The sequence below is a fragment of the Mytilus edulis genome, chromosome 2 (assembly GCF_963676685.1).
Source record: "Mytilus edulis chromosome 2, xbMytEdul2.2, whole genome shotgun sequence".
NCBI classification, from domain to species: Eukaryota; Metazoa; Mollusca; class Bivalvia; order Mytilida; family Mytilidae; genus Mytilus; species Mytilus edulis.
The window spans coordinates 51117260-51189348 of record NC_092345.1 but is presented as its reverse complement, the minus strand read 5'-3'; the positions used below and the strand labels follow the sequence as shown (position 1 = coordinate 51189348).

Sequence of the window (72089 nt, the reverse complement as noted above, 5' to 3'; positions counted from 1 at the left end):
GCTATTTATTATACATTATTTAGCAATTAGACCTTCGTTGATTGTAAAAATTTCTGGGGTAAGTTTTCTTGTTAAAATCATTAAAACATTTGGGTCCTAACATAAGGTTCATAACTAACATCCTGTTTATATAAGACGTATCACGGTACTTGTCTATCCCAAATTCATGTATTTGGTTTTGATGTTATATTTGTTATTCTCGTGGGATTTTGTCTGATGCTTGGTCCGTTTCTGTGTGTGTTAGTTACATTGTAGTGTTGTGTCGTTGTTCTCCTCTTATATTTATGCGTTTCCCTCAGTTTTAGTTTGTTACCCCGATTTTGTTTTTTGTCCATGGATTTATGAGTTTGAACAGCGGTATACTACTGTTGCCTTTATTACTGCCTGATATTCAGTATGGTTATATAGCGACACATCTCTCTATGCTTTTTTTTAATTAATGCGACAAATAGGATTTGATTTAATAAAATGAAAAAACAAACTGCACGTCAAACAGGTAGATTTTTAAATTGGTATGAGTAAAAAAAATTACAAATAAAAGTGTATGTGAATGATTCGTTGGTTCGTGTCTATCATGTTTGTTAATCCTAAATGTATAAAATATGCCTTTAACGTTCCCGTTTGAATTGTTTCACCTTTTTCATGTGGGGCCTTTTAAAGCTATTTGGAATGGGTTTTGTTTATCATTGTCGCAGGTCGTGTGATGACCTTATGTTAGGATAAGAGAATTAACGTAAAGTTGCATTGTTTTGTAAAGATCTGTGCGTATAAGAATTAACCACTTAAAATATTTCCAAACGTCTGGAACATACTATTACCTTTACAATTCGCCTTTTTAGAATCTAGGGGACTATGGGTAATCTCATTGTTCATACATCAAAATACAAATAACGTTACGTCATTGGTTGAATCCTATTGTTTATCACGTGTTAAACCAATCACAACGTTTTGATGTACGCTTTTGAAAATATTACCCAGAATGCTTTAGATTCTGAAAAGGCGAATTAGTTTTCTTAATAAGCTTTGGCACCATATGTATTCGCAGGTTTGTTCACTTCCACCGGTGGGTAAACTTCAGAATATGTATTTTTTTCTAATTTCTGATTTATCATATAAAAAGAGGAAGATAGGTTTATCATTGTAACCTAGATAAATATTCACATACCTATATTCTATTTACTACTTTTATAGATAAAGGTCTGGCACTTGGTTTTTTTTTTTTTTTTTGGGAGTATGATTATTCATGAATAGCATCTCGCTAAGATGGTGTGTTAACCAAAACAAAATTAATTAAGTGTTGCTTAAATATTTTCCATTTGTTTACAGGTACAACAGATCAAATCAGAATAGAATTCTCAAAGATTAGATAGTTTATACGTGAAGACTAGTTTTATTCGAAATGGATTCATTTTTAATAACAACATTTTTCATTGGAGTCTTCACTGCCTCGAACATTGTCGCCTTTGTACTGCTGTATTGTTATGCACAACACACGTATTCCATCAAGTTCATGTGCATCCTTATCGTAGGGTACACACATGAATTGGTCCTTGTTTTTTATTTTGAAAAAACTATTGGGAGGATCACAAAAAGTACAGAATTTGCCATATTGCCTTTATCGGTTATGCCTGCTTTATCGATGCTCTGTGTCTTACTCTTTGGTGCTATAACTTCGGCATCGTTTTCAGTGAAGCGTACATTCTCAAAACTACTATGTTTCATATACACTTCATTGCATTGGTATTCATCATTATATGGATCAATAGTTTTATCTCATGTTTGACATTGGAAATTTCTTACGAATCAAACAAGAATTGTACAATGGACATGATGCAAACGAATAACACTGCCTACAACGCCTGCATCGACAATCTCAAAAGCAAGCCGGATCAGCTCAATATTGTTTCATACTGCTATGAGGTATTGAACTTGAAGATGATGAGCGACTACTTTCTTGTGTTATTGCTTATTTATATACCCATACCTGCAATATTGTACTATAAAACGGCAACATTTTCTGGTAAGTATACATGATTTATGTTAAACCGACATGTGGATTTGGAGAAACTGAAACAACCTTAACCTTAAATACCAAAAATATCACACAGTACAACCACAATGACGGTTAACGTTCGACTCTTCCGGAAAAGGCAATTGTACAAGTTAAACAACAATGAACAACACATGGTTCAGATTGTGCTTTTCAGTACAGGCACCAAATGTGATGGGGTGAGGCTGTTTTAAATCCTTTACAAATGTTCCCTTTTGTCTGGTTAGTCTACATATTGATAAAGTAAAGCTCACACACAGGAAAGACATTCCATATATGAATAAAGACAACAATATCATACCGCTGTTCAATAGTCATAAATCGAATAGGAAAAAACAAATCCGGGTCGGGCACAAACCGAGGGAAACACTTCCAACATACAAATAAAACAAACTATTTGATAACTACCATATTTCTGACTTGGTACACAGGACATTTTTAAGGAAAAATTGTGGGTTAAACCTGATTTTATGGCTGGCCAAATCTCCCACTTATATGACAATTGGAAAAATACCACTAACATGACATTATTATGTTACATGTGGAGCAGGATCTGCTTAACCTTCCGGAGCACCTGAGATTACCCCCAATTTTTTCCGAGGTTCGTGTTGCTTAATCTTTAGTTTTCTATGTTGTGTATTGTGTTCTATTATTTGTCTGTTTGTCTTTTTCTTTTTTAGCCATGGCGTTGTCAGTTTATTTTCGATGTATGAGTCCCTCTGGTATCTTTCACCCCTCTTTTACAGGAATACAGTATAAATAAACGACTGAACACTTATAAACAAGATGACTACTTTTTTTAACAAATTTTTGAAAAGGTTTCCGAAATAAAAGCTTTATCTATATACTATACTGTTAAATGTATTTCTATCACGTTGTATGAAACAAGAAAACAACAGCGCTTTGAGTGATAAATTATAATAATCCGATGTCCGGGGATATATAAAACATCCAGTTGTATAGCATAAATATAATATGTTAAATATTAAACAGTAATTAAAAAAAATATTTTATTTGTTCCATTTCAGAATGGTGGAGTTCGTCGTCAATGGAAACCTGTCCAATATGTCGTTTTAACATATATCTTTACAACCACATGATAGCACTGTTTTTCTTTATTAATTGGTGTATCTGTCCAATCACTTGTCTAGCCTGTGTCATTGATCACAAACCCATCTATTTTAACTCTATTTTAATGGCATTAACTACGACTCTATACATTCTGCCATTGATTTACATTCTGAAATTTTACCTATCTCGTACGTTGACAATAATAGTCAATATGACGATAGTGTTGTCACCAACTGTGAACTAAACTGAAAAAAAATCATTATTACAAATAGACTTTCACTGGTTTTTGTGTTTATTTGTTACATATTTGTTTGTTTTTATAGTAATTAAGATTAAAACATGCTTTATTGTTAAATATTTGTTTGTTTTGAGATTGCGACCCAGTGATGACTCTGTACCCATATTTTGACTATTTCACCTATTATGTCTGTTTTGTTCACGCATCGTTGTAAATGTAATGGAATTTGATGCGACTGTCATACAAGTGAGAGGTTTAGTGCTATAAAACCAGGTTCAATCCACCTTTTCCTACATTTGAAAATGCCTGTACCAAGTCAGGAATATGAAAGTTGTTGTCCATTCGTTTGATGTGTTTTATCATTTGATTTTACCATTTTATCTTTTCTTCGGAGTTCAGTATTTTTGTGATTTTACTTTTTACCCCGTTTTGACATGTTTACCTATTATGCCTGTCTGTTTAGTTTAAACATCGTTGTCAATATAATGGAATTTTCTGCGACTGTTATACAAGTGAGAGGTTTAGATAGCTATAAACCAAGTTTAATCCAAGTTCAACATTTAAAATATACCTGTACCAAGTCAGGACTATGGTCGTTGTTATTCCTTCGTTTGATGTGTTTAAGCTTTTGATTTTGCCGTTTGATTGAAGACTTTCCGTATTAAATTTCCCTCGGAGTTCTGTACTTTTGTGAGTTTACTGTGATGAACAGTTCCTTTTGTTTACCTGATTGCCCAACGTATTATTTACAAATATGGAGGATCTAAAACAATGAACTCCGTATGTTTTAGAAAATAACCGTCGTATTTACATTAACCAATAAAAAACTGTTCTTTAAACATGAAGTATGATAAATTAATGAGTTAGTAAATACAATGTAGTCCTAATGATCGTTTACTCTGTACTTTATATATTAAGCCTTTTTTACTGTCGTGGATTCGAAGTCACTGATGGTACCACATGTATAAATATCTCATTCAGTATCGTTAATACAATTCGTTCGTTGAAATGGTGTGTACTGATACATTTCATAATGTATACTAAACATTCATTCCAACTCTCATACACAAAAGGTGTTGTTAACACATTCGTCAATCCACTTTTATCTGTGACGTCACTTTTGTGGCGTTGATCCAGTCGTTTGAAAGACAGTTCGTGGTTCTTGTGGTTCGACTGTTTTGTGTGCAGTCCTATGTTGTTTTATGTGTTAGTTTTTTATTCTGTGGTTAGCAGGTCGAAGTGTACTATTGTATTGTTTATTTGTGTATTTCTCTGTCCTGAATGTTTATTTATTTGTACTGTATTTCGGTAATGTAATGTTTTCATTTTATTTTTATATTTAACATTGCCATAAAAGTGCGAGGTTTGGCTATTCATGCAACCAGGTTCAATCCACCATGTTTTTTTCTTAAAATCCTGTACCAAGTCAGGAAAATGGCAGTTGTTATCGTATAGTTCGTCTTTGTGTGTGTTGCAATGTCATTTGCTTTTAGTTCACTTAGTGTTTCTGTTGTTTCGTTGTTTTTCCTTCTGTTTCCCTCGGTTTAAGTTTGTAACCCGGCTTTTGTCTCAGTCGAATTATGACTTTCAAACAGCGGTATACTACTGTTGCTTTTATGTATGTATCTTCCTAGATATACCGCATATATACCATTTGTAGGTTTTATTTAAACTATTTGATAAATACAGTACTCCTGGTTATTGACTTCAATTTCCTTATATATTAATAATGAATCTGTTGTTTTATATCTTCTTCTTTCTTTATAGTACAGGCCTCCCAGGGGAGTATTATCGTACTGTTTTATGTACATGTTCGATGTGAGAACAACAAATGTGCGAGTAGGTGCAAAATATCTGCAGTGAAACGGTGATTCTTTAAAATAACGTTAAAAACTAGTTTGAACATCTATTGAAGCTGGACCACTTGCACACCCCTTTTGAATGATGCAAGGGTTGTGCAGCTTACTAGTTGTTGTGGCAGTCCATTCCAGATTCTGATGGTGTCGGGGGAAACCGGATATCGATAAACTTGAGTCCTGGCAAAAGGAACAAGGAATCGTTCTGTGTGCCCTCGTGCTGTTGTTGTTACTGGCTGTAAGTTTATAGATGGTATAGCCATGAGTTTGTGCACTAATCTATAAAACATGATGGCTTTACATTTAGCTCTTATTTCCTGTAATGTATCCCAATTTAAAGTATGTAGCATTGATGTTTTGTTTCACTAGGACAGTTTTTGGTGTTTCTTTGAAGAAAAGCTCGGGTCGAGTTAGCTTTTTTTGCGATGTTGTCTATATGTTTATTTCAACTCAATGTTTTGTGTATAGAGAGGCCAAGATATTTCGCCGAGTCAACCTCTTCTAGGATATGGCCATGTATGTTATAGTTCGCCTTAATCGTGTTCCGTTTTGTTGTAACTCTTAGGAGTTGGCATTTTTTGGAGTGGAATTCCATCTGCCAGTCTGCCTCCCATTGTTGTAGTCCATTTAGGTCGTTCTGAAGGGTGTTCGCATCTTTTTGGTTTCTTATTTGGCGGTAGAGGACACAGTCGTCTGCAAAAAGTCTAACGTTTGATGCTGACACATACTCTGGGAGGTCATTTATAAAAATGAGAAACACCAGAGGGCCAAGCACGCTACCTTGTGGAACTCCAGACTGCACTGGCGAGATTTCTGAAGATTCTCCTTTCAGGAGTACACATTGCTGTCTGTCGTCCAGAAAAAAATTTCAGCAAGTTTATTGGTGTCCCTCTTATGCTATAGTGGTCGATTTTGTACAGTAGTCGCTCATGTGGGACTTTGTCAAAGGCCCTTGAAAGTCTAAGAGGATGAGATCTATTTGCTCTTTATTGTCGATGTTCTTTGCTAGGTCTTTAATTGTGAGAATCAGTTGGGATTCACAGGGCCGTTCTTTTATAAAGCCGTGTTGAGCATCGGTCAAGATGGAGTGACATTCAAGGTGTTTGATGATATTGGTACAGATGATATGCTCCAATAATTTGCATAGAATTGCAGTTAGAGAGACGAGTCGGTAGTTGATGCTTGGCTACGTTCCCCTTTCTTGAATATTGGAACAACGTTTGCATTTTTCCAGTCAGATGGTAATGTGCCTTGATCAAGAAAGGCTTGGAAAAAGGTGGTGAGTATTGATGATATATCAGGCGCTATTGATTTCAATAATCTTGTAGAAATTTTATCTGGCCCAGATGCTTTATGTATGTTCAGATTTGACAGCAGTTTGTGTATTCCGTTTTCCGAGATAGTGATGTTTTTCATCTCTGGGTATGGGTTTGTTTTCATTTTCTTTATGGTAGATCTATAGAGACATCCTACTATGATAGATTTACTGTCAGGTGTTGCTACTCTAATATATAATGATTCCGTGTCACTTTGTACGGGTAGTTCTTCGCTGATGATGATATCTCTTTCATCTATCAATACACCTCCGTATCCATCAGAACGATCTTTTCTGTATACAGAGTATTGTGGTGGAAATATCTCAGAGCTTAATATGTCTGGTCTTAACCATGTTTGAGTCCCTAATATAATTTCGGAATTGGAAGTGTCTATCATGTTAAATAATTCTTCTTTTTCATTTTTAATGCTTTGAAAGTTCACAACTACTATCTTTTCACTTTTCCGTAGAAAGACTTTTTGATTTTGTTCTGATTATAAGGCTTTTCTTCCACTACTTTTGTTCCTGAAAAGTCGTTTTTGTTTGTCGACATGGTGATACCATGTTTGATAATTGATATCGAACAGTTATTGCGCGTTTGAAACTCCCTCTTGTTACTCAATCATTTTTTCATATTGGAGTTTAATTCCCCTTATATCGCTTTTCTTGTAATCGCTTCTCCTCAGAAACTTAGAAGATATCTCTGGTCGATTTTTCAGCAAAGAAAGTGATCTGGTTATATGTAATGGAATAGATACCTGTTTGTTTTCGATATAAATGGTATGTCATTGTAACTCATTAATCTTAAGAAATTGATGGCATTGGTACGTTTTTGATATGAAGTCATTGACACATAAGTAGAAAATCAAAGGCAGGTGCACGGGAAATCGAGAGCGCTCTTGGATCATAATAATGGACGAACCTACACATTTTGATCTGAAAGGTGTATAACTGATGAATTGTCCCTTGTGTAGCAGATGGTTGCAAAGTTTGCAATGCATCATAAGTATGTCATTGCAAATATTTGAAACATATATGTACTATTATTTTTAATATTTACAAATAAGAAGATTGTTGAGATTATTCTGTCTAGTTCCTGGTGATATCACAATCCCTTTTCCCGCGTGAATCTGAAAAGAAGTATACAAAATTGATGTGTATTAATATTAAAATCAGGTTTTCTTAGTAGATCCTGTTTTTCCTGAATACATTAATTCTGTAGGTATTACTATAACAGTTGTGTCCTTTTAATATGAGCAACACGACGGGTGCCACATGTGGAGCAGGATCTTCTTAGCCTTCCGATGCACCTGAGATCGCCCCTAGTTTTTGGTGGGGTTCATGTTACTTATTCTTTAGTTTTCTATGTTGTGTCATGTGTACTATTGTTTGTCTGATGGTCGTTTTCATTTTTAGACATTGCGTGGTCAGTTTATTTTCGATTTATGAGTTTGACTGTCCCTCTGGTATCTTTCGTCCCTCTTTAAATATCCCTTTGTTCCTGTATAAGCTTTACAGAGACAAAACATGTCCTACATAAAAGAGGACTCAAAGCCCTTTTTAAAATTTATAAAATATGTTAAGGTCATAAACCCAAAATTAAAACTGTACTACATATATTTGACCAGACAGTGAAACCAATTTCAACTTATGGAACTGAAATGTGGGGCGCTTTAGTTTTAAAAAAGTTAACTGAAAAGGGAGATTGTTATTTTGAAAAATTATGCAGAGAACTGCAAACTTGATGAGTTCATTTAAAAATCTGTAAAATTTCACTGGGAGTAAGAAAGAGAAGCACAAATATGGCAGTGATAGGTGAGCTAGGGATATATCCTTTATCTATTGAAGTTAAAGTTAATATGTTTTCATACTTAATACGTTTAACAATTACAGAGGACAGATTATTGTATGAAGCTCTCCTTGTATCAAAATCCTTATCAAACCATAGTAAGAAAAGTTGGTATAATTCTATGAGTTCATAAGCAAAAATGATTAGTATAAAATTGAGATTGGAAATGGGGAATGTGCCAAAGAGACAACAATGATATCCAACGTGAAAAGATAATAAGTTGTGGTATTCATCTTTAAACGATAATAGAAAAAAAAATATGACATTTGGAAATAAACTAAGAACATACAGGCTTTTAAAGAGAAATATAAGTTTAGAACCTTGTCTGTCTATAGGTTATATGAATCTGAGAATTCAGATGACAAAGTTCAGAACAAGTAACCATAACCTAGAAATAGAGAGGTAGATACAGGGGACTTCATGCAATGGATAGAATTTGTAATCTTTGTAAAAAAAAGACATAGTTCAAAGTTACAAAATTTTTCACAATTTATTTGGATAATTTCAATTTTTAATCAAGTGAGCAGTTTAATTAATAATTTAAATATTTTTCAAAAACAACGATTAGAAAATTAGTTAAGCAATAGATTTTACTGTTAAAATGACAGAGGCATAATTTAGATAGTTATAATTGTGCTTGTCACTGTGGAAACATAATATTTATAAATATACATTATTGTGTGTTTTTTCTTTTCTTTTCGTGGTAATCATAGATTTAATTGTATTCAAGTCATTGCAATCATTGTAACTATGTGTACCAAATTTAACTCGATTATTCTGCCTATTCTTGACAATAACATATGCTTTGATTTTGTATTATTATGAGTTTATGGTCAAACTAAGTAAAGATACATCTAACTTCCTTGCAATTGACAAAAAGGGGTTAAAGATACCAGTGGGACAGTCAAACCCATAGATCGAAAATAAACTGACAATGCTATGGCTAAAAATGAAAAAGACAAACAGACAAATAATTGAACACACGACACAACAAAGAAAACTAAAGTCTAATTAACACGAATCCCACCAAAAACTAGTGGCGATCTCAACATCACTTACCATTATCTTGATGCTATTTTTGTTGTTGTTAAATAATCAAGAATTCTCTAAATATATTGCTGACATTTATTCAAAGGAAATTACATTGAAATGAATTAAACTTCTACAGCAATAACTATCCTTCTTTCGGAAAATTTTAAAAGCCATTGAAAATACGACAATGACTTGTAAAAACCACAAACGTTGTAAACCATGAATTGAAGTATTTGTCAGATTTCACATTTGACAATTTATACTATTCTAAATTTAGAGATCTTACCGCCACTACGTGTTCTCTTATCTTTCTTTTCCAATATATCAGCAATATTATCATAGCCATTTTTCTCGGCATACATCAGAGCTGTCCATCCGTAAATATCATATTTGGTGATATCACAATCATTACTAATAAGAAATCTGACAAAGCGTTCTCGCTCAGATTCAACTGTATTCCCTCTCTTGTTGGATGCCCGGTTGCTTCGACATGTTTCTATCAGTGGTGTGTTTCCAAAGTAATTGATACAGTTGACACCTGCACCTTTTGAAATTAAATCTATGGCAAGCTGAAATTTCTCTCTCCTTATTGCCTGAAATAAGGCACCAATCTTTTCATTTTCGTGGTCTTTTGTAAATCCAGCACCCATGTTACTATGCCAGTCGGACAAACATATATTACATCATCAGAGAACAGCACGTGCTTCTAATAGAGCTTAAAGATCAGCTCTAACGTATCTATTGTTATACTTCAATCGTTCTATTTAAGTATTACAAATGTGTTGATTGTATACATGTTTGTCATATAGTCAATGACCGTGTAAAACTTAAGCCACGCCTTCAGCCTGAACTTCTGGTCTGTTAACTCAATGAATTGTTCACACTTCTGCGATAAAGAAGCGACGAAAGCTCGTTTCTTTAATAAAATGGAACAAACATTGTTGTTGTTGTTCTTATTGACTGTAAAAAAATGAAGAAAATGTTACGTTAATTGCTTATTGCTGATAATATTTTTGTGAAGCAACCGAACTTGTTCATCATCGGACTGATTTTAACAAATCGCATTTTGAAACGTAACAATATTACTCCGCGAAAGTAAGTGTATTGTATGGTGTAAAACTTGATCAGCATTTTTTTTTAATATTAAGAAAATCAAAATGAAAACTTTAAAAGGTATAAAATATTTTTCGATTGCCGTATACAGACGAAAATAATGCATTGACTTGACTAATATACCAATGAAATGATTCGGCACTAAACTTAATATACAGACACTTGCATCAACCCCGTTTCTAATCCTCAATCTAACAATTGCTTGTTGTTTGCTTAACGCCCTATGACAAGTACGTCATGCCACGGTGGGTATGGTTGTCCTGCGAGAGAACGTACTGTGCTGGTGATTTGGTCCTGACGGGTGCTGGTGGGTCCTGATTCTGTGCTGGTGGGTTTGTTTACATTGTATCAGAACGGCAATAAAACGACTATTTTGTTGCTTAATTTTTCTCTGATGTGTCATAAGTACCATGCAAAGTATATTACAACAATATTATATTGCAAAAGTCGTGCAAGTTCGTTAAACGGAATTGTCCTGACGCTGTGCTGGTGATAAGAAAAACGGTCCTGGTTCTGTGCTCCTATGTCCTGGTTCTGTGCTTTTATATTTTAGTTAAAAGTGGCATATATTCAAGATCATTGATGCTGTACTGTTATTGACTTATTAGCTGTTGTCTGCTTTCTTGAAATTGACATTGTTGTGAATGTGTTTACTGTTATTATGAGAGAAAAAATACCCCTATTTTTTAATTTTTTTTTAAAACTAACTGTAATCTTATTTATTGGCCTGTTAATGGAACCCTTCTTGCCCCCTTTTAAGATAAGAAAATATGTTTACGATTTTCGGGATTACGATCATTTTGCAAGATCACCAAAATACGTTGTAATTTATACAATACTTATATAAAGTAGATGATGTGGTATGTTTGTTGTCAATGGACAAATTTCCATAAGAAACCAAAGGAAGTATGTGTTAACAACCATACGTCATCGTACGACCTTCAACAATAACCCATAAAATAAAAATGTAAAAGGTTTTGCATAAAAATGGAGAGCAAAAATATAGAACAAAGGACTTTCTGAGCGTTTGAATCATGTCTTTAGCAGCTTAAAACACATTTGTTTGTGAACAATTGAGTGCTGACTATAAGAATGACAATAGTATTGCGGGTTTGTTTGTTTGGTGTGTTATTTTTTTTTTGGGGGGGGGGGGGGGGGGGGGCGGGAGGGATGGGGATAAGTTAGAGCGAGGTTACAGTGAAAGCATGGAATAGTTTCCCGTAAGATTTAAAAGTTGTATAATTGTAAACGAAAAATGTATCTTATAGCTATTAAGAATCACTTGCTGTAAGATTTTTCCAACAATTTTTTTATGTCTAAACGGGTATCAGGTATTTTTTTTTTTCGAAAGTTCGATAGAACACTAAAAAAATCACTATTTTATGAAAGGGCAGGCTAGAATATGTCAGATAATTAAGACGAGATAACCTAGAGAACACTAATAAAATTAAGATTTCTTAGCTTTTTTATTTGAAAATAAATATTTTTGATAAAGAATTACGGGGGAGGAAGTGAACAATGTGTCCTTCTTTTCTATATATAAATATTTTTCATGAATAAAAATAAAATGTGCCTTGATTATAATTGAAAATGAGTAAATGGAAAAAATACCCAACTCAAAATACACTTTTATTTTAATATTGGAAATATCACTAAGCTTTTAAGTTTTGTGTGTCAAACACACCATCTCTGTAGTAATGACTCCTTATTCAAGATATTTCACTTCATTCATTTTTTTTTCTACATTTTTTTATATTGTGAATTCATAGAATTATTATATTAAAATGTAGCCTTAATTTATATTTAAACACAACTGAATCTAAAGCCAGATATATCAAACATTTTTGTTTCCATCTATCCGTTTTCAGGACTTTAACAATCAACAATAACACGCCTGGAAAGTAAAATGCGTACTCGGCTGTCTGTAATCGACCATTTTTAGACACCCCAGGCTCCTAAAAAAAACAAGCCGGGGTGGGGGTTCAAAGATGCAATTAAGTACTTATATCAATATTTTATCTTTTCGTGTACGGTTTATGACCCCTCCTGTGGCCTGTCAATTCCGAAATGTGCAAACTGCAATAGTATCAAAACAGCACAGACAATGAATAATAGTACATATATCAAGGGGAAACTTCTTGCAAAGCATTATTATTTATAGTTCATTATTGTATTTAGTAGAAAAAGAGAATTTAGTGAAAATAAAATCACTATTTTTGTAGAAAATTCACAGACCTTTGTACAGAGATTTTTGTTATGTTTAGCATGGGATCAACACAATGGTTCATTACCGAGTAAAAAAAATCAAAATGTCTATCTACCTTGCACATTTCAGAAAATTCAGATCAGATAACGAAACTGGTTCCAGCAACATTTATAAGCAATTTGTGACCCTCACAGTTTCCATTCACCACAAATATTCTCGTTACAACGAATCATTTTAAATACAAAAATACGTGTTGAATGCAGTCTTTTGTTTATCTATTAATATATGTATACGGATAAAGTTATGAAAGGCAGCAGGGTCATCAGGGTGAGGAGTCTATGTCATCTGAAATAAATGCTAAGCATAGATCTAGAAAGCGACATATAATCATGACATTAAAAAAAGTCTCTTCTTTTCGACTTTTTTTCGAACAAATTGACGCATAAAATGAATTATATAGTATTGTGGAATTTTTAACTTATTTTAGTTACTATATATTGTTATCTGATATTGGACGAAAGATGTTGCCCTTTTATGTTATTATGTAATACAAGTTCAGATCATTTGAAAACACATATTAAACAGCCAAATGGATGCACAAGAGCTAACATAGGAGTCATAGATCCTGTTGGCAACAATTATCTGGCTAATTTTATTGATTTTGTAACATTTGTTTCAAATATGACCAACTTCTTATCCAAAATCACCAGCACCGTATCAGGACCCACCAGCACAATGACAGGACCCACCAGCACAATGACAGGACCCACCAGCACAATGACAGGACCCACCAGCACAGTATCAGGACATGAATAAATTGAGAAAATGCTAAATTTTAATGAATTGCAATGTTTTTTCACAAAATTGTTTTGTTGTGTGGATTGCGGTTTAGAAAGCGGACTCTATGAGCATTTTTGTTTTATTTTTTCAGTTCGAGATTTTCTGAAAATGAGCATTTTTGTGTTACGCTTACTGAAACAGTTTAGAGGGTCATTTTTTTAATGGTTTATATATGAACCCATAAGAAACGAAATTGAAAAATCTCAACTGTTTTCTTCCATTTTTTATGAGTGAAAACGTCAAAAATCATCATTTTCGTCTTTGTTTACATTTTTTCATTGATCACCAGCACCCGTCAGGACCGAATCACCAGCACAGTACGTTCTCTCGCTGGACAACCATACCCACCGTGCATGCATGTTCAGGCAAAGTCCAGCAATGACCGTCTATTAAGGTTATCTTTCCACATGCAATTCGTATGACATCATTTGAATTATTGACCAAAAATAAACATGCATTATAAGGACCCCAAAAAAATTGGAGCTCACCTCGGGAAGATTATTAAAAAAACATACGTTTGTACATGTTAATGCTATGATATGTTTTGACACATACATAATTTTGTATTTCATATGAAATCATGCACCTTCTATATATATAATATTGGTGTGAAACCCACTTCCTTAGTAAATTCGCATGTGTATGATTATATTTTAACCAAGGCAGTGTTTTCACAATATAATTCAATAAGTGTATAAAATTGTGACCAAATAGGAGGGTGTCTAAAGTTCAAATAACTAGCTATTCAGTAGCATACTCGTATAAAAATACACGTAGTTTCACACCTTGTGTTTAATTCTTATAACATTGATGTTAATTGTTGACTAAAACTGTAAACCTTCATTAGGTGTTTATTGTTCATTCAAAACATACATTGAACAAACTGCAAAAATGTCACAGTTAGCTAAATGATATCCACAGGGGTAAGAGTATTTACCAATGCAAATTTGTGATAGTATTTTTCTTTGAATCATATGTAACCTTTAAAAGTCTTAAAGTGTCAGAAAGTAAAATAACAAAAATACAGAACTCCAAGTAAGATTCAAAGCGGTAAATCCTTATCAAATGGCAAAAAAGGGTATATGCCTTGATATATGCCTTTTTGTGCTTCTTTGTTAAATATTTGTTTGTTTTTATAGTGATTAACTTTTTAAGACAATGTTGACTACTGTGCCCCTATTTTTGACATTTTTACCTATTATGACTGTGTGTTTTGTTCACGCATCGTTGTCAATATAATGGAATGTGATGCGATTGTCATACAAGTGAGAGGTTTAGCTACCTATAAACCAGGTTCAATCCACCAGTTTCTACATAAGAATATACATGTACCAAATCGGGAAAATGACAGTTGTTACTATCCATCCGTTTGATGTGTTTGAGCTTTTTATTTTGTCATTTGACTAGCGACTTTCTGTTTTGAATTTTCCTCGGAGTTCAGTATATTGTGATTTTACTTTTTGTAAGGAAGATCTGTAATTTCGGTAACTATAAGAGAGTGAAAGAAGAACCCGTTCTTAATTTTTTTGGTTGAAAGGAACGTTTAAATCGCTAGTGTTGTTCATAGCTTCGAACCGATAAATGTTATCGATATGAAAATGAAAGTTACAGAATATTCAGTGTTACTCATGAATGTGTCCTACCGAATTAGACTATTTACCGGGTTTGTAATAACATGAGCAACACGACGGGTGCCACATTTGGAGCAGGATCTGTTTACACTTCCGGAGCACCTGAGATCACACCCAGTTTTTGGTGGGGTTCGTGTTGCTCAGTCTTTAGTTTTCTATGTTGTTTCTTGTGTACTATTATTTTTCTGTTTGTCTTTTTCATTTTTATCCATTGTGTTGTCAGTTTATTTTCGATTTTTGAGTTTCACTGTTCCTGTGGTATCTTTCGCCCCTCTTTTCATACATGTTCTTGTGAAATATTGAGATTTAATTTCCTAAAATCCTTAAACATCACCGATGTAATTGGGTATGTTTCGCTGTTTCAGCACGTAAGATACAAGAAAGAAATACGCAAATTAAATTGTGTCTGACTTCTTATCCGTGACATTTTGAACGAGCCTCATTTCACTTGATATCGTTCTATTTGGATTCTTTTTTTACAAACTTAGACAAAACTGTTTAACTTATAATAAAGAGACGATTTTTAAGTCTAGTTTGCCAACTTTCCTTTTTGGACGGTGATATTATTTTAGGTCCCTTTGATTGAATTCATTATTTTCAGTAGTATAATATACAACACCATGAGGGACAGTTGACCTTATATAAGTTTGGCTATTCTTTGTATGTCCCTTTTGGTCATATATCTTCTTGTTTATTTATGCATCCATGATTTTCCTATTTTTGTTTTACAGCGTTACTGGTGAAGATATATTCAGAAAGGCGCTTTAGACGATAATAAAAAGTGTCATTTTCATTTACAATTCATTGCTTTCCAGTTATTAATACTTATGAGTCTTATTATGTCCATATTCCAACAGACTCCTTTCAATGGTATTACAGCAAATATGTCATAATACCTTGACAGTATATTCTGTTTCAGTATACTTTGGTTAAACATGCAAAAAGCCAATTTAAAGCAAGGTACCCCAAAAAGCCTGGCAATCTCATTGCTAGTTACAATTATATCATTTAAAGACTGGTAGTTGAGATTGGGCTTATGAAGTACTTTGTTTCTTTTATTGATTTATTGTTGTTGTGGGTTCTTTTTAATGTTATTACATGTAGTTGAAATCAATATGCTTGTTTTTCTCTGTTGTTAGACAAACGACAAACACTAAATACAGGTTCCTGGCTAGGAACGGACACAACCATACAGAATGTGGCGGATAAAATATGTAAGCGGGGTACCAATCCCCTATAACAACATAAAGACAGTAAGTATAGATATGAAAGTACTAGCAGTTACTGTTAGCTAGTTCAAACTTACTAAATACGGTACATATGGATTTAGCTCATTAAAGAAGGTTCTGTACTGGCCTGCAACTGTTCATATCCTTGTCCGTATGTTTTGGTGGATATTTATCTCATTGACAATCATGCACATCGACTAATTTTTATATTGAACATTCAAAATGGTTTTTCGAGTTTTGAGCATAGGTGAAATACTGTTGAATCTAATTTATTTACAGTTGGCCAATAATTTGTTCTTTGTTTGACGGTTGTTCTCTTTGTAAATATCGACAATTTTGCAATGACTCAAAACTGTGCTACAACTATTATGAATACAAGAAAATTGTCTAATTCTAATTATTGTTATTGGTAGCTTTGATACAAAATAACTCTCAATAGCGGACCAATTATCTTATACTTTTGTCCTGCGTTAACTTATTTCAGACATGCATACGAAGATTAATAAACTGAATGACAGTTCATTTTAAAAACTAGCTTTTAATGGAATTTATTAACGTTAATGCCTTTGTACTTTTGTTTATCTTTTATGCATAGTAAACATACAAACATGTGTACCTAGGGCAGAAAAAAAAGAAATAGAGGAAAATTCGGTAGGTTGTTTGTGTACAAAGCAGGTAATTTTTTATGCATGTGTGATTGAGTTATTATACTAATTCACTTTCCTATTATTTTTGTTTCTCTAAGTTAGACTCAAATAGACAACAGTATTAGATAATAAATAAACTCATCATAGATACCAGGATTGAAATTTTATATTTACGCCAGACGTGCTTTTCGTCTACAAAAGACTCATCAGTAACGCTCGGATAAAAAAATGTTAAAAAGGCCAAATAAAGTACGAAGTATAAGAGCATTGAGGACCAAAAATTAGTTTTCTTACTATCTGGAGGATATGAGTTAACCTAACATTGTTGGTGGAGTTCATGTTTTTAAACCCCACATCTGGTCCCACTTTTTTTTTATAAAGTGATTCCCCAATTTTAAAGTTGATATAAAAACTCGCATATTTCTTATTCTCAGAACGGTTGGTTTTAACTCATTGTTCCGTTACGAACTCAATATCATTGGCTTGTCGTTTAACATGGAATTATACCAACAATTAAAGGTATTTTATCAAAAAACTCCGACGGTTAAAAAAGTTATCGTAAGTTACAATGAAATGTTCATGTTCATGGGGATATGTTCACTTGTTTAATCTAAATAAAACGCTAGCCAATATCGCGTTTAAATCGTTAGCAAAAATTGTGCCGAAAAATGAAATATCAATGTCTTATACGTTACAAGAGAGGTGAACTAAAAAAAACTCAACCCAAGTTCTTACGCTTGAATCAAAAGCTCTAAACACTTATGTCTTCTTTGGTGCTATTATAAAAGTACTTTTAAGAGAAATGTTAGCGGCATTAACACAATTTCTCCCGTTTTGTTACATGTGTTCGCCTTTGGTTTGACGTAAAACCTGATTTTGGAAGTATTAACACATATTTCATCGTTTTATAGGTGTCAGTAATGTCATGTTTGGCCTTTTGTTCCTTCTTGACCTTTTTAGATATAACATATCCTAGCTGTATCACTGAACTGGTGATCTTTGCCTCATTATGACAACCCACTCATGAAGATGTTGCGTATATTGCAATACATGTAGTGATTTGTCAAAATTCATTCCTTTCAATTCTTTACAGTGTATTTTCTATTCATAATTCCTTCTACTCACTGTGAAACTGTATTGCATATATTTATACTTTTTTACTATCTTTCCTTTTGAAGATAAAAGATAATAGTATATAGTCAAGGATATGAGTTCCTGTATGGCAATGGTTTACACGAGAAAGATATTATTGCACTAAAACGTGTTTATATTATTTCAGGATTCAGTTCAATGGTTAGTAATTTTCATGTGAAATTTGTTGATTTAGAAGTGAGATGCCGAATATAGATACAATGTGTTATGATTGTTTGTGTACATGTTTTAAAAAATAAAGAAATGTGGTATGATTGCCAATACGACAACTATCCACAAACAATATGTAGCAAAAGAGGTAGGCACTTAAAGTTAACCATCGAGGGACGTTAACTACCGAGGGTAGTAATGAATATTCATCTTTACCGGATGATTGACAGCGATGTAAATAAAAACATGAGAGTGATTACCGTGTGTCAACGTCATATCAAATTAATTCAATTTAATGGTTAGAAATACTGTTTTCTGCTGAAAATTAAAAAATAAATAAAATTGAATGGAATGGAATGGAATTGAGCTATGTACAATACAGTAAATATTAGCAATTAGAATTAGACGGTAGACAAGCATATTTTGCCTATTGATTCTTTTTTGCATTCCTATTTGGTTATATATTATAATGCACTCATTGTTTTGATACTGTTTAATGTTTAAATAAGACCCATATGTGAACCATTTATGCACTTTTAATATAAAGATCAGATTCACACAGGATCATACAGTTCGAGCTAACTATTTTATGTACGACAGCTATTACTAATGTAACGGTGATGCTGAGATAATCTCCCTTTGCTAGAATATGGGATGACGCAAAATGAACTATATCACTGTGCAAGAACGGAATAGCAAAGTGAATATATAAATCAAACTGTATTGGGATGATTTGGTAAACGTTTATCCAACTTACTGGATATTTTATGAAAGATTTTGCCATTTGTATAGAGGAATTATACCTTTTCAAATAAACTTGGGAGAATAATACACTAATTATAGAATTTTTAGCAACTTATACGAACTAATTTTGTCAAATATACATCAAATTCATAGTCTTTTGAATGTAAATTTGTTGCGTGCAATTGTTAAATATTTAATGCGATGAGTGTCATTATAGCCTGAAATGAGATTTTGATTACAACGATTAAGAAAAAATTCAAACGCAATACTTCAAAATGCGAGTCTTAATTATTGTCGCAATAATAAAAACCTCGCATTAATTTCTGAATTTACAGACATCTGTACCGTCAGCGTACCGTGATCTGTTAAAGTTTTTTTTTAATAGTTAATTCCGGTGTCACTTTGTCTCTTTTAGAGAGTTGTCTCATTGGCAATCATGCTATATCTTCTTTTTTTTATATAATAAAACAAAAACCTGAACGACTTTACATTATAAATTAAAATGCATCCTAGTCGTGATGGAGACAGAGTCAAATGAACAAATGGACTAGATGAAACTGAACGAAAAAAAGAAAGAAAACACCAATTTGATCTGATAGGGGTGAATTCTATTCTTTATTAATTCAAACTCGAGTTTGGTTTGGAACCGTATCTATTGCGATTATTACCCAAGGACAGATATTACATATCTGAACTTCGATGCTCGAATTTGAAGTTACCTATTGAGACGGGTAGATGGGCGGGGATCGCGAGGGAAAATAGAATATGTACATTATGTAATGAGGGAATAGGGGATGAGTTTCATATATTGTTTACCTGTAAAAATGCTGATGTTTCTGCTCTTAGATCAAAGTTTGTACCAAATTACTATGTAATGAATCCAAGCAAGAAGAAATTCACTGGCTTGTTGTCTATATGTAACGTACAAGTTCAAAGGAAATTATCAATGTTCGTGAAGAAAATCATAAAATACTTAATCTAATTATACCAATTGTCTTTTAAAATATACTATGTATTTGTTTTTCGTTTGTCCTGTCTCGCTATGTATTATCTTAATATGGTTGTATATATTATTGTCCTCTTGTACACAAGTATGTGTCTGAGGTTATGAATAAAATCATGAAATCTTGATACGAGAAAAGATTATATTTGCTTCGGCTTTTTCCATTTGCGCCAATCTGCACTTAATTAGCGCCTATTTTTTTTTTATTTCTTTGCGCCAAATTTATTTTCTTCATTTGCACAAATTAACAGGTAAACACAAGTCATGAGGCATATAAGATGTATAGAATTTATTTATATAATAACAAAAATATTCCTTCTGGCCTTTTGCCACCTGCCACTTGCTCACACGTGACGAGGAGGAGGAGGGGGATTGAAAGCAGGATAAGTTTATTGCAAGTGTACATCACACTTGAAGTAGCACTTTATAAAATAAGATTGTAACAGTTTGACATAAAAAGCACATTTGCATATGCACAAATCTTTTTTAACTGAGTATTGTCATGCAACACTTCTGTTGAACTGCAACCTTGTGATATCTTCCCTACAATAAAGCATCCCCTTTTTTATCAAAATTTTTATAAGTTAAAGCCTGTTTTTTTCTTTATGGCATCGGTTCCATATATGAAAGTAAATGTTCGGGTACCAGAAGTGTGATTAAATGATGATACCCATGAGCTCAACATGTGTCTATACACACATTTATCTATATTGTAGCTTGTGTTCATTGAATTGCTGCGTTTGGTTAAACAAGTTAAATTTTATCATCTAAATTTATCAGACCTAACCTTTCGAATCAATTTGGCGCAAATTAAAAAATGTCAATGTGCGCAAATGAAAAAAAATATGCTTTTTCAAAATTGGCGTAATTGTCATACGTACATTCACCGATCACATATTACTGGTTAGATTAAAAAATAATATATTATTTAGATTAAGAAGTACTTTAAGAAATTGATTGATTGTTGTTTGCCATCAGTACAGCCGCAAATATTTCAGACAAGTTCAGGGAGAAAACTAAATAATGAATACAATAGGGAATGTTACTGGTCAAATAAATGTCATCAGTCATTCAGAGTGAAGTATAGATACGAAACTTTGGACTGTCGATTGAAAATAGTTTGTTTTGATAACAACCGCCGGTAGGTATAGACAAATACGGTTGATAGACGGTATATAGGAGCACTAAATTGTATGTTAACCACCGACAGTAGGTATAAAGAAATACTATTGAAAGACGGTATATAAAGGAGCACTATATTTTACGTTAACCACCGACGGTAGGTATAAAGAAATACTGTTAATAGACGGTATATAGGAGCACTATATTGTATGTTAACCACCGACGGTAGGTAAATTCAGATACTTTTGACAGACGGTATATATGAGCACTATATACGGACCATATAATACGTTATATTGACCATCGACGGTAGGTATAAATGAAAACTGTTGATAGACGGTTTATAGGAGCACTTTATTGTATGTTAACCACCGACAGTATGTATAGACACATAATTTTAATAGACAAATACTTTTGATATACGGTATATAGGAGTAATGTATTGCTTGTTAACCACCGATGGTAGGTATAAACAGGTACTGTTGATATACGGTATATAGGAGTACTATATGTCATGTTAACCACCGACGGTAGGTATAGACTAAATACTGTTGATAGACAGTATATAGGAGGACTATATTGCATGTTAACCACCGACGATAGGTATAGACAAATACTGTTGATATACGGTATATAGGTGCACTGTATTGCATGTTAACCACCGACGGTGGGTATAGAAACAGGTTAGAAACATAGTGTTGATAGACGGTATATAGGAGCACTATATTGCATATTAACCACCTATGGTAGGTTTAGAAAAATACTGATAATAGACGATATATAGGTGCACTGTATTATATGTTAACCACCGACGGTAGGTAGAGAAAAATAGTATTGATAGACGGTATATAGGAGTACTGTAATGCTTGTTAACCACCGATGGTAGGTATAGACAGGTACTGTTGATATACGGTATATAGGAGTACTGTATGGTATGTTAACCACCGACGGTAGATACAGACAAATACTGTTGATAGACGATATATAGGAGTACTGTATGGCATGTTAACCACCAACGGTAGGTATAGACAAATACTGTTGATAGACAGTATATAGGATGACTATATTGCATGTTAACCACGGACGGTAGGTATAGACAAATACTGTTTATAGACGGTATATAGGAGCACTATATTGTATGTTAACTACCAACAGTAGGTATAGACTAAAACTCTTGATAGACGGTATATAGGAGCACTATATTGTATGTTAACCACCGACGGTAGGTATAGACAAATACTGTTGATAGACGGTATATACACATGTAGGAGCACTATATTGTATGTTAACTACCGACAGTAGGTATAGACAAATACTGTATATAGGAGCACTATATTGTATGTTAACCACCGACGGTAGGTATAGACAAATACTGTTGATAGACTGTATATAGGAGCACTATATTGTATGTTAACTACCGACAGTAGGTATAGACAAATACTGTTGATAGACGGTTTATAGGAGCACTAAATTGTATGTTAACCACCGACAGTAGGTATAGACAAATACTGTTGATAGACGGTATATAGGAGCTCTATATTGTATGTTAGCTACCGACAGTAGGTATAGACTAATACTGTTGATAGACGGTATATAGGAGCACTACATTGTTCGTTAACTACCAACAGTAGGTATAGACTAAAACTCTTGATAGACGGTATATAGGAGCACTATATTGTATGTTAACCACCGACGGTAGGTATAAACAAATACTGTTGATAGACGGTATATAGGAGCACTATATTGTATTTTAACTACCGACATTAGGTATAGACACATACTGTTGATAGACGGTATATAGGAGCACTATATTGTATGTTAACTACCAACAGTAGGTATAGACTAAAACTCTTGATAGACGGTATATATAATAGCACTATATCGTATGTTAATCATCGACGGTAGGTATAGACAAATACTGTTGATAGACGGTATATAGGAGCACTATATTGTATGTTAACTACCGACAGTAGGTATAGACAAATACTGTTGATAGACTGTATATAGGAGCACTATATTGTATGTTAACTACCGACGGTAGGTATAGACAAATACTGGTGATAGACGGTATATAGGAGCACTATATTGTACGTTAACTACCGACAGTAGGTATAGACAAATACTGTTGATAGACGGTATATAGGAGCACTATATTGTATGTTAACTACCTACAGTAAGTATAGACAAATACTATTGATAGACGGTATATAGGAGCACTATATTGTATGTTAACTACAGACAGTAGGTATAGACACATACTGTTGATAGACGGTATATAGGAGCACTATATTGTATGTTAACTACCGACAGTAGGTATAGACAAATACTGTTGATAGACGTTATATAGGAGCACTATATTGTATGTTAACCACCGACGGTAGGTATAGACAAATACTGTTGATATACGGTGAATAGGAGTACTGTATTGCATGTTAACCACCGACAGTAGATATAGATAAATACTGTTGGTAGACGGTATATAGGAGCACTATATCGCATGTTAACTACCGACGGTAGGTTAAGAAAAAAAAATAATAATAGACGGTATATAGGAGCATTTTATTGCATGTTAATCACCGACGGTAGGTATAGATAAATTCTGTTGATAGACGGTATATAGGAGCACTATCTTGCATGTTAATCACCGACGGTAGGTATAGACAACTGTCAATAGACTGTGTAATGGAGCACTGTATTGTACGTTAACCACCGACGGTAGGTACAGACAAATACTGTTGATATACGGTGTATAGGAGCACTATATTGTATGTTAACTACCGACAGTAGGTATAGACAAATACTGTTGATAGACGGTATATAGGAGCTCTATATTGTATGTTAACTACCGACGGTAGGTATAGATACATACTGTTGATAGACGGTATATAGGAGCACTATATTGTATGTTAACTACCGACAGTAGGTATTAGACAAATACTGTTGATAGACGGTATATAGGAACACTATATTGACTGTTAACTACCGACAGTAGGTATAGACAAATACTGTTGATAGACGGTATATACACATGTAGGAGCACTATATTGTATGTTAACTACCGACAGTAGGTATAGGCAAATACTGTTGATAGACGGTATATAGGAGCACTATATTGTATGTTAAGTACCAACAGTAGGTAAAGACTAAAACTTTTGATAGACGGTATGTGTAATAGCACTATATCGTATGTTAATCAACGACGGTAGGTATAGACAAATACTGTTAATAGACGGTATATAGGAGCACTATATTGTATGTTAACTACCTACAGTAGGTATAGACAAATACTGTTGATAGACGGTATATAGGAGCACTATATTGTAGGTTAACTACCAACAGTAGGTATAGACACATACTGTTGATAGACGGTATATAGGAGCACTATATTGTATGTTAACTACCGACAGTAGGTATAGACAAATACTGTTGATAGACGTTATATAGGAGCACTATATTGTATGTTAACCACCGACGGTAGGTATAGACAAATACTGTTGATATACGGTGAATAGGAGTACTGTATTGCATGTTAACCACCGACGGTAGGTATGGATAAATACTGTTGGTAGACGGAATATAGGAGCACTATATCGCATGTAAACTTCCGACGGTAGGTTTAGAAAAAAAATATAATAGACAGTATATACATGTAGGAGCATTTTATTGCATGTTAATCACCGACGGTAGGTATAGATAAATTATGTTGATAGACGGTATATAGAAGCACTATATTGCATGTTAATCACCGACGGTAGGTATAGACAACTGTCAATAGACTGTGTAATGGAGCACTGTATTGTATGTTAACCACCGACGGTAGGTACAGACAAATACTGTTGATATACGGTGTATAGGAGCACTATACTGTATGTTAAGTATCGACAGAAGGTATAGACAAATACTGTTGATAGACGGTATATAGGAACACTATATTGTATGTTAACCACTGACGGTAGGTATAGACAAATACTGTTGATAAACGGTAAATAGGAGTACTGTATTGCATGTTAACCACCGACGGTAGGTATAGATAAATACTGTTGGTAGACGATATATAGGAGCACTATATTGTTATTGGTTGCTGTCTTTGATATTAATTTTACGTTTATCGTTTCAGCATTAATCGGGCTGTTAGTTTTCGTTTTTCGTCACATCTAGTCAGGAATGGGTTTTAATTGCATTTTACATGAATACATATGTGTAACTCATGGCTGATTCACATTCGTTTGTCTTTGGTGGATAAGTTTTCCATTGGCAATATTACCACATATCTTCTGAATTTTCATTGCATCATCTAAACATGTAAAATTCGTATATAGAAAATATATACGTATAGATAATACATATATAATATAAAAAAGTAGATGTTGTATGATTGTCAATGAGACAACAGTAGTGTTTGTGGGACAGAATGACCCCCATTAAGGTGGACGTCGGACGCTGACGCCATATTCAAAAGTTGGCGCAGACGCCGACGCCATATTTGGGCCTTAAAGCGGACGCCATAGTCGACCCTGAAATCAAGACGAAAACTTCGGGTTGGACCATGTTACTCGGACATCGAGACGCCGACGCCATATTTGGGCTTAAATCCTGGACGCTATATCTTAATGTTTGACCAGGCTACCCTCCAGGGTGAATACTTTTAGTGACCCTAGAAAGAGTTTTTCAAGACTTGAGACCTGCTATACATCCATGTAGGTGTTTTAAGATTTTTTTTTCTTTTCTTCTGTTTTTTTTCTTTCTTTTTTCATTATTTTTTTTTGTATCATTATTTTTCATTTAACCAAATAGTGCTACGAGTTTACTGTCATTCTGAATCGTGTCAGTGGATGAAAAGTTGTTGATAATGTCCTTCATCTCGAGTCCCGACATCTCAATTTGACGTAATAAATGCAATACAGGCCACATGTATCTGAATCATCGGGTTGGATTTGATTGCAAACCACACAGTATTTCGGTCCATTGACGATGAGTACATTTCTGAAATAGCGTTGGTACTTTTCCGGTAATCGTCCTAAGGAGTCGAAAAATTCTGATGGACCCGATGCGGGGAAATGAAATGCAACCCAATGACTCCCCTTTTGATCACAGTTGTCCGTATTGACCACAAACCTTCTACGCCTGTCGCTCACATATCTAGGCAAGTCTTCTGCACAGCAAACGGTCACGGGCAATCCACTCAAAGCATCCTCTACATCTTTCCCGGTCATCGTTAAGGGCAATGCCGTTTTTATTCCCACAACCTTGCTGACGTTGGGCTTCTCATCCACGTAGGTGAGCAAACACTAAGTACTCCGCAATCCTGACAGGCGATGAGATCTTTCCGTGTTTCAGCATCCTCTGACGAAATATGTGTTGTCTCGTCGGCAATATCTTCGTCTGATGAGACCGAACTATCGTCTTCAAAAGTATTCGAGAGACGGTCGTCATCCCTCTGTCCGTCTGGTGTCTCTCCTTGACCGACCTGCAAGACCTCTGTGTTCAATCTGGAGGCTTCTGGGGTTCTAGCTTTTAGGTCAACAAGAAAGTACCCGAAAGGTGTCCTCTTTGCCTCTTCAAATTTCCGGAGAAAGAAGTCCCCTCGAGAAGGATACATCTGTCGGCCAAGAGTCACGATGGGCTGTCGATCAATGGGGTTATTAAAGAGAATGAGATAATGACAGTTTCGTCTCTGGGTGGGGTCTTTGCCAAAGTATAAATTCTGATTAAAAACGACGACCGATAAATTCCTATGGTGACACCCTTCCGTAAACAAACCATTTATTCTGGAGTCTTTGTCCGATGTCGACATGAGGTCATCTAATAGGATCATGTTTCGAATGTTGGGATCGAAAAAATCGTCCCTTTCGAGATCAAAAGGAATTCCACGAATTAATTCAACGCGTGGAAGCACTGCATGTTCGTTGTATTTCCTCGTAAAGAGGTTGCCACCTTTTATACAACCAAACGATCCTGTCTGGACTAGGACTTCACAGTTTTTTTATGTGTTGAAACAAATAAAATAAAATAAGTTTTATCGCAGGAGGTTGGACCGGACACAATCATGGTGAAAGGGTGTCTAAACACGAAAGCCTTCTGCTGCTGCTTTTGCTGCTGCTGCTTCTTTTTCTGCTGCTGCTGTTACTGCTTTTGCTGCTGCTGGGTAACACCTGGGTGGTATAGTGGCTCATCGAAAGAATGCTTACTCCTTATATGTCTTTGAAGATCGTGCGGCCACACATACATGTACTTTACAGCAAATATTGCATTTAAACATACTCGTAATTTCCTAAATGACAGTGAGTAGTTTCCTCTTATAGATTTACTTCACTTCCTTCGAAAATATAGCAAGAGAAATACATGGTCATCTTTTAGACGACATATTTGAAGATGATCGTATCTCAAAACAAATTCGATGTGATACAATTCATTCCTGGTTACCGCGAAATAGACTGGTTTCCCAAACGTCACGTCCGTGATATCTTCATTTAATCGTATCGACTGGAGAATATGGAGATATTTTCCCTAACGTACGACTGGTGCACGAAATCGGAACAGAAGTACATACGTCTCGTTTAGGCTTCTAATTCCGGTATGAACGACACCTTCAATGCACATTCCCACGATCCATCCAACGTATAGCGTTTTGCAAGGCGCACTTTGAAATTGCCACGTACGTTATTTTCAAACGATGGATGAAAGCGAGTTTTCGCTATTAATAAATAAACAAAACTCGTCCATAGTGTTAATTCCAGTGAAACCTATAGTATCTGTCTTACAGCTTTGTTATACTCAAAGCCGTATTTAAGGAAATAAACGGAAATAGTAATTGATTGCTTAACGTCCAGTGGCAAATAATTCATGAATGTTTAGAACACGTTAACCATAAATACAATAGGCATAGGTCTTGTAAAAGAGGCCACCCCGCGGGATAAAGGGTATATTGGATAGGAACATAAATTTTGCCTTGCAATAGGCTAAAATGTGTTGTGTATAAGTACAGTAGACTAATTTATCTTCTATACGGTTGAAATAATTTTTATAGTCAATACAATTTTTTGTGTTTCTGTATAATTAATGAATCCTCCTGATCATCTTTCTTCCTTAAGCATTTAGTAATCTTCACCATAATTTTATGTTAAGGACTATATAGACATAAAACTTGTTTGATTGGACCGTATGCTAAGAGCCGGCCACCTACAGAGCCAGAATCATCTCATTTATACCGGTTCAAACCGGTTCTTGTTTCTCTGCACGGACATAATTCTTGCACGTGCACAAACAAACAAAAAATGCTACTGTAATTATATACTGTAACAGTCGTATTTGTTTGTATTCCTTTATAATTTTTTTATAGTTTAACATCCCATAATTTTTAATTCCTTATATTTAAGCAGCCGTATATTTCTCTATTCGATATATTTTACCAGTCCCTATTTCACTATTCTTTATATTTATTTTGGTCATATTTCTTTATTCTTTATTTTTCTCGCCCATATCATTCTTTATTTATTTTTTCGTCCATTATTCTCTATTCTGTAAACCCAATCCAAACTCCTTGAATATAAATATTGATTGATTAAATATATTATCCGTGTATTTTTGAAGATAAAAACCAACTACGACCGTGGAATTTTCAAATATATAGTTAAGATTATGTTAAATGAGAAACAATTTTAAATGACCAGACGTGGTTTTAGTTAATCATTTGGGTTGAAATCCTAATCATATGATAGTAATTATAAGTGGTTGAAATGAGTTGGAATGCTACTCAATGTTTACGGTTGTCATTCTTATCTAAAAGATAAAGATAATTATTTAATGTCACAGACTATATTTTTATAATTGGTGTCCGTTAATTAGAACCAAATAAAAAAGTGTACACCTGTAAACATGTTATTGAAAGAAAGTGTATAAAGATACTTATTTTTAATCACCACATGTGCTTTATCTCTTAATCTAATTATTTGAGATGTCATGTTAAACAGGACCATAGGATATTAATTAAGTGGTTCAAATAAGTCGGAAAGCTACGGACGCCCATAGGACCTCCCACAAATATAATTTGAATTCGAAATCACGAATTTAAATCGTTATTACGAATTTTATAATTCGTTATAACAGCTTAAATTTGTGAGAACGAATTGTTGGAAATCGTTATATCAGATTTTGTAATTCGTTACGAATTATTACGAATTAAATTCGTTATCACAATTTTTTGTAATGTGTGATACCGAATTAAAATCGTTATAACGAATTGTATAAATGGTTATTACGGATTAAATTCGTGATAACGAATTTGTGGAATTTGTTATCACATTTTTTTTAATGTAATTTGTGATTCCAGATTAAAAACATTTTCACCTAAATTTGAACTACCTCACCTGGCACACAGGGTTAAGTTAGCTTTTTTCTCTTTACTGAAACCTTTTGGTCAAAGTTAAACAAACTTGACCACGAGCAATTTAGTTTTAACGATTTCTATTTTAAAAATTAGCAAAATTGATTGGACACTTAATTTGGTTGTTTGTTGGTTTTGTTTTGTTTTTGTAAATTAGCGTTGAATGGGCACAAGTTCAGAACAATAAAAGTGACGTCAACCAATTTCAAACTTGATCATCAGACTCAGTGTTTTGTGTTAATAAACATTGTGTATTAATTCAATAACATTTGGTTGAGGCAAACTAAATGTAGAGAGCGGAAATTACAGAATAAACACTACGTCTTTGACCATTTGTAAAGGGGCATAACTCACGAACTATAAAAGAGACGCCCTTCAATTTCAAATTTTATCTGTGTGTTTTAGTAATTGGCATAGTGTATAAGTTGAATTTATAACATTTGGTTGAGGCAAACGGAAACCATTTCTGGGAACGTACCCGACAAACGGACTGGACTGACGGACAAGGGCTAGACTAAACTTCTCCCACGCCTAGCGGCGGGGGCATAAAAAATGTGTTTGATACCCATAATTCGTGACAGTAACATTTGTATTCCTTTTTCTTAATTTAAAGTCTTCTCAGACAGGCGATTTCCTTCGTGTGTATCGCCAATTAATATATTTTACACAGAAGCAAAAGAATTAGTTTCGGCAACATGGTTAATCGAAGTGTAATACCTAAGATTTTCATCCCTAGGTTTACATTTCGATAAACCATGTTGGCGAAACTATTTCCGTCGCATCTGTGTAAAATGTATCCAGGTACACACACTAATGATATTCACCGTTTAAAAAAACTTTGGTAGAAAATAAAAAATAAACATATTTCGGTCAAGAAATATGAGAATTAGACATATTTTCCCCCGGAGAGTTTCGGTGTGTAAACTGGGTCACAGGCTAATAAACCCACCCGTTTACACGACAAAAAATTCTAGGTATAGTGTAAAATGCGTTAAAACTAAATTGATTGCGGTCAAGTTTGTTTCACTTTGTCAAAAAGGTTTTAATGAAGAAGATTTTTGTAAAAGTAATAAACAGCGATGGGTGCAGAGTGAGGAAGAAAGCTCTCTTTATTCTGTGTGCCATGTGAGCTAAAAATCTGTGATAATGAATTTTAATCTGAAATTACCAATTACAATAAAAACTGTGATAACGAATTCCACAAATTCGTTATCACAAATTTAATCAGTTTAAACAAATTCTACAATTCGTTATAACGATAAAATCGTTATAACGAATTTATCGTTATCACAAATTACAAAAAATTGTGATAAGGAATTTAATTCTTAATAACGAATTACAAGATCTGTTATAACGATTTTCACCAATTCATTATCACAAATTTAATCTGTTAAAACGAATTATAAAAAATTCGAGATAACAATTTAAATTCGTGATTTCGAATTCAAATAATTTTATATTTTTGGGAGGTCCTAAATGGGCTTCCGTAGAAAGCAATACTACTGAATGTTTCACGATTGTCATGTTAATAAGATAAGAAATCCAAAAATTAAAAAGATAAAGACAAATATTTTATGTATTGATATCAAACATTTTAATCCAATTCTCTTTACACGGGAATAGTTCCGCCTACTGCATTGAGTGACAGTTTTTCTGATTAATATAAATAGTATATCTTAGAGAATTCTTACAGTTGTTATAAACATGTATAAGCAGTTAATTATTTAAGAGGTAGAAGATTCTTTTCAGAATTATCACAGACTTATTACCTAGGGGTTGGGTAAGCGTTTATCAAAGACAAATTCTCGTCCATTTTCGAGAATATACCGTCCACTTTTAAGGGTATGACGTCACTTTAAAGGATAGTCTGATGCAACATTAAGGTATAGCGTCCAAGTTTAAAGCCCAAATATGACGTCGGTGTCTCGATGTCCGAATCATACAGTCCAACCTCAAATTCGCGTCCCGATTTCATGGTCGACCATGGCGTCCGCGTTAAGGCCCAAATATGGCGTCGGCGTTCACACCCAGGTCCAAATATAGCGTCAGCGTCCGACTTCCACCTTTATGGGTTCATTCTGTCCCACAAATACTACTGACAACTCTCCACAAGAGACCAAAATGGCACAGAAATTAACAACTATAGGTCACCGTACGGCCTTCAACAATGAGCACAGCCTATACCGCATAGTCACCTATAACAAGTCCCGAAATGACAATGTGAAACAATTTAAACGAAAAAACTAACGACCTAATTTATATACAAAAAATGAACGAAAAACAAATATGTAACATATAAACAAACGACAACCACTGAATTACAGTCTCCTAACTTGGGACAGGCACATACATACAGAATGTGGCGGGGTTAAACATGTTAGCGGGATCCCAAACCTCCAAAAACCTGGGACTTTGGTGTAACAGTACAACATAAGAACGAACTATAAAAATCAGTTGAAAAAGGCTTACTCATCAGATGGAAAAAAATACAAATATATAAGATCCATACAATACATACAGATCATATATCGAAACCAATATATACTAAGCATTCAGCCAATCAAACAAAATGCATCTTAGAACCAAAGATCATTTTCACACTGTATATGGGTTAGAGATCTTAAAACAGAGTTTTTTGGACACTGTATATGGGTCAGAGATACAGTTTGTATACAGACTGAATCTAAAAATTAGACCCATAGATAAAGCATACAGAAAATGCATACAGACTGTATATAAGAGCCACAGGCAGTGCACACACTTTATCTTGCAGTAACAGGCAAAACATACAGACTTTTATTTCAACTTGAAACAACTTACAATGCATACATACTGTGTCTCTGATCCATAGACAGTGTTAACCGACCAAATCTAAGATATACCGACAATAGAAGTATCTTAGACTCATAGTCAAAGCATATAAACAATGTATAAAGACTAAGAACGACGTACAATACATAAACTTAATTTAATTTACAACAAAGAAAATGCATACAGACTGTATCTGGGAAGCACAGACAATGCATTGACTGTGTGTAATCAAAGAACCTTTGTGAGCACGCTCACATACTTCACAGCCCGACATTGTCACTAAGCAAACAAAATTTCAACAGATTATTTAGTTCAAACACGCATGAAATTCTGTTGTGTAATTTCAGAAGATATGCAGAAGTATATTTAGACCGAAATTCTAAGTTCAGAAGGCATAGTTCCTAATTCCTAACAAGAGTACACACGTTGAAATTTCTCGCCTTATTTATGTTGATAGACCTAAATATAAAGTTTTACTACAATTATCACATAAACTTATTAATAACAGTCATGACCAAAGAAAATGAGATCAAGGTCATATGACCAAAATGAGGAATACATTTACACCTTACAATCATTCAATACAAATCAGGTCAAGGTCAGATGACACTTGGCACAAAAACTAAACACTGAACAATGAACCTCGAAAATGAGGTCAAGGTCAAATGAGACTTGCGAGGCTGACATCATAAGATATTTCCAGACACCAAATAAAGTTGACCTATTGCATATAGTATTAGAAAAAACGAACAAAACTCAAAAGCTTAACTTTGACCATTGAACCAAGGAAATGAGGTCAAGATCAGATGACACCTGTCAGTTGGACATGTACACTTTACAATCCTTCCATACACCAAATATACAAGACATATTTCATATAATATCTGAGATATAGACTTGACCACCAAAAACTTAACCCTTTTCATTGATCCATGAAATGATGGCGAGGTCAAGTGAAAACTGTCTGATGGGCATGCTGACCAAGGTACGCAAATACTAAACATAGTTACCCATAATATGAGAGAAATTACAAAAAACTTTAACTTTTTTTCAAGTAGTCACTGAACCATGAAAATGAGTTCAAGGACAATGGACATGTGACAGACGGAAACTTCTAAACTTAAGGCATCTGCATTTAAAGTATGGAGCATCCAGGTCGTTCGCCGTCTAAAATATAAAGCTTTTAAGAAGTGAACTAACGCTGTCGCCGCCGCCGCCGGATCACCATTCCTATGTCGAGCTTTCTGCGACAAAAGTCGCAGGCTCGACAAAAACAAGAATGTGTCCATCGTACACCGTTCCCCACTTGCCCTATCATTTTCTTTGTTCAGTGGACCGTGAAATAGGGGGAAAAAACCTTCTTTGGCATTAAGCTTAGAAAAAAACATATTATTGGAAACATATGTACTAAGTTTCAAGTGTATTGGACCTGACCTTCAACAAAAACTACCTTGACCAAAACATTTAACCTGAAGCGAGAAAACGGACGAAGGAGCAGACGCATAGACCGGAAAACTAATGCCCATTTACTATCGTAGGTGGGGCATAAAAAAATTAATCATGATTTTCTGCCAATATGCACATTTACATAGCATGTCCTAACTATCTAAAAAATTCATGAAACTCTGTTGTGGTCTTTAGACAGATTTTATGACAAACTGTTGTAGGAGTATATAGGAAATCAATGAATTGATAATTTCATAATTTCCTCATTATCTACAAAGATTTATAAAACTCTGTTATGTGGTTTCAGAGGAGTTGCAATAACGAGAACAGGACTGACAGACCGATGGATCAAAAACATTGTACCATAAAGAACTTTGTTTGGTTTGGTATAATAAAGGGTCTGCTAAATAATGTAAGGCTGAGATAAATTAGTTATTTGGTCACACCAGTTTTTTGGCGAGGTTCGTTTTGTTCAGTCTGTGATGTTCTTTGTTGTGTTTTGCATTCTGTTGTTTGTTTTTTAATCTTTCTCTTTTTTTGCCGTGGTTTTGTCAGTTTATTATTGACTTATGTGTTTGAATAAGCCTTTAGTATCTGTTGCCTCTCTCTTCGGTCAATTTGATTATGTGGGACATACAGATTTAGACCCAAACTTGTCTCTGATTGTTTCGTGATTATTGCAGATGTAAATCATACTATAAAATTGAGTATGGAAATGGGGAATGTGTCAAGGAGACAACAACCCGACCATAGAGCAGACAACAGCCGAAGGCCACCGATAGATCTTCAATGTAGCGAGAAACTCCCGCACACGGAGGTGTCCGTCAGCTGGCCCCTAAACAAATATGTATACTAGTTCAGTGATAATGGACGTCATACTAAGCTCCGAATTATACACAAGAAACTAAAATTATATATCATACAAGACTAACAAAGGTCAGAGGCTCCTAACTTGGGACAGGCGCAAAATTGCGCCGGGATTAAACATGTTTTTTGAGATCTCAACCCTCCCCTATACCTGTAGCCAATGTAGAAAACTCAGTTTAAGAGAAGTCCGAGTCCGATGTCAGAATATGAAACAAAAGAAAATAAACAAAATGACAATAATACATAAATAACAACAGACTACTAGCAGTTATTGACATGCCAGAACCAGACCTTAATTAAACTGATTGAAAGATTATGTCTTCATCATATGAATATCAGGCACAATCCCTCCTGTTAGGGGTTTAGTATTATACCGTCATGAAATATACAACCCTCTTATTTACAATATCATTTGATCAACACCTATTTACAAGGGTCTATTTGATATGATTTTTCTCATTGTTGAAGGCTGTATGGTTGCATATAACTGCTTACATCCACTTTATTTGAACTTGAGTGGATACATGTAGGCGTCTCATTGGCAATCATACCACATCTCCGTATTTGTACAGTATTGTATCAGTACTGTTACCTAATAACAGGACAAAACAAGACAGTAATTTGACAAAACTAAAGACATACATACTTGATTTTACTTCTCTAAAGATATAAACAAAATTTTCATAGTTCGTATCTGAACATGTACACAGCCATGGGAATTTTAAGGGACTATATTTCAGTGTGCATATATTTAGTAGCTTATCTGGCTACTTCCTGTTTATCAGACCGGTACCTTAGAAAAGAATTGTGACAATATATCCAATCTTTTCAAAAACCAAAGACTAACGTCACTAGGAGCAGCAGTTAGTTGTCATAGATACTCTAGATAGAAAGATAATCTGCCACTTTTATAAAAGGGACTACACATAGTTTTTGAAAGGGTATAATCGGTTTGTGCCGAAATTCTTTCTTTAGTCCAGAAACTCATTTGTGCTAAATGGTAATCTCCACCCACATTTAGGACTGGCAGTTATTTGTAGTTTTTATCAACAGCTTGCACTTTTTCTAAATTATATTTGCTTCTTTTAAGACTGACCAAAACTGTTTTTTTACCATTGTGGTTTGATTAAGGTAGTGTATATCAAACAGCTGTTGGAAATATTTTGGACAACCCTCTTATTTACAATATCATTTGATCAACACCTAGTGGTCTTTGGTGGTATCTCGCATAACATTAATAAGGTCTTTTTTAAAAGGCAACTTGAAATTATTGGTCCCATATTTATGTGCTATAGCAAATGTATGGGCTGCTGATCTGCATATATGATAGCAATATATTCTTATGTTTTCAAAGACCCCTTATTTCTTCACTCCACTTTATAAGATAGAACTAAATGTTATTCCATATTTTATTGGTTTTTTTCAAAGGTATCATAATTTAGACATAAAGACAAAACTAAGCACAGTCAAAAAAGTCTACTCTGTCCTGTAAAGTTTGAGATGTCTTTGTTGTTCAATCTTTGTCACTTGTATGGAAACACTAAATCTTGATAACCTACAATAGAAATATTATCACTTTTATTTCAATTCAATTGTTGCAGTTATCATGCATGTAATAGAGAAAATGATAAATTAGACCAGATCTCCACATTAATAATATTAAAACTAGAGGCTTCAATGAGCCTGTGTCACTCACATGATACTTTTATTTACAATTGATGCATGATACAGAAATTGTCCATACCAACCGTCAGTGTTTACCATACAATACAGTATTTGTCGGATTTTGTCCATACCTATCGTCGATGTTTGACATAAAATACAATACTCCTATATACCGTATATCAACAGTATTTGTCTATACCTACCGTCGGTGGTTAACATACAATACAGTCCTCCTATATACCGTCTATCAACAGTATTTGTCTATACCTACCGTCGGTGGTTAACATACGATATAGTACTCCTTTGCACCGTCCATCAACAGTATTTGTCTATACCTACCGTCGGTGGTTAACATGCAATAAAGTGCTCCTACATACCGTCTATCACCAGTATTTGTCTATACCTACCGTCGGTGGTTAACACACAATATAGTGCTCCTATATACCGTCTATCAACAGTATTTGTCTATACCTACCGTCGGTAGTTAACATACAATATAGTGCTCCTATATACCGTTTATTAACAGTATTTGTCTATACCTACTGTCGGTAGTTAACATACAATATAGTGCTCCTATATACCATCTATCAACAGTATATGTCTATACCTACCGTCGGTGGTTAACATACAATATAGTGCTCCCATATACAATCTATCAACAGTATTTGTCTATACCTACCGTCGGTAGTTAACATACAATATAGTGATCATATATACCGTGTATCAACAGTATGTGTCTATACCTACTGTCGGTAGTTAACATACAATATAGTGCTCCTATATACTGTCCATCAACAGTATTTGACTATACCTACCGTCGGTGGTTAACATACAATATAGTGCTCCTATATACCGTCTATCAACAGTATTTGACTATACCTACTGTCGGGGAGTTTACATACAATATAGTGCTCCTTTATACCGTGTATCAACAGTATTTGTCTATACCTACTGTCGGTAGTTAACATACAATATAGTGCTCCTATATACTGTCTATCAACAGTATTTGTCTATACCTACCGTCGGTAGTTAACATATAATTTAGTGCTCCTATATACCATCTATCAACAGTATTTGTCTATACCTATCGTCGGTTGTTAACATACAATATAGTGCTCCTATATACCGTCTATCAACAGTATTTGTCTATACCTACTGTCGGTGGTTAACATACAATATAGTGCTCCTATATACCGTCTATCAACAGTATTTGTCTATACCTACCGTCGGTAGTTAACATACAATATAGTGCTCCTATATACCGTCTATCAACAGTATTTGTCTATACCTACCGTCGGTGGTTAACATACAATATAGTGCTTCTATATACCGTATATCAACAGAATTTGTCAATACCTACCGTCGGTGGTTAACATACAATATAGTGCTCCCATAAACCGTCTATCAACAGTATTTGTCTATACCTACTGTCGGTAGTTAACATACAATATAGTGCTCCTATATACCATCTATCAACAGTATATGTCTATACCTACCGTCGGTAGTTAACATACAATATATTGCTCCTATATACCGTTTATCAACAGTATTGGTCTATACCTACCGTCGCTGGTTTACATACAATATAGTGCTCTTTGATACCGTCTATCAACAGTATATGTCTATACCTACCGTCGGTGGTTAACATACAATATAGTGCTCCCATAAACCGTCTATCAACAGTATTTGTCTATACCTAGTGTCGGTAGTTAACATACAATATAGTGCTTCTATATACCGTCTATCAACAGTATATGTCTATACCTACCGTCGGTGGTTAACATACAATATAGTGCTCCCATAAACCGTCTATCAACAGTACCTAGTGTCGGTAGTTAACATACAATATAGTGCCTCTATATACCGTCTATCAACAGTATATGTCTATACCTACCGTCGGTGGTTAACATACAATATAGTGCTCCCATAAACCGTCTATCAACAGTATTTGTCTATACCTACCGTCGGTGGTTAACATACAATATAGTGCACCTATATATATACCGTCTATCAACAGTATTTGTCTATACCTACCGTCGGTGGTTAACATACAATATAGTGCTCTTTGATACCGTCTATCAACAGTATATGTCTATACCTACCGTCGGTGGTTAACATACAATATAGTGCTCCTATATACCGTCTATCAACAGTATTTGTCTATACCTACTGTCGGTAGTTAACATACAATATAGTGCTTCTATATACCGTCTATCAACAGTATTTGTCTATACCTACCGTCGGTAGTTAAAATACAATATATTGCTCCTATATACCGTTTATCAACAGTATTTGTCTATACCTACCGTCGGTGGTTAACATACAACATAGTGCTCCTATATACCGTCTATCAACAGTATTTGGCTATACCTACCGTCAGTGGTTAACATACAATATAGTGCTCCTATATACCGTCTATCACAAGTATTTGTCTATACCTACCGTCGGTGGTTAACATACAATATAGTGCTCCCATATACCGTCTATCAACAGTATTTGTCTATACTTACTGTCGGTAGTTAACATACAATATAGTGCTCCTATATACCATCTATCAACAGTATATGTCTATACCTACCGTCGTTGGTTAACATACAATATAATGCTCCCATATACCGTCTATAAACAGTATTTGTCTATACCTACTGTCGGTAGTTAACATACAATATAGTGATTCTATATACCGTCTATCAACAGTATTTGTCTATACCTACCGTCGGTGGTTAACATACAATATAGTGCTCCTATATACCGTCTATCAACAGAATTTGTCTATACCTACCGTCGGTGGTTAACATACAATATAGTGCTCCCATAAACCGTCTATCAACAGTATTTGTCTATACCTACTGTCGGTAGTTAACATACAATATAGACTAAGTGCTCCTATATACCATCTATCAACAGTATATGTCTATACCTACCGTCGGTGGTTAACATACAATATAATGCTCCTATATACCGTCTATCAACAATATTTGTCTATACCTACTGTCGGTGGTTAACATACAATATAGTGCTTCTATATACCGTCTATCAACAGTATTTGTCTATACCTACCGTCGGTGTTTAACATACAATATAGTGCTCCTACAATGTATATACCGTCTATCAACAGTATTTGTCTATACCTACCGTCGGTGGTTAACATACAACATAGTGCTCCCATATACCGTCTATCAACAGTATTTGTCTATACCTACTGTCGGTAGTTAACATACAATATAGTGCTCCTATATACCGTCTATCAAGAGTATTTGTCTATACCTACCGTCGGTAGTTAACATACAATATAGTGCTCCTATATACCGTCTATCAACAGTATTTGTCTATACCTACCGTCGGTGGTTAACATACAATATAGTGCTCCCATAAACCGTCTATCAACAGTATTTGTCTATACCTACCGTCGGTGGTTAACATACAATATAGTGCTCCTATATATATACCGTCTATCAACAGTATTTGTCTATACCTACCGTCGGTGGTTAACATACAATATAGTGCTCCCATATACCGTCTATCAACAGTATTTGTCTATACCTAGTGTCGGTAGTTAACATACAATATAGTGCTCCTATATACCGTCTATCAACAGTATTTGTCTATACCTACCGTCGGTAGTTAACATACAATATAGTGCTCCTATATACCGTCTATCAACAGTATTTGTCTATACCTACCGTCGGTGGTTAACATACAATATAGTGCTCCTATATACCGTCTATCAACAGAATTTGTCTATACGTACCGTCGGTGGTTAACATACAATATAGTGCTCCCATAAACCGTCTATCAACAGTATTTGTCTATACCTACTGTCGGTAGTTAACATACAATATAGTGCTCCTATATACAATCTATCAACAGTATATGTCTATACCTACCGTCGGTGGTTAACATACAAAAATAGTGCTCCAATATACCGTCTATCAACAGTATTTGTCTATACCTACCGTTGGTAGTTAACATACAATATAGTGCTCCTATATACCTTGTATCAACAGTATGTGTCTATACCTACTGTCGGTAGTTAACATATAATATAGTGCTCCTATATACTGTCTATCAACAGTATTTGTCTATACCTACCGTCGGTAGTTAACATACAATATAGTGCTCCTATATACCATGTATCAACAGTATTTGTCTATACCTACTGTCGATGGTTAACATACAATATAGTGCTCCTATATACCGTCTATCAACAGTATTTGTCTATACCTACTGTCGGTAGTTAACATACAATATAGTGCTCCTATATACCGTTTATCAACAGTATTTGTCTATACCTACCGTCGCTGGTTAACATACAATATAGTGCTCTTTGATAACGTCTATCAACAGTATTTGTCTATACCTACTGTCGGTAGTGGCTCCTATATACCGTCTATAACCAGTATTTGTCTATACCTACCGTCGGTGGTTAACATAAGATATAGTGCTCCTATATACCGTCTATCAACAGTATTTGGCTATACCTACCGTCAGTGGTTAACATACAATATAGTGCTCCTATATACCGTCTATCACCAGTATTTGTCTATACCTACCGTCGGTGGTTAACATACAATATAGTGCTCCCATATACCGTCTATCAACAGTATTTGTCTATACTTACTGTCGGTAGTTAACATACAATATAGTGCTCCTATATACCATCTATCAACAGTATATGTCTATACCTACCGTCGTTGGTTAACATACAATATAATGCTCCCATATACCGTCTATAAACAGTATTTGTCTATACCTACTGTCGGTAGTTAACATACAATATAGTGCTTCTATATACCGTCTATCAACAGTATTTGTCTATACCTACCGTCGGTGGTTAACATACGATATAGTGCTCCTATGTACTGTCTATCAACAGTATTTGTCTATACCTACCGTCGGTGGTTAACATACAATATAGTGCTTCCATATACCGTCTATCAACAGTATTTGTCTATACCTAGTGTCGGTAGTTAACATACAATATAGTGCTCCTATATACCGTCTATCAACAGTATTTGTCTATACTTACTGTCGGTAGTTAACATACAATATAGTGCTCCTATATACCATCTATCAACAGTATATGTCTATACCTACCGTCGTTGGTTAACATACAATATAATGCTCCCATATACCGTCTATAAACAGTATTTGTCTATACCTACTGTCGGTAGTTAACATACAATATAGTGCTTCTATATACCGTCTATCAACAGTATTTGTCTATACCTACCGTCGGTGGTTAACATACGATATAGTGCTCCTATGTACTGTCTATCAACAGTATTTGTCTATACCTACCGTCGGTGGTTAACATACAATATAGTGCTTCCATATACCGTCTATCAACAGTATTTGTCTATACCTAGTGTCGGTAGTTAACATACAATATAGTGCTCCTATATACCGTCTATCAACAGTATTTGTCTATACCTACCGTCGGTAGTTAACATACAATACAGTGCTCCTATATACCGTCTATCAACAGTATTTGTCTATACCTACCTTCGGTGGTTAACATACAATTTAGTGCTCCTATATACCGTCTATCACTAGTATTTGTCTATACCTACCGTCGGTGGTTAACATGGAATATAGTGCTCCTATATACCGTCTATCAACAGTATTTGTTTATACCTACTGGTGGAGGTTAACATAGAATATAGTGCTCCTATATACCAAGAGGGATAACGGATCTGCATCTAGAATTTATCATGCTGCCCTTTTTTTGGATTTTTAAAATTCTTGTTATCCCTCAATTTTTACATTCATCCCAAATAATACAACAGTAGTCAATTAGGGGCAGAACACCCATTGTATTATGTTTTCTTGCAGTTATATAAAAAAAAATGTATTTAAGAAAGATGGTATATTCTGGATGATATATTAGCACAACCTTGGTCAATTTGATTTCTCCAGTTACTTAGTGGGCTGTCAATTTTGAAACTAATATTTTTTCACATGAAGAATTTTGTAATACTTTAATTTATTATCAAGTTTGGTTGAAAAGTCTGAATAGTTTCTGCTTTGTTCCAGTAATCAAACATTTTGTTTCATTTGCATCTATGAACATGTTATTCATTTTACACCACTCTTCAACCCTGTATAAATCTTCTTGAACATCATCATTTATATTTTCTAGATGTTTCCCCCTGATTTATGAATAGTGGTGTCATCAGCATATACAACGATATAGGTCTGTTTCACAATTTTTAATGCATAAGGGAAGGTCATTTATAAATAGCACAAACAATAGAGGACAAGGTATAGAACATTGGGGAACACCAAATTTTACATGTTGTTGTTCAGAGTTAACATTACAAATGTATACCTTTTGTTATTCAGGTACGACTTAAAAAAACTAACAGTAGTCTCACTAAATCCATACATGTCGAGCTTTAAACAAAGAAAGTCATATTCTACCAAATCAAAAGCTTTTTTTTAAATCTTAATAAAATTGCTAGGTTTAAATTACCATCTTTCATTTCTTGCAACCATGTGTCAATGATATTAAATAAATGTCAAGCTCAATCCAGTATATATTCCAAGTTATGGACAAATGATAATGCTATTAAAAATACCAAATCATAACCAGTGCTTTTCTCTTTTTCTATTTACAGTATATGACTAGGTAAAAATGATTACTTTTTTCAACTATTTTCATACTTTTTTGTTTCCTCTGCTTTTGTATCAAGGGCATAATTGTTTATGGCAAACTAAGCATCTGCATAATCAAACTATTCCTAACTATACTCTACCTCAAATTCTGGAAACTGCAAAATTTTTGTCATAGCAGTCTTATGGTAGCTGAACTATTTCTATTTTTTGTAAATCTGGATTAATAAGTCTTTTGTCACATTCTGGGGCTATAGAAAAAAAACATTACAGAATTATCAAAATTATGTGTGTATAATGTTTGTGTACAGTCATTCAACTAAAAAAGGACAAAAATTATTTTTTTGTGTATAAATAAATAATTGTGATTTTAATGTCTTAATATTATAAAAAAAACTTCAAAAGATTAAATTTAAATTATAATCTAAACATGAAAGAGCACATATAAATCAACCTTTTACTCAGATTTATATCTAAAACCAGTTATAACTAGCTATAATATCTTTGACTTCACAAATATCATCATCTAATTTTACAAATCAGTATTTATTTGGTGGCACTTCCTGCACACTAAGTATGTTATGCCTTAGGTTTAATTTTGATGCAATCACATTTCAGAAGGTACATGTCTTGAACTGTTTTAATGAATAAATTACAGTTTTAAACTCAGTTTAGGCTGACCTGAGGTCAATAGTCTTAAACAATGTCATCAAACTATCAGTTTTACTGTAATATATTGATATTGTGACATTTATGGGAAAGAGCATATGAGTTAGTCATATTGGTCAATACAATGGAAAGTTTATATCTGAGACTATTATAACACTATGTGTTATACTAGTAGTCTCAGTTTATAACTATGTTAATGTGGTGTCTTCAACCTATGCCAACATTTGATAAAAATATATTCAACCTACGCCTACAAACGAAACACAATAGGTGTTGTTATAGCAATTATTAATTAATAAAAGGTAAAATACAGTCAGTATATTTAAGCATAATTATTTTACTCTTTGAAAATTCAGAAACTAAAATAAAGTATTTGCAAAATTGTGTTGTAGTACAAAATGAATAATTAAAAAATAGCTAAAAAGACAAAAACGGTTAAATAGAAACCTTGATACTAGCAAAATATTGTTGAAAAAATATATAATCATAATAAAAAAATAGATTAATTTTTTTTAAATTAAACACTTTTAAAATTTAACAATACTTAAGAAAACAAGAGTTAAACAGCTATTTCATTGGTGCAAAGGAGTAGGTCCAGCTAAGGCCCCTTTTTGGCCCCAAAATGTAGCAGTTTTACAAAATTGTTAAAATTTAAACATAGTTATTTATTGGAAAGTAGAATGCGTCTGCTCCATGAATATGGGCTGTTTTTACCAATACAATACACATATATCGGGTACTAGCTATCATCATTAAGTCATGCTAAATTACTGAAATCTTCACAATTTTAGCATTTTAATTAAATTTTGGACAGTTTCCGTCTTAAATGAAAGTGGCCACATTCGTGTTCATTCTTAATATTGAAACGTAAGTTGTATTTGATGATAATACATTACATATATAAAGATTGAGGATGAACACTTTCATTTTTGACAAAAACTATATGAAAAGTGACATTTTTAGCCATATTTGCTAGATTTTTCATATTTAAGCTTGAATCAGAGCTAATTTAATGACTAAATCAGTTAAAAACTTTCACACAAACTAATTGAATCAACTGAAATAGACACTTAACTGTTTAAAAAGTGTTCAAAATCATTCAATAGATGAACCTGAAATTTGAGGCCAAAACGGCCCTTTCCGGACCTACTTCTTTTTATGATAATTTTTGTTAATTATTTTGTTGTATTTAATATGTAAAATACTTCAACAAGCAATAAAATATACAAATATACCATGATACTTCAACAGATTTTTTTAAAATCAATTTTGCAATATAAAATTTAAAATAAATATTAAATACTATTAGAATGATTTTTTGGTTCATTTAAAGGCAGCGACTTTCCAGTTGGACAGTACACCCTTAATTTACTTATTTTTTAGTTTAAACATAAAAGTACTCTGTGTTTGTTTTTGTCTATTATATTGTGTTGTGTGATTTACAGTTACATTTTGTGTCTCTTATTTGGAACTTCATTATCCGAATTGATAATTTAGATATTAATAAGATAATTTGAATATACCATGAGTTCCTATTAAAATAAACAGCTGCGCCATGAGCGCATGATACGCCCGACGTCTTGTGTGGAAGTTTTATGCAATAATCATAAAAAGTTTCTGAGAAAGTTTTTAAAAGCAACTACCATTTAATAAAATTTTGGGTCATCACCAAAAAGTATACAGTTCTTTAGATTAATATAACAAAGAAGTGTGTAAAGTTTTAAGCAATAATCATAAATCGTTTTTGAGATACGGCACGACATGTAAAAAACCCCTCCCCCTTTTTTACAAAATACTCAATAACTCAAAAATGAAATTTTTAATCATCACCAAAAAGTATACAGATCTTAAGATTAATATAACAAAAAAGTATGTAAAGTTTTAAGCAATAATCGTTTTTGAGATAGGGTGCGACATGTGAAAAAAAAACACACCCCTGTTTTAGTTACAAAGTGCCGTAACTCAAAAAGTTTAAATCTTATTTTCACCAAAAAGTATACAGATCATTTGACCATCATAAAAAACAACTATATTAAGTTTCATGAAATTTAGATAAGTCGTTCTCAAGTTACGGTGCGACATGTTTACGCCGGACAGACGGACAGACAGACGGACGGACACCGGACATGTGTATACCATAATACGTCCCGTCAAAATTTTGACGGGCGTATAAAAATTACTAGAAAAAGTCCTTACTTTGTGACCAACTTTAGATAAAAATCCATAAAATTCTTTTTTTCTCTCATTATTTCATTATATTAATTTTAAACTAATTCCTATATGACATGTATGAAATAGAGATCCTCAACATACACAATTATACCTACATTTTCACTTGTACTTTTTTTTGTATATTTTGTATATTGAGAACACTTTAACGGTAGGTTTAAACTGGTTGTAAATTGATTAGCTCCTAATTAATTTATGTTTTTATAACACTTAATCTATTACAAATTATTCAACCTATGCCAACATATTTTCATACAATTTTATACCTAAATTTCAAAATGTTGGCATAGGTTGAATGAACCGTTAATGTCAATTATATACATGACATAATAATTAAATCATTTAAAAAACTATTCCAAAGATTTCTCTCAAATCATGTTTACATTTTTTTAGAGAAGAGTTTGTCTGAAATATATTCAAGGGTAGTCCAAATAGTTATGACTTCTTAAAAAGCTATATTATGGCAGAGACATATATACACATGTGTATATATGTCTCTGATTATGGGGAAAAAGGGGGGGGGGGTCTATTATGTTTTTTTTTCATACAGGAGGAAGACGTCAAAGCAAAAAAAACCCAACAAAACAAAATAAAATAATAGCCTTATATCATAAAAATTTGGTCTAATTTTGGGATAATACATTTAAGAGGGCCCTCATGGGGTTTTTGATTATGTGATTACTAAGCCGTTTTTTTTAATGATTATTTGATTATTAAGCCAAATATTTCATGATTATTTGATTACCTAGGACTGTATTTTTAGTTTATGATTATTTGATTACTAAAGATAAGCAAATATTTAATGATTATGTGATTATATTGGCAAAAAAATGGTGATTATGTGATTACTAGGACCCCCCCATGAGGGGCCTCATTTAACTTCCTTTGATGTCGGGGAGGGTATAAGTTTTGACGATTAATTATTCTTGAAACTAACAATAATTATTTCTTATTGTTACTTTGTTAAGGGCATACGATACAGTTACAGGGAATGTAATGACGTTGCTAACGTAAAATGTTATTTTCGCGACGTCAAACTCTGACATATCGGGAAAAGATGCATTTTTCGACTGATTTTTATCATTCAAACTGATTTAATTTGAAAACGAGTGCATGGACCCCTATTTTTTAAAACAGCAATTTGTTTCATTTTGCAAGGAGATTATGTGACCCAAATTTTATAAAACTGTAAATAGCGCAATTTTTTAAATTTTGATAAACATGCAGCAAAAAATGACGTTTTTTCCTCTATTCATGAACATTTGATAAATATAGAGTTATTTCGGAATAAAAATTGCATAATTTTTAATGATACTTATAAAATACAGAAATTACCGATTATTTAACAAAAAGTATTTTGTGTTTATCTTTTAAAACAAAAAAGTTATGTCTTTCTTTCGAAAAAGAAAATACGGACACAAATCTGAATTTTGAGCAAATACACAAAATTTCGAACTCATTTTACTCAAAAAGTAGCACATGAAGGTATATTTTTTATTACATATTTGATTTAATGAGGTAAAAAAAAGCCTATATGCCAATTTTCATCAACTTGTAAATACAGGTTCAATACTGTATCGTATGCCCTTAAGCGAGCGAGATGTGTGGTTCTCGAGTTATTTCAAAAAAAAAGGGGGGCGGGGGGGTGTTACTATATCAAATTTACCCAGTTTGGAGACAATAAATATTTAAAATCTAACCATAAACTCCAATGTTCCTGCTTTTTTTAGCAGAACAAACACGATGGCATTCTCGTCTCTGTTGTAATCAATAGTTAACTCATTTCTTCTTCCAGGTTATTTCTTAATTAATTATGATTATCAGCTGTCTGTCTATCTATTTACCATGTTTATGTTAAACTGGTCCGTAATTCCATCGTAGTGTATCGATAACTGAACACAACAAGGATCCAGTTTATTAAACGTATATAATATACAAGTTTCGGACAAGGTTCCTGAGTCAGTAACCGTAACTATCACCGTGCTTTGTGCGCATGCGCAAGAAACACCAACAACAAGGATAAAACAGGGTATACAGTTCCGTAATTTCGTATATTTTTCTTATCTTCATACTAAAGAGCTCCAAAAGTAGGCGTGCTTAGGTGCACTGGGCGGGTCTAAAAACCGACTCTCGGTGGTTAACGTCTCTCGATGGTTAACTTTAAGTGCCTACCAGCAAAAGAACATCCATAACACTTCTTTAAAATTATTAGTGACTGAAGTTACTCTACACTATTTGGGGCATTATTTCATCTAGATCCGTACATTTCTTGGACCATTTAACATCTGTCTAGTTCTGTGAGGTAACATGCGTCTGTAGGTATTTTACAAGTAATCATAGATGACGGGACGTCCCAGATATTATCCATATAAAGCATTCAGTGCGATGACTGATCATCACTACGTTCTGATGGCACCATTTTGGAAACTGTAAGTTTGTTACAGGAGAGCTATATACTGATTTAAATAAACTCATCATAGATACCCAGCAATTGACAATGTGTACGCTAGATGCGCCTTTCTTCTATGAAATACTCACCAGTGACGCTCGATTCAAAATAGGATTTATATTGACCTTTGTTGCTCGGACTCGTAGCGATATAAATAGTGTACATTCTCTCAGTTCTGTTTATTTCAATGAAGTTACTTTTCATAAATAAAAAATAAGTACATGTTAATTGGTTTACAGCAAGGTAGAGTAGAATCTGATAAAAGAGGGACGAAAGATACCAAAGGGACAGTCAAACTCATAAATCTAAAACAAACTGACAATGCCATGGCTAAAAATGAAAAAGACAAACAGAAAAACAATAGTACACATGACACAACATAGAAAACTAAAGAATAAACAACACGAACCCCACCAAAAACTAGGGGTGATCTCAGGTGGACCGGAAGGGTAAGCAGATCCTGCTTCACATGTGGCACCCGTCGTGTTGCTTATGTGATTACAAATCCGGTAAATAGTCTAATTCGGTAGGTCACATTCATGAAAGGGAAGGGGATTGTAGTTACGACGTAAGGAACATATTCGATATCATTTTTGAAACGGTTATTCCGTATGGCGTCCGTAAAATTTACGAAGGGATGATTTCAACTTCACCATTTGGAACTCTTGGTTTAAAAGCTTCCTTGTGAGCAGTAACCCTCTATCAAAAAAATCATGATAGGAAATGCAAGCACGGGAATATCGTATCAATTGGGAGATATATACCCCGTATGCAGGTGCTGCTGGAATGTTGCTACTTAGAAATGGAAAGTTCACAATTGGAAAGCTGAAATCATCTCTTTTGTCGTAAAGTTTTGTTTTCAACCGACCCTCATTGTCAATTTCTAGATGTAAGTCAAGATATGAAGCCGACTTAACTGTATCTGTAGTATCCTTTGAAGTTGATAACCCTTCCGGAACAACTATTATAAGTTACCTCAAATTTACAGTAGGGTTCGTGTTGCTCAGTCTTCCGTTTTTTCTGTAGTGCTTTTCTTTTCTATATATTTCGTTTTTGTCATGGTGTTGTCAATTTTTCTAGAATTATGACTTTTGGTATAGTTGATATATTTCGCCTATTTTTTCACTAGTTGTGTAAAGTCGTATGTCTTATCAAATCGAGAAATGTTAACTCTTTCGACGTTCATGTTCCCCATTCTATGGATTAAAAGCCATGAGTTTGGTCATGTTTTTCTTTTATGATTGAAAGAAATCGGTTTAAGATAATCATCTTCCGCATACTTCATATTCGTTGACGTCGTATCAATGCTATTGTTTTGGATACGATCCCTTACCCTCATTCGTAGCCAGTCTAAATAATTTTTAAAAAATATATGGGCAAGGCAAAATTAAGACAAAGAACTTAAAACACTTAAAATTGATTTTCTATAAAAAAAAAATGTTGTCCCTGAATACATAGTTATTGTATTTGTATGATAATCATATAATTTCAATAATAAGTACAATTACATTTTACTTTCTTTCCTCGGTTTCGTTCATTTTTATTTATATTTACAAATTATATTTAGATCCATAAAAACGATTCAAATTACACATAACCTACTTACAATGTTTTTCCATCATTTAATTACACATTAGTTCAACATTTGAATCAAAATATGAATAATAAATTGAAATATTTGTCTATTAGGCTACTGTCACTCAGACGACAAAAAGGATAAAAATCAGTAGGTTAACAATTTCACTATTTCAACAGCTAATCCACAGCAAAATGATCTTCGTATCTGAAGGAAATATTTTAAAACACAACACATTATTGTTATTATTTACAATTGCGCTCTGTTCGGGTATGGAGAACACTGTAAAAAGTTATTCTTAGAGTCAGATACCACTTCATCTTCGTCTACCGTCGTAATTCCCTTGGAATATCACTGTTGTTTTAACATTCAATTTCCTTTCCATGTCTTAGTTCCCTTATAATACATGTAACATATAGACCAATACACATAATATATACAATACGTATTTTCTAATATCCGTATTCAACCGGAATTGTAACGTCTCTGTTTTTTCGTTGAGAACCAAAAATCGGTGCCTCGAGTGTTAGTTTCCCTGTTCGACTTAATTTCGAGGTTATAAAGTCTGTACTGACCTCGTCTGGAAGGAGAATCTCGCGAGAATATTCTCTTTTCGATGAATTACTTGGATCCCTGTCCTGATGTCTTGCACGTATTGTAAGATAGCTCCCACTTGTTTTTATCTGAATTTCCTCTGGTTTGAATTGCGACAGATCAAATTCAGCATAAAATTTTCGTTTTCCAGTTGCGTCATGTACAATGAAGTCATGCACTTTGTTATCTCCTCCAGTAATCCAGTCATCAGATTCAGTAACAGGGACCATTCGTTTTGAGATAGTATCGGCAAGAGACCATTGGTCAGCTCTTGGTGCTATTTTCTTGAAAGTATCCTCCCATTCCTTTCTTATTTCGTCACTTTCGTGAGTCATTTCTTTGTCATATGTGATCCAGTTATCGTCTGAAGTAGAAGGTTTTTTCGTACTGTTGTATGTGACTGGTCTGCTCGTATAACTGGAGACCGGGGTATACTGGAATGGTCGACTTTTATAACTGGAGACTGGCGTATAGTGGAATGGTCGACTCGTATAACTGGAGACAGTGGTATCGTTGAATGGTCTACTCGTATAACTGGAGACAGGCGTATAGCTGAGCGGTCGACTCGTATAACTGGAGACAGGCTTATAGCTGAGAGGTCGACTCGTGTAACTAGAGACAGGCGTATAGCTCAAAGGTCGACTAGTATAACTGGAGACCGGAGAATAACTAGAATACGGAATATCCTTTTTATATGTAGAATGTGTATTGGTATGCGTCAATGGTTTGCTAGAGTACTTTGTTGGTATGTCCCTTTCGTATTTATTCAACCGATGGTCAATTGGTGTGTAATCACTATAAGTTGGTGTACGCCTTTCAGATGTCGTTTTACTTCTGTATGTTTCTCGTTCATATTTAACAGGTACAGTGTCTGAAAGGTATGACATTTTTTTTTATAAAATCCCTCCTTTTTCCTATGAAGGTCTAGTAAGATAAATGTCTTATGTCAAGGAGCGTTAGATTCTACAATGGCCGCCAGCCACGAGTTGTTGTGTTTCTATGCCCTTGTTTATTTGTGTTTTTGCCAACTACGCCCTGGAAAACTTGCACCACAAAAGAAAAAATGTTGTAGCCTTTTCGCTAATCTTCTTTAATAACATATATGTGTAATATTAAAGTTGACCAGAGGAAAAATGTCAATTACTCTATTAAAAAGATATTTTCTCTTTTATATTTACACGCCTCAGCAACTAATACTTATTTGCATCGTTTATTAAAGTATACAGTGAAACAATTATAAAGGTGATGGGAGATTTTAACATAAAATATGATAGATAAATGTTACACATATTTCATTCCGCTTCGATCAAGTCCTTTTTAAAGTTATATATGTTCGTAAATTCTTATATATATGTGTATAATTTTTATGTCTTTTCACAAATGTTTGGTTTTGCTTTGGACTAATTAGAAAATCTGTTTAGTTTCAGTTACTAAATAAACTCATCATAGATACCAGGATTAAAGTTTGTATTTACGCGAGACGCGTGTTTCGTCTACAAAAGACTCATCAGTGACGATCGAATAAAAAAAAGTGAAAAAAAGGCCAAATATAGTACTAAGTTGAAGAGCATTGAGGACCAAAATACCTTAAAGTTTTGACAAATACAGCTAACGTAATCTATTCCTGAGGTGGAAAAACCTTATTATTTAAAAAAAAATACTAAGTTTATTTAGATAAACCGCAAGTTTCCGCATTTGAAATGTTTAACCTCTTGTCATGTCGAGGCCTTTTATAGTAAAACTATACGATATGGAATTTTCATTGTTGAAGGCCGTAAGGTGAACTATATTGCTTACATCTACGTCATTTTGTATTTGATAGATAGCTATCTCATTGGCAATCATATCACATATACTGATATGCATAAGGCTACCTTTAGTAGGTGTTATTCTCTTCCGTGCAAATTTGCGTTTCACTATAGCTCAGTTGTGTCACATATATACTAAATCCAATTTCATCTCATACAGATTTTCAAAGATCACATGTAAAAAGCTATGTTTTTTAATGTCAAGCCTACAAGACAGAAGCGTCGAATTTGTTATGCTCCATCTCTTGGAGAAAACGCTTAACGCTTTAATTGAATTCCATCGCGGAATAGGAGACTATATTATTTCACAAATACCTCAATTCGGAAGTATACTAAAAGCTAATCTAATTAGTTGTTTGATGATTATAATCTAAAACTTTACACTGTAGAAAATAACATATGGCAAAAACTATGTTTTTTTCTCGAAAAGTTCAATTGGTCAATATGCTATGGTACTCATTACTGAAATTTACGAGTTCTGATAATCGGAGCTTCCGACATGGGACAGACAAGTAATCCTGTAATGCCTTCCATTTACGGTAGCAAGGATAATTGAAAGAATCTTGCAAATGTGGTTAGTTTTATGAGAGACATACAATACATATTAAATGTCTCTGAACATGTGTAACATTTTATTAGTTGCCAAAATAATATTAGTTCACGCTCTTTTTAATTAGTAAATTACATATTTTTCTCAGTGATGTACTTTTTTTTAACGTTGTTTTTGCAACATAGGTGATCTAAATGTACTCAAGAAAACTTTCCCCGAATCCGTATTTGGCTATAATCTTGAATTGCCAGAAGATAGTTTCAAGGTGATTACATAATCATGATAATTGGCATGCACACGATTTTTATTTGATCTGCACATTAGCATAAATAAGATGCACTTCATTCATATTTAACATTTTATTTATACCTACACAATTTTCAAAATGAATACGTTGCATGGCAAAAAATCATGTTAATTCAGGTATAGTTCTCATTGGTTTAGACATATTTATTTATAGTGGATTTGGTAACAGGTTATTGCAACTTATATCAATCCCTTTCCCCTTTGCGGGTGCAAATGCTGCCCTGTAGTGGCATTAGCCTGCTCTTTTGCGAAACATACAGGAGTGTCTTTTTTCGTGCAAGAGATAGTCAGCAATTAAAGTCCCCTTCAGACGGACTATCATCGTTTCTCAAGACCATACTCACAAATGGTATCAAGTCTCACGATAGCTCTCATTAATTGGATAGTTAAAAAAACAAATTTTCTAAACTGGGGACTGATCTGCATGCAGGACTACTAATTCGGGCGTGTTTAACGCTTCATTATTCCAAAAACATTCCTACTTATTTAAAGATCAGTCCTCAGTATTTCATGATAATAACGAAGTTAGTAGAGCAAACAATTTGAATAGTTGTCCTTTACATTTTGCTATCCAGTTAGATAAACACGATAAGTAATGAAAGAGATGATATATTTTATGTTACACTGCATCGGTCGGGTGACTCTATATATTTCATTAACATTAGTTTGCTATATGGTTTTGTCCATTAAATTTATATTGGATATTAGCACTTGAATACCTCACTACACATATGATACTGCATTATTTTTACAGTCATATACTATCTCCCCATTCTGTCTAGCTCAAACTGTTAAATTGTATTTGTTGATCCTGGAATAACAGACATATCTATTCTTGACATCTAGACCTGATCCATTCTTTAGCTTAACGAAAACAACCCTCGTTGAAGGAGTAAAAAGAAACCCTGCCTTTAACAGACAAAATTGAAGCAAATTCGTTAACGATGACGATTATATACGGACGTTGCATCTGTGTTTTAGTTGAATACTACAATATTTCATAGTATCCCCAGAGGACTGAGAGTAACTCTCGTCAAAGACGTTGTATGTTGGTCTTGTTTCTTTTTATTTAAAAGTTTGGTCTACAAAAGACTTATTCGTGACGCTCGATTCAAAAAGGTTTAAAGGGCCAAAAAATTAAGACGTTGAAGAGCATTAAGGACCCAAAATTCTGAGATATGTTTCAAAATACAGCTAATAATATGCACCAACGTCTATTCTTGAAAGAGAGGATTAAAACCGAAGAAACGTAATAATAGAAACAAAATAGTATCCCCCCAACAATGAGCATTTCGGATTCCTGTAATGGGTGTAAGAGTAGTTGCTTGAATTTTGGTAGTAGTGCTAAACTTATCACAATTGTCATTTTGGTGATTTCGTACCAGGAAGATAAAATTGAAAAGAAAAAATGTATTTTGCAAGATCATACCGATATAACATAAAAAACGAAATCATCCAAGCTTCAGAAAATGAACAGGGCACACACGAGACGTTTGAAAAAAATCCGTTTTTGTGCACTTTCTATGAAGAAAAACAAAATTTCTAAGTTTCTTATTCCTCGTGGTAATTTACGGGGTGTTAAACTACAGACAAAAGTAGTATCTCCGGGAATTTTACAGTTTTTGAAATATAAAATTATTTTGTTGTGGTGTAAATCCCTACATTATAACTAAATTAATGTGAACAAATAGAACCTTCGTTTACTGACCGTGCAAGACCCTCGTGGGAAGTCAAGGTCGTTAAACCCTCGACCCCCCACCCCCCCCCCTCGTCGTCGTTGTTGACAAAACCTATTTACATTTGGTCATCATATAGTTTGTAATGAAGTCCTTGAAATAAAATAAAATACTGACAAAAATTAAAACGTAGTAAATTCAGTAAAAACATGATCACAAGACACTTTCCGTTGCGACAAAATATCAATGACTAAAGCGTAATTATAATAGGCGTATTATAAAATATAAATATATACGTCTTTGTTTGATGAGAACACTTTTCAAGAACAATTGTGCCACACACTGGATTCTCAACTAATATTTGTAAGTATGAATAACAGCAATTCAATAAAAAAAAACTAAATGTCAACAAACTGTATCTTACATATGACAAGTTATTGTTTGATGAAGGTAATTTCAAGAACAGCTGTAGAAAGATATGTGCTGTTTATAAGACATATCTCTAATGTTCTCTGTCTTTAATTTTGATGAGTGCAATTTTAAGCAACTAAGGAATTATAATTGGTGCAAAATATACATCGTTTGATGACTAATACTGGAAATTGTTACTTGTTTATAAGACATATCTCTAATGTTCTCTGTCTTTAATTTTGATGAGTGCAATTTTAAGCAACTAAGGAATTATAATTGGTGCAAAAGATACATCGTTTGATGACTAATACTGGAAATTGTTACTTGTGTACGGGGCTCGTTTGAGAAGGTATACAGAGCAAACCATAGTATTGCACGATTTAATATAGCGCTCACAAACTAGTATATTGTGCTTTGTATTGAATTCCATGCAGTGTTTAATTAATTATTTTTATTTTTATTTTTATTTCATTTTTAAAGTATGTATGCATTGGGATGTGAATTTAAACAAATATCTTTAAACCAGATGCGTTAGGGCAATTAACTAATGAAACATTTTTTTAAATTTCAGAATCAGAAACAGAAAAAGGGTCGAAGTTATTTATCAGGAAAAAAAATGCTTTTTACAGCTTTATTAATTTGTCTATTTTATGGTTCTGAGATTGAAGCAACCAGGGAGGACTTGACAATGTTGGCTGTAGATAATAATCTTCAAAAGATCACGTCTGCTCTTACAGGAATACGACTAGAGCTGAAAACTTTGAATCGCAAACCAAGTAAGAAAATTGCAAAATAGAACAAGTGCCTCTGTAATTGAATACCCATATTGATATGAAATGAGCTTTGTTTTACTGTATATATGGTCAAAGACGTAATAATTCGAGTTCTTTATGACCACATGTAAATTTGCATACCTAGACAGTACCTGTGATACATGCTGGTTGCCTTCCTGAAGTAACATCACGATTTTAGTGCCCTATAGTCAACTTCCCATTTCTCATAAGTAATATACTCACTGTCCCATCTTATTGCGTTTACATATCTCAATTGATACGTTACGCATGTGCGTGTTCACAATATACGAAATTCGTTAACAGGGGTATGCTGAGAGGTGTAAAAACTGCTACAGCAAGTCTAGCAGGATGATCGAATGAAATCGACTGTTCACAAGTTTTAATTTCATCATCACAAATTGGTTGATCGATACGACGCGGCTGTGTCTCTATTATCGAGGAACATGTTTTCGCGGTCTTAGATCTTAAGATACCAGAATATCCTTCTGATCTGTAAATTTAGCGGTTGTACCGGTCCCATTCCCTACGGTGACATTTAAACTGAATCTACATGGATTCGCGTGGTGGGTGATTCATACATAGCAGTAGACTTTTATGGGATTTTATGCGATTCATTATGGTGGTTTTCGCTTGGTTTGTATATTCTAAATGAATTTACGAGATTTGCAAATCGGTAAATTTCATTTTCATACTTTGACTGTGCATTTTCTCTTGCAATTTGTCTTTTAAGTTCTCCTTTCACTTGTTCCGTTGATTGATAGGGCTTAATTTTGTCAGTTTTTGTGGACTTTCTCCTTTTCTCAAAGCGTTTTTTATCAAGGTAAAACGCATTTATCACAACTGTAATTGCCTCTCTTAGAATATAATTTTCGTGTTGTAATAAAGACCTTGTGTCACTAAGTTTTTGAACACGCAAACGACAAAGCAGAGCTCTCTCCAGAATAGCTTTTAACTTATATATAAATATTACTACAGCCATGATTAAGATAAATAGTTATTTGCCTATGCATAAAAGTAAGTAAGTAAATTTTATTTAGAGTCGGGCATAATGTGTAAAAATTAACACAGTAAAACTGTAAACTGTTACCCAAAAGGTAACCGTGTAATCATGAACTGCATGTATTATGTCTTCTAACTTCTACTTATTATCAGCAGATGGATACATCTTTTGTAATTTTGAAAGGCATATAATTTTGGAATTTTTACTCCCCAACCGCCCTTAAATCTCAGACCTAGCTATGTAATCTTCGACACAGAGTCTACAATTTATCATCGTAAGACAATTTGCAGTCGATATTCACATTGGAGATATGTTTATCTTTCCTTTTCAGACGGTTGTGGGGTTACATTTTTTTCTGCATCCAATATCCACAATTTTTGAGTAATAGTTTACAGCTTCTTCTATAAATATGTGATCATACAGTTTGTTTTTTATGTAAAAAATTGTGACAATACTGTACTGAATATATAAAATCTAACTTTTTATAAAGTTGGCAAACGGAAAAAAATGTTATGGGCAATATTTCGTGTTAACACATGCCATGGGCAAAATCTCTTTTTTCTTACTGTGCAATAATCGATAATGCACAGCTAAAACATTAAAAAAAAATTCAATCAAAGGCGGTGTAAGCCCTCTACGCCCCAGAGAGAGAAGTTAAATATTGAAATTGAAACTTTTTATTCTGTTTTTCTATGCACTGTAAATTTAGGCACATCTCCAATTGATTTTCATATGATCATATTCTTGAGAATAAATTTTAAAGAAACAATTCACTTCATTTGAACTCTGTTTTATAGTTGTCTCATTGGCAATCATAACACATCTTATTTTCACAGAACTGCAATTAAAACGCAATTCTCCAAATAATGTAATAATTTAAGAGAAAACCTGAATATAAAAAAATAAGTTAAAAGCTATACCAACCTTTTCCTAATTAATAAAAGCGATATGTCCCCTTTCCTTACCCTACAAGAGAACTTTTCCAGGAACCGTGGTTTGAATATCATTATAGCGGCATGTTTCCATTAACGTTCATGTAAATTCATGGCGTCATGTGTTAAAGCAGTAAATATTTAAGATATCTACACAGAAGACAATCTGAGTCCTAGCGGAGATTATGTTATTTATCCATTGCAGAAGGCTGTTAGAGTATACTGTTCATTCGAAGGCGACTATGGATACACATTCATTTCAAGAAAATCCTCAGGGGTCGCTTTCGATATTGCAAAACTTTATTCTACAAATAAATTTGCAAAAATACGTCTTCTTAAGTCAAACGGAGAGCAGAGGGAAGTTAAAGTTGAAAATTTGCTAGCCTACCGGTATCAGTCTACTCTATCTTTCCAATCAAATACTCATCAATTGTATCAAGGACCAACGTTTCATACTTCACAACTTCATCCATATTTATTTCTCGGTTTTCTGCCTATAAACTTAGTTCAAAACCGTAACATACAGGGATATAGAGCTGCAGGAAAGGACTTTACATTCCGAAACTGTGATTCCAACCCTAACAGTTATATAACATTTTTATTCGATCCCAAACATGGCACATTCGGGAACCGAGGAAGTTCGAATGCTTTTATGAACGGATGGATCTCCTCTTCAACAGTTATGGACTATCCTAAGTATATGGACGAAAGTTTTTACATGGACTGGGAGATGCATATGGGCGGCTGTGGAGGGTTAATGACATCTAAAGTACAAAGCATCAAAGCTGCTTTAGGTTTACCGTTTGGTAAGAATAATCAAGTTAATGATTCCTAGTTGACGAGCAAAAAAGAAATCATTGTATAGACACTTTTTAAATTGTTTTAGATCAGATGTCGACTTCTATATATACTATCAAAAAATGTTCATTTCAAATCATTCAGACAGTTACCCGACAACATTACACAACACAAATGCCATGCCAGATGACAATAGAAATAAAAATAAGAAGATGTGGTATGATTGCCAATTAGAGAACTCTCCACCAGATGACATAGAAGTTTACAACTATAGGTCACCGTACGGCCTTCAGCAATGAGCTCTTTTATAGCTGACTATGCGGTATATAACCCATACCGCATAGTCAGCTATAAAAGTCCACGAAATGATCGAGACAAAAGACTAATAACTTAGTCTATACAAAATGTCAAGCTGTCTCTTTATACACACTTACATAAAATTACTAACAATGCATTGTGATATTTGTTTTATTTTTTATTTTTGCCTTGTTAAGAGTAAAGATCAAATTATCTCTTAACTTTTCAAAACTCTTATCCATCATCAAACTCATATTTTAGAAACAAAAAAATAATGATTCAGTGCTGTTTACTTTACATCCAGTTGGAATTGGTTCGTGCATATTCAGTGTGAGAAATTATTAAAAATTAATAAAATATGTAGGTTCAACAAGATGGGACGTAAGACACGGATAAATTGTGGAAAATTTGGAGTGCAACTGGAAAACAATGGTGTCACTATGGTGGATAAGGACCGACATTTTGCCTTGCAACAGGACATCTACGGATCCCTCAAAAAAATGTTACGAGGATTCTTTAACATGCAAAAACTCATAAGAAATAATAAAGATGTATAGTTTCCTGGGTGTATTTTTTTCTGTATTTTAATTGCTTGTCAATTCAAAGCAGATTCAATTGAAAATATTCCTTGCTTCTTACTTTTTTTCCTATTTTTTTATATAACAAGTTTTATTTTGTGGCCTTTTAAATTTGATCACTTATATAATTTCATGTTAAATATCTTGCAGCTATTCCTAACGAGTAAGGATGGTGTGATGTTGTACTAGATTGGATGAATGGACTAGAACCTTTGATGGAAATCTTTCCAGCTTAGAATATATAATCAAAGAACAATTCGGAGTATTTTCTTTATTTAAACAGCGCCAAATAATAAGTCTTAATGATTTTGTTCCAATGAAAATATAAATAAACTACTTTCTTTTATCTTGATTACTGCTCATTTAGAAAGGGGTGGAAGGAAGTGGATGCCAAAAAACATTGAAAACAATTCTGTGACAAAAAAATGATGGAATGACAAAGAATATTCCATAATATAAAATATGGAGATGTGGTATGATTGCCAATGAAACACTGCGTGTGATGGCAAACATGGTCATGTTGGTAGATAGACGAACTCTTCCGTAATAGATTTGCTCGTAAAAAAAACCGTGAACAATTTGGAAAGTTGCCAAAAAGTAGACAAGGAGAGTCACATAGAAATTAATTCATTCCACTGTACGATTTTTTATTTGGAAAATAATAGTACAGGGGCGTCACATATAAGCAGCTTCCACTTTAAGATTGTCTCTGTTAGTATGAACAAGAACATCTAAACATACAGGGAAATAAGCTGGAATTTCACGCCTGGTTATAACCATCTAATCTCAACCAAACCAAATGGTTGAGACGGAAAAAAGTATTCTGGCACTTCCTGTTGAGCTTTTCTGGTTCAAAATATCCAAAATAAACACAGGGTAGGTCGACTTTTCGTCAATTTACTGAAAATCAATGAGTTTTTTTGTAAAATAGGAGAATGTCATGCCATAGATAATTGAATTAGGGTTCGTCTCGTGTATAACACGGACCAATACGATTTAAAATGACATCGGAATGACTTTTTCTCCAGCAGGTAAATGGAGCCAGTACAGTCGGTTATTGACAAAATGACAGTGCGATCATCGTTAAAGCTAACATATATATCAGTAAATTGGTAATTATAAAACCTTATAAACATAAAATTACTGTTTGTTCTTTTTCTTTACGAATACAATTTCTTTAAGCTAAATATTTGATAAAGTATGTCATGTTGAGATATTCTGGTATCGGTTGTGACAATGTTGAGATCTTCTGTTGAATAGTTAAGGTAGAACATAGGTATATATATTTCTAAAGATAGAATTTTCTTATACTTTGCCAAAGTGAAGATTGTACTATGCTTTTTTTCAAAAATAAAATAAAATGTATGGGTCACCGTGCTAGTTTAGCAAGATATTAGTCGTTGAAAATTGCCTAGATTTTGATAGATTGTGCATACAATGAACAGGCGACATTGAATTGAATTACTTTTGGTAAATCTTTTTCCAGCAAAAACAAATAGGATGAAATCGCAAATTACCATCACACATTTGGGACAGACCACTGGAGTCGTTTGTTATTTTTGTGATCGCATATTTACGAGAAAGGAGTCAAAGGACTTCAACTTCATGAAAAACTATATTGACCTAAAACTTTAACCTGAAGCGGGACCGACGCACGAACGAACGAACGAACGAACGAACGGACGCACAGACCGCAAAACATAATGGCCATAGCTTAAAAACATTAAAGACTAACCATAGACAGATGTTCCTGACTTGGGACAATTACAAATATGCAGCTGGGTTAAACATGTTTTGTGATTTTTCACCCCCCACCTTTATACATCTAGCTAATGCAGAATAAACGAACACACATCGTTACGCATTTTAAAAGAACTTATTGTAAAATGGCATAGGTTATAATGAATGTACATCTCCTGTACATCTGTCTGATTTAAATGAGAATAACTTTTGATGAAATGTATGAATTTATGAAAAAAATAGGATTAACCATATTTAAATAGTAATTCGGTGTCTTTTTTTTATATTTTAAAACAGGTCTCGATGTAGCGTACTCGCCTAAGTGTGGGAGATGGTTAGTTTGAACTCCGGCCAGGTCAACCCAAATTCTAAAAAAAATGTTATTTTGTGTGTCTATGCTAAGCATGCGCTAAATGTTAGTAAGGAGTGAATACTTTTAAGCTTGGGGTCAGAATAGTTTGTTCTCATAAAGTGACAAATCTTTACTGCGGGTAATACCTTGTGAACTAGCACGTCAAAAGAACACTCGGCGTGTCGATTCCTTTTATAACGGAGGGTTTATATTCAATATGAAACATGTTCATGTAATCGTCCTGAATATGCAATAGACGTTTATGATTCATTCAGACATCAATTCCTTAATCTGTGTAGCTTTAGTTATTCCCTATAAAATCAATCAGATTTTTCACTTTGGCAAAGTATAAGAAAATTCTATCTTAAGAAATAAATATGTACCTATGTTCTACCTTAACTAGTTGAAAGATTGATTCGACAGAAGATCTCAACATTGTGCCACTTGATCTTCTTCAATAACGCATGCAATTATTCTAATCGTCCTTAAAAGCATTAACCATGATAAGAAGTCAATCTGCAAATGTGCATTGCTGTTTGTTTTTGGCTTATCAAATTTTCCATTTTATCTTTTATAGTACTGTTAGTGTAAGAAGTCCTCTGAAAGAGTTGATGTAGCTGGACAGTAATCTGAATATTCCTGCCGTTGTCATATATTTTCTATCTGTATTGGTTTTCAATATAATAAACAAAACTTGCATTGTACCACCATGTTCAATTTTAGCCATGTCGGTCATATAGGTTGGCAGGTGGGATCATAGGACCCAATTTCAAACGAGATACCCAAATGATCAATAAATAAAATTGAGAATGGTACGGGGGACAACAACCCGACCATAGAACAGACAACAGCAGAAGGTCACCAATAGGTCTTCAATGCAGCGAGAAACTCCCACACACGGAGGCGTCAATTTTGGTTCCAATTGGCCTAGTAGTTTTAGAAGAGAATATCATTTTAAAGTTAACAGACGACAGACGACGACGACAACCACGGACGCCATGGGATGAAAATAGTTCAGAAGCAAAAATATATAATACAAGATGTATGAGTTCATGTAGTTTTAGCAAGTCAAGTATATTTTAATTGTGTAATTCACAGCAACATTAAAACAGTTCATAAACAACAACAAATTTTACAACCATAGAAAGAGACATTACAACATGGTTTAATAATTATGTTTGAAGGCCTGATATATATTCTATAAAAGCATTTAATTGTCATATAAAAAGCAACATTGTAGATATCTTACTGTTAAGGCACTTATAATCCACAGTAGTCAATATATAAATCCAAGAAATCATTGTTAATTTGTTAATCCTGTTTCTATAGCTAACAGAAAAGTCTAACAATTATAGTTATTTCCTATGTTCAATTGGAATAAGCTTGTCTCTGCCTCCTGTTAATGCTGGTAGTGGTGCTTCAATGATCAGTTTTCCCCTATCGCTCAATTTTGATGTCAAAAACTCTGGCCTTACTTCTTTTGGTATGACATATTGTCTAGCAAATTCACGGTAAGCTGATCGGTTAGGGTCGTTTTTATCTTCATGTCTAGCATGAACGGACAGTTGATTTCCGGTTGTTTTGACCGTAATTTCTTCCGGTTTGAATTGCGCAACATCGAATTCTAGATAAAATTTTCTTGAACCGTCACGTTCCTGAGTTATAGGATTGTCCATCCTAAAATTTTCTGTAAGTCGCCAATCGTCGACAGTTGGCAAGATAGGTGGCTGTGATGGAGCGACTGCTACACTTCGAGACATACTATCACACATGCGTTTCATTTCATCGTTCATTCTCCTCATTTCATGGTCGACGCTGCTACTCGGCACCACTCTGGTTTCTTGCAAAGGTCGCTCATATTCAAAAGGAATCGGATCTCTGTATGTTGTCATAGGCATAGATGGTTGCATTGAAGTTGAATATCTATAGTCATATGAGGGGAAAGAGTCGTGATAAATCGGCATTCGACGATCATAAGACGACGGCCAAAAGTCTCTTTCATATCGGATAGGCACCGATCGAGGTAACATTGACATTTTGACTGTTGGAGTCGTCAAAATTTATTCCAACTTTTCTGTAAAAAGAACACTGACAGTTTTTATAGGAAGTCCAATTCAAACAGCTTTATCATCCAGAATCTATAGACGAACTGTATAGTGATGTCAGGGCTGTCTTTTTATATACACTAATGAACACTTTTCTGGAACTGTCTTTTCGTGATGTTACAAAAGGTGAATAAATAAAGTAACAAAAATTCTTTGATAGAGATAATGCCCTAAAGCCATTAATTTATATCACCACATATATCTGGACAGGTAAATTAATCTATTGCTGTATGGATATTTCTCCCAGGTAAAAGATGCTCCACGGCAACTGGTGAATCATGTATGTTTATTTTACCTTTGTTTTATTTGTGCGATTTCATTACCTATTTTATATACCTTTATAATATAGTCATGTTCTAAAGAAAAAAATAACTTCATTATCCATTAAGGGGTGTGATGTGACGTCACTTTGAACTGTTACAAAACTACAAGACATCAAATATTATGAAATAAAATGTGCTACCATTCTATTTTCTACATGAAATACTGAGAGCTCTGAGTGATATACATGTAAGAAAGTTGTATACTTGGTTAAAATTATTGCAGCAATCACGACTGGCGTCCATGGAACTGAATGATAATTATTGAAACATTTTAAAATATCACCCCAAACATGACTGTTCGTCATATTAGTAATATTCTTATTTTGTGATCGTTCAAGCTTTACTAAAATTAGCTAACACATGCTGAAGTTGTTTGGCGTATGAGATAGTCAAATATTGAATTTCATCAAAATCTCGATAATCTAATCATTTAATAACAGAAATTAGATAAACCTAACCCCCATAAACCACCAACATGTGACTATTCCGAAAGAAAGTTAAAACAAAGACAAACACTAACAAACAATACATGTTGCTCACAGTCTGAATTGGTGTAGGTACAATATGTGTTGTAGTCAAAACAGTTGTATATGCATACAAACTTCACTCTTTTTCACTATCTGGACCTTGATGTGATAAAACATAAAACAGACAGTAAAACACCTGCACAACGCAGCTACCAACAGATTGAACGCTAACTTGAACATGGACATATTAAACGGCACATAATATGGAAAGCATGATTAAAATGTTCTATCTACTACAGAAAGCTAGCTAAGGTAGCTACAGCTTTTGGTTTGATATTCCCGATAAAGCAAATGAAAAAATCCTAAGAGGTGTTCGGTGTACCCTCGAGAGTGTACCATAAGCTAAGAGCTAACTAAAGGAAAACTGATGACGTTCCTGACTTAAAGATAAAAAAATCTGGGAGAAAAAAGTTATATATCTCGTATATATTTTACATCTATTGATCGATATTTCCCAAGGCTTTGTTAAATACATCTTTAACTATTCTACTTGTATATCTCATTCTAAATCTCACTACATTTGCCGTTGGATATTTAAATGTAAATACACAATGTATTTGCGGTTGCCCACTAGGCTGTAAACAATAGTACAGGTTAACATGCATTTTCATTTTACTACAACAAGTTTAAATGTTGATTATTTATATGGAGTTTGACACGAAATTTTATAATCGGTTCCTTTTTACTGTCTTGTTTTTAGTCACATTTCGCGGAATATTTAAAAATATTTCTTAATTTTGACGATCAATTGCTCATAAGCAAATTATATCAAGTATCCAACCAAACCTATTAGAAGCCCAGAAAACACCATGGCAAACAATCAGATTCCAGTCACTGCTGATGGATTGTAATTTTCTTAAACCAGTAGAATGACATTATTTACAAAATATGGCTTTGAACAGAAGTATAGATTTCCACCTGCATCGTTATAAAAGGTAAAACTTTCTATAATTACAACCTGGGCTTGTTATTGAATGTCGAATTTCATTGAGAATTAAAATAGTTGATACCATCCATTGATAAATCTGAAACAATTTAATGCAGGTTTTATACAAAACAATTCAAATGAAACAAACACCATATGGTTCTCTGTTAAAGAATGTGATTCAACGCAATTTTAAAAAGATATCAAATTAGATCGTATTTCTATTTTTCTTCTAATAATTTTGATTTCTAATCATAAAAAAAAAGGTTTTTATAAAATTCTCATTCCCCTCTCTCTCACATCCTCAGTCTTTCCCTTTCCACAACCACTCTCTCTGTCACCACTCAAATCCCTTCATGTTCTCATTCTTTTCTCTCACACCCACCCGCGCACACACAGAAACTGTCTTTCCTCTCTCCTAAATATACACAGACACTGAGGCAATCCTCTCACTCACACACACTATGTCTACTCTCTCATCTCACACACTATTTCCGCTCACACATTGTGTGCTCACACATTGTGTCCTCTCACATGCTCCTGTGCTCACATACTCACTCCTCTTCCTCTACTCTCAAACACCCTATCTCTCCTCACACATTCTATCTCTCGCACTCACCTCGCACACTCACACACACACACACAGCTCTCACACTCACACATACACTCCTCACACACTCCTCTCACACTCACACACTCATACAATCCTCCTCACTCTCCTCTCACACTCATATACTCCTCCTCACTCTCCTCTCACACTCACACACTCTCCCCTCACACTCACACACTCACACTCTCCCCTCACACTCACACACTCACACACTCACACTCTCCTCTCACACTCTCCCCTCTCACACACTCCCCTCTCACACACTCTCCTCTCCTCTCACACACTCTATCCCCTCACACACAAGGTCTAACCCCTAAATTTCCCAAACCCTACATGACCCAAACCCTACATGACCCAAACCGTACATGACCCAAACCCTACAGACCCAAACCCTACAGACCCAAACCCTACAGACCCAAACCCTTACAGACCCAAACCTGACCTAAACCCTACAGACCCAAACCCTTACAGACCCAAACCTGACCCAAACCCTACAGACCCAAACCCTACAGACCCAAACCCTACAGACCCAAACCCTTACAGACCCAAACCCTACATTTCCCAAACCCTACATTTCCCAAAACTTACATGACCCAATCCCTAACCCTTACTCCTCACCCAGAGAATGCTCTGTATACGACTATTTCCCATCCACATGAGAATATCAACATGACAGAGATTCAAAAATGGTTATGACAGTACAGGAGTTCTACTTCGTCAGGGCTGTGTACACCACAGTCCATCGGAGAGGACGCCACTGTCTACCATTGACTGGGAAAGGTTGGTACTCGTCCCTTCAGTTAGACTTCATTAGGTCAGAGTACAACACTAAACAGGAAAACATGTGCTTTTTATTGAAATAAAAATGTCATACTTCACCGGTCTTTTAACATTTTACTATTTGCAATATATACCTGTATGAAGAACCAATTTTCTTTGTGTTTTCATTTGCATATCACTTTTTAATATTCTTGACCCTTTTTATGTTCAGTTAGCTATAAAATTTCTTTCATTTTGTGTGCCCAAAAAATATTAAAAGAGATGAAATAAAGGGTGCTAACTGTGACAATCCTTTAATTATAACGTAACAAATATACGGCTAATTAACAGATTGCATAATGTATGTCAAAATCAGTTCACTTGTAATCATAGTAATCTCTGAACTGTAGAAATATCAACTGAACATTAATATCTTAAATTTTAATTTATATCATAAGAAGTTTTCTAATGAATTAAAAGTGGTTATATAACTTTTTTTGTATCTGACTCTCAAAAACTCGGATAATAATACCAGGCCCTATTGTTTCCTATTAAAATCTTTGATTGGTCCATTTGTTCATCATATTTGTGATGCATCAGGTCATCTCTTGATTTACATTTTTTTATTGTTGAATTCAACTGCACTTGGTTGTATTCTTTCTTCTTGCAATGTCTTTTTTATATAGCCTTTTATTTGAGCATTATTCGTTGATTACCAAGGGTGGTGTTCTCGAAGCTATCTTAGGATTAGGACGTGTCCTTAGACCATCTTATGACAAGTCTTTGTCCTAAGTCGTGTTCTCGAAGCTCTCTTAACTTAGGATACATTTATATCACATTTTTCGTCCTAACTTTAGGACAACTAATTAGGTGTCTTAAGATCATCATATCTTCATCCTAACTTTGTGCATGCTTTTTTCTATTTTTTTTACGTGAAGATGAACATCTAATGAAACGCAATTACTTTAACTATTTTTCAAATTTCGCACATAGGATATGTTTAGGACGTCCTAACATAGGATTCGTCTGAGATAGTTTCGAGACGCAACTTGAGAGTGCCCTAAACTGGTCCTAAGTCCATCCTAAAATTGGTCTTATCTATGACTTAGGACGAATCTAAGGATACTTTCGAGAACACCACTCCAGCTTTCGTTGATTTTGTGGTTTCATGTAATCCACAAATTTGATGTTTAACACATTATCTATAATTAAATATCCACGAAAATAAGTGATTTTATCTGGTAGGTCGTCGATTTCCGCTTAATGTATTTCGCACATAGGTTATTTTCAACAACAAAAAAGTCAATCATTAATAAAAAAAAGTAAATTGTAAGGGTTCCGAACCCAGTGTCTCGCCTACTTTTTACTATTAATCGCAGGCTCAACAAAAACGAGGGAAAAAAATAATTTAAAATATTCCTCTCGATACTATCTTTTGATTGTAAGACGATTCTGTCCAAGATTGGTAACAATCCAGGATAGTTATGAATCTAATAAATGTTTTAAAAACTTTAACTGCAGACTGTACATGTAATGTTAACTGGAAGAAAAACTAAGTCCATTTATAAGTAAAATACAAAAAAAAAATTTCCCTCTAGATACTAGCTTTTGGTCATAAACAAGCTTTTGTCCAAGTTTGGTACAAATCCAGGATAGTTTAAGAAAGTTATTAAAATTTTAAAAACTTTAACCACAGAGTGATTGTATTGTTTCTTTGCAGAAAAACTAAGTCCATTTATAAGTAAAATATGAAAAAAAAAATTATTATTTTCTTTACAATATTTACATATGGATACTAGCTTAGTATGATCATAAGCAAGCTTCTGCCAAAGTTTGGTACAAATCCAGGATCCATTTAATAGAAAAAGAGGATTTTTTAGCAAATAAACCAGATTTTTTTTTAACAAATCTACAGACTTTATGAATAGATTTTTGTTCTAAAATTTTAAACAAATATTACTCACTTGTTTTTCTATGATGTACTAGCATTAATTGTTTACAAAACGTCCAAAACAACCTTTAAATTCCAAATTACCTCGTGATTAGTCACTAAAGTCGAGCGCACCCGAGAAGGTGTACTTGAATTGGACCATATTTTATATTTGTTTATTAATCAATATCTAAATTTAAACTTGATTTAAGGAAACCATTGCTATCACTGCATGCAATAATCCTATATCTATCAAGTATCGAATTTCCGCAAGGGGAAAGGCTGTTGATTTTTTATAAAAACAAAAATGCTTATGTTTATCATTGAATCAACACTAGGGGCGTGTTTTATTGGTCTCTTGACTTCTGCACATTTCCAGAATGTATTCTGGTGAAGAGGTAAAGAAAATAAATCTGGACCTCTTCTGGAGATATTCTACGGAAGATCAATTAAATAGAAATTCAATTTGCCGTCGAATATAGCAGGTTTTTATTATGTTGGATGACATAAATTAAGTTTACGATTTTTTTTTTTAAATTCAAATACCGTCCTTTGGAATTCAGTAAATGGGGAGATAAAATGGTTTTAAACATTCTGCTATCTGGTGTGTTCACTAATGTTTGGCATATTATTATCTTACTCGAGCGATCTCAATTTTAAATTGTGCGTACAAAAATAAAAAAAATATAAAAAGGATGGGGCTGTGTATTTTCGGTACGGCAGCAAACGAGGGGCGAAAGATACCAAAGGGACAGTCAAACTCATAGATCGAAAATAAATTTGGCTAAAAAAAAATTAAAAAAGACAAACAGACAAATAATAGTACTTGTAAAAGACACAACATAGAAAACAGCAAATTATGGTACGCCGTATTATATATGTTCTCTTTATAATCTTATTTCCGAAAAAAAAATAAACACTACCATACGTGTCACTGACATCTTTTACAGAGTAAAATGAACCAAAACATAATTTTTAATTTGTGGACTATATTGCTTTGTATTCCTGTCGAATTCATTCAATTTAAATTATAAATAAATATTTTTAATTATACAAATAAAAAACTAGGGAAAACATGCTTCCTTGTATCAACGCTGAACGAGACGTCGCTCAATAAGGAACATTCAAAAACAGCATTCAAGATATTGATAAAATGGAAAATCGATAGTGTTTTATATATTACCCACAAAATGCTATCTTGTAAAGGAAATAAACAGGGACATAAAAAAATATGTAAAGTCGTTATGGGCTGTATGACCAAAATGGGACCTAAAAGAATAGACAATATATCTTCTATCTTTTAAAGAGGGGGGGCAAGGGGTTTAACTGTTATGCTGTTATGGGGCAATTTAATTCTTTGTTATCTGTTATTTTGAAAATATATTTGCTGTTAGCTGTTATTGTCTTATTCTTTGTTAGCTGTTATTGGGCTTTTAGTTTTTTTGTTATCTGTTATTGTGATAATGTATTTGCTGTTAACTGTTATTGAAAATTGGAATGTTAGCATTTTTTTTGACAGTCAATATTCGGTATAAATTGAAGAACTTTGGCCATTGGGGTCTACCACTACTAATATGTTTGTCCCGTATTCAGAGAAGGATGCCATTAACATATACCCATCACAGAAGTGAGGTCCAGGACAATTCAAGTATATCTTATGATTATCCTTTGTAATAAATTCCATTTTTTTTTATGAATGTGTATTTAGAATTATCTTAATTTTTTGTATGAGAATAATGTTCCTTGTTTTCCGTACGAACATATTAAATTAAAACAATTCTTAATATGACAAAAAGGAAAACATATGGCCAGGAATATCTGACAAGGATCTCAATTAAGGACTAGGTCCTAACAACCACTTAACCTTTTATATAATATGGTACATAGACTCAGCTCTGTAATTCTTTTCAAAGCAGACCCAAATGCCTTGTACAATGAAAGTTCCAACCATGTTCTTGGGTCCGAAGCTGCACATAACTCATTACAAACAAAGATTTATTTCGTTTCAAGCCATTGTTTCCCTACTAAACTATGTATTCTACTTACTAGTACACTTGGTACAATCAAAAACCTCAGCTGATAAAAAATTGTTCAAATAAGGCCTTTGAAAATAGTGGAATAAATTGCTTTTAGAGTGTCAAAATTCGTTCAAAGTACTTGATAAATTGCATGCTTATAATTGGTGCTTTTGATTTTTCTACCCTATATACCACTTTGCCTCATAGTTTTATTAAGAAAAATTCACACCCTCATTAAATGGTCATTTAGAAAAAGTCAGAATATTCAAACTCTTTTAGGTCACTTTTTTGATTAGCAACAAAGGGAGCTTCAGTCAATATATATAAACAATACACCAACGTTTCATGAGAACTGCTGAAAACATTTTTGTGTTAATGTCTGAAAACTGGAAAATCACACCTTTTTAATTAATAAAACCCGTTAACTTGGAAACGTAAAATCTAAAATTATAAAAAAAAGGGAGCTCACGTCATATAAACAATTCCTCAAAGTTTAATGCAAATGGTTAAAGAGTTTTTGACAACAGACGGACAACAGTATACCATAATACGTTCCGTAAACGAGCGTATAAAAAATATTATAATATATTGAGTAGTAATTTAAACACATTCTAGATACATAAATTAATACTAAAAACATAGTCATAAAAAATGGAATGCATTACAAAGGATTATATCGTAATAAGAAATACTGATTTGTCAAAGACCGAATTATTTTAATATTTCATTTACTGTTATCTGTTTTTGTCTATTTTAATTCCTTGTTATCTGTTATGAGCCAAATCAATTTGCTGTTTTGCTGTTATTGGGACCCCCTTGCCCCCCCTCTTTAAAGATATCTGATAAATGAATAAAACGTTGCGCACGATGTTCCTACAACACGACGTTACACCACCACGACGTCATAGAGGGGTTTCTGAAACTTTTGACGTAGATTTATTTAATTTGCAAGTTTCAGTGTTTTTTTGTGTAGTTGGTTGATTCTATATATGTCTCTGTTAATTTTTTGATGTCTATTTACCATGAATTTATTTACCTCAAGTTGTGGAAACCGATTAAATAATATTTACTACCTTAAAATGTTGTATTGTCGTATGC

General features: G+C 33.8%; 3 protein-coding genes and 2 long non-coding RNA genes across 5 annotated transcripts; 1 reads left to right on the top strand and 4 right to left on the bottom strand.

Annotated features, from left to right (window-relative positions):
* Window positions 1–5060: 5060 nt before the first annotated feature.
* On the bottom strand, window positions 5061–10342 carry LOC139510593 (putative ankyrin repeat domain-containing protein 19). Its single transcript, XM_071297151.1, has 2 exons — window positions 9698–10342; window positions 5061–7660 (listed from the first exon to the last, which is right to left on the bottom strand). The coding sequence occupies exons 1-2, from the start codon at window positions 10059–10061 to the stop codon at window positions 7620–7622; spliced, it is 405 nt and encodes a 134-aa protein (XP_071153252.1). The 5' UTR covers window positions 10062–10342; the 3' UTR covers window positions 5061–7619.
* A 25810-nt stretch (window positions 10343–36152) lies between these two features.
* LOC139510592 (uncharacterized) lies at window positions 36153–47770 on the bottom strand. Its single transcript, XR_011661925.1, has 3 exons — window positions 47634–47770; window positions 43179–43286; window positions 36153–36310 (listed from the first exon to the last, which is right to left on the bottom strand). It is a non-coding gene; the product is annotated as an uncharacterized lncRNA (long non-coding RNA).
* Window positions 47771–49788: 2018 nt separating this feature from the next.
* LOC139512390 (body wall muscle protein HR-29-like) lies at window positions 49789–51568 on the bottom strand. Its single transcript, XM_071299998.1, has one exon. It carries the CDS (start codon window positions 51437–51439, stop codon window positions 50411–50413), a length of 1029 nt encoding a protein of 342 aa, XP_071156099.1. The 5' UTR covers window positions 51440–51568; the 3' UTR covers window positions 49789–50410.
* A 3574-nt stretch (window positions 51569–55142) lies between these two features.
* Window positions 55143–60048, top strand: LOC139512389 (uncharacterized). The gene is made up of 4 exons (XR_011662253.1): window positions 55143–55255; window positions 55875–56079; window positions 58164–58835; window positions 59853–60048. It is a non-coding gene; the product is annotated as an uncharacterized lncRNA (long non-coding RNA).
* A 2936-nt stretch (window positions 60049–62984) lies between these two features.
* On the bottom strand, window positions 62985–63981 carry LOC139512387 (alpha-crystallin B chain-like). The gene has a single exon (XM_071299997.1). The coding sequence runs from the start codon at window positions 63828–63830 to the stop codon at window positions 63150–63152; it is 681 nt and encodes a 226-aa protein (XP_071156098.1). The 5' UTR covers window positions 63831–63981; the 3' UTR covers window positions 62985–63149.
* Between the last annotated feature and the right edge of the window lie 8108 nt (window positions 63982–72089).

What these genes read in the sequence shown, in the direction of transcription:
- LOC139512387 (XM_071299997.1), bottom strand. Translation starts at nt 63,830, where the DNA reads ATGTCAATGTTACCTCGATCGGTGCCTATCCGATATGAAAGAGACTTT.
- LOC139510593 (XM_071297151.1), bottom strand. Translation starts at nt 10,061, where the DNA reads ATGGGTGCTGGATTTACAAAAGACCACGAAAATGAAAAGATTGGTGCC. An exon ending in TAAGAGAACACGTAGTGGCG is followed by an intron (nt 7,661 to 9,697) that starts GTAAGATCTCTA and finishes ACTTCTTTTCAG; the next exon opens with ATTCACGCGGGAAAAGGGAT.
- LOC139512390 (XM_071299998.1), bottom strand. Translation starts at nt 51,439, where the DNA reads ATGTCATACCTTTCAGACACTGTACCTGTTAAATATGAACGAGAAACA.